At 33.8% G+C, this 72,089-nt stretch overlaps 1 protein-coding gene across 1 annotated transcript; it reads left to right on the forward strand.

Moving 5' to 3' along the window:
• The first annotated feature begins 14,220 nt into the window (after positions 1-14,220).
• Positions 14,221-41,334, forward strand: LOC128670904 (netrin receptor unc-5-like). Its single transcript, XM_053746922.2, has 10 exons — positions 14,221-14,576; positions 19,594-20,046; positions 30,523-30,701; positions 32,539-32,617; positions 35,606-35,776; positions 36,433-36,576; positions 37,056-37,190; positions 38,507-38,630; positions 38,976-39,091; positions 39,863-41,334. The coding sequence occupies exons 1-10, from the start codon at positions 14,504-14,506 to the stop codon at positions 40,021-40,023; spliced, it is 1,635 nt and encodes a 544-aa protein (XP_053602897.1). The 5' UTR covers positions 14,221-14,503; the 3' UTR covers positions 40,024-41,334.
• Positions 41,335-72,089: the final 30,755 nt, after the last annotated feature.

Raw genomic sequence — 72,089 nt, forward strand, 5'->3', positions numbered from 1 at the left:
CCAATCTGACTTATGTATAGTAGTTTTCATAGTTCACCACTTGCTTCCGGTGAAGGAAAACATCGTGATAAAACCTGCACACTTATTGATTATTAACTTGTGTGCAAAATGGAGAAGGCAAAGGCAAACCACTCCATTAATAATGCGAAGAAAGTTTTTACGTGTCTTTCATTCCATGTGATCACGACCCTCAGTCATGAGGAATACGACTATGAAGAAGAAAAATGTCAAGCTAGCTATTTTTCCATATCCATTTACTATTTAGTTATTTTCCGTGGTAAATTTATAATTAAAACTATATCTATAAAATATTTAAATATTTGACAAAACAAAGTTTTTCATATTCCAATTGGAATATGAAAAGCTTGTGTAATTACACAAGCATAGCACTAGCCGAAAACTAGTGAAATCTAATACTAAATTTCACATGAAATCTGAATACAATGTTTCCATCTATAGTCATGAGCCAAGATCCAGTATTCATAGTGCTAATCCCAGATTGAATTAACACAGTACAGCTTAAGACCATAACTCCTTCGCATATGTATGGCGGAATACAGGTTGCTTCATTAAGTTTAATTCGTCTAAAATATTTGTTTTGTTTGCCCAAAGAAAACATACAGAAAACGCGTAAAAAATAAATATTTATTATAGGAAAATGTTTACAAAAAATGCAATTAAAGGTTTTTAAATTAAATACATACTCTTAGTATATATTGTTTGTGTAGTAGGTATTCAGCTTTCACGGCTTAACTGCTGGATTAACTTTGATAAATTTTCATATACATATAGGTAGTTAAATAGCCCCTTTTAATAGACTTCTTTTATTTCTAAACTCAACCCCCAATTTACTATAATGTGGTGTAAAAGTTTGTATGAAAATCGTGTTTGTTCCGCTGTCGCAGAGAAATTCAGGCGGGCGAAGCCGCCGGTATAAGCTAGTAATTAAAGAACATAAATAAGATTCAGTCAATAATCTCAACTCAAATTATACCAAAGTTACCCAAAGTTCAAAGTTACCCAAGGCGCTTGCTGCCTGCCATTTCTGTATAGTCATAAATATCCTCTGAATCGGTGTTCCAGTTTGCATAATGTCATCTCTGCATTATGTTATTTCAAACACCCTGTGAATAAAGACAGCAGTCGACATAATATGCAAACTGGAAGACGGTGGGAGCCCCATGTGTCGACGCACCTGGACACTCTGTATAATCTATATTGTTTCCATGATGAAATTTAAATAATAAATAAATAAATAATAAATAAATAAATAGGGACAAATGACACAGATTGAGTTAGCCCCAAAGTAAGTTCGAAACTTGTGTTATGGGATACTAACTCTACGATACTATATTCTATAACATATACATATATAGATAAACATCCAAGACCCAGGTCAATCTGAAAAAGATCATTTTTCATGATGACCTGACCGGGATTCGAACCCGGGACCTCCACTATAGCAGTCCGGCATGATGACCATTAAGCCACGGAGGTCGTCAAAACTATTTATTTAATTTAAAAACCTTAACTAAGTTTACATTCTATATATATCGTTGCCAAATAGATATTGATATTGAGACAGAGGTTCTACTCTGAAATAGGACCACTCCATATCCTCCCGTGGATGTCGTACGAGGCAACTAAAGAACACAATAGCAGCTAGCAGATATAGGCAATAATAGTATTCTCACGGAGACGGGGTGACGTGGGGTAGAAGAGGGGTACAAATACATTGTAGGTTCAGAAAAAACCAAGCTGATAACATTGACGCCATACCGGATGAAAGTCATTTTCTTGCCAAATTTATTCAACGGCAGCGACGCCCTGACTCACTCATATAGGTTTGTTATTTTGTACCATGATATTTTGAGTTCTTCTGTAAATTTTATGTTTATAACATGACGTATTTAGATTTCGAAAGAGTCCACGCAACCTTCAATTAGTTTTTAAAGACGACGAAATCGTGAAACCACTCGAAATACCTAGATATGAAATTTTTTAAAGCTCGAACTCTCCTTTTTTAAGTTTTCCACAGTCCGGCTCACAATAAATCACGCTCCGCATGTTAATCCGCACGTTTGGACGTCCAACACTATCTGTTCTCCGCACGCCGCCACCTTCCGCGCATCGCGCCGAATACGCGACTCCGAAGTAGCGATAGAATATAAGTTTCTTTTTTACAAAAATATCAATTTTCGACAAGGATTTATAATTGCCAGTACGTGCAGTAAACTGTTGCTTTTTGAATAAGTAATTTAAAAAAAAATATAAGGAAAATAGACAGCGCTTCTATTTTACGTAAAAGGTACTATACATTTCGAAAACAAAAGACATAACACACTCGTAAACACAAATATAAAAAACAAACAAAGAGAAACAAAGTAATGTTACTCGGTGATACTAGTGAGGCTCTGTTGATAAAATTAATTTGACTAAAATTGACTAAGACTAAAGCTTGAAATTAAAACTGATAATTAAGCAATGAAATCTCTATTTTTTTTAAAATAACGATAGTATTTTCTCTCGTAAAATATTGTAGTATATTGCGTTATTACACAAAGGAATTAATAAAATCATAATTCTTAATCTATTATCTTCCAGTGATATACAAGTCTCGTCCATTTCCTGCCAAGCTGTAAAATCCAACTGTCAAATCCAATCATTCCTTCTCTAAGCTTCGCTGATCATCAATCCAACTCTTTCTTGGTCATACATATGTTAAAAATTTTTTTTTTTCGTCAATATGATATTACTAATATTTTAATTATAAAACGTTTACATTGTTTACAATCATTATAAAAATCTTCATTACTTTATTTTAACCCGTGAAGTACAGATAAAAAATAAATTCAAACAAAAAATTTATAATATATTTTTTTGCTGACTGTACGGTCCTTCGCGGTGGCTATTAATCACGGTTTATCGAGTGCTAATCCAGGTTTAAATAGATAACTACTGCCCCATTGTCAGGTTCACACCGAGATTGCATTGTTTTGCGTTTGTCATATAAATTGTGCTTACTGTTTGTGGTTTGTGCTAGCTTTATTTTCTTGCTGACAGATGAAGTAATGTATTATAGGTTAGGTACTGTCTGTTTAGATTGCATCCAAGAAAGAATAATTATAAGAACGGAGTATTGAGTGAAATAATGACAGAGTTAAATGGAGGGAGTTAACTATGAGTGGGACAAATGGTAAGAAGAAGATGCGAGAACTAATATTAATGTAATGTACTCTTTATACATATAGTGCACTATAATAATTAAGAAACAAAAAATATTACTACCTTACTAAAAGAATTACTGAACTAAAAAATTATACAGCTATCAATATAATTCTCACAGCTTTCCAAAATCAAAAATACTATTTTCTCATAGGAAATTAAATCACTGGCCACTCATGAACGTGGGACGAATTACGAAAAATCAAATGTTCGAAAAACAATGAAAATCTCTCAAAAAACCACCGAGGCATCATTACCACAATCAAAGTATTCTTTATTCATTTATTTTGATCGGCTAGATGTCAAGTGTGCCCTTTACGACAAATCTTCGACTAGCAATTTTGAACATTTCTACCATTGACATAGAGTTGAAAATTGAATGGTAATATTTTAAATAAGTTAGGGGGGTGTGAGTGGTTATCGAAATCATAAATGGCATTATATAAAGGAGCCAGAGAGAGTGCTCTTGAAGCTGTAGAGAGGTTTGCAATAGAGCCGCAGTATGAAATTAATACCAGTTTGGTATTGTTTGATTTAGATGTGGGAATGACCGAGTGTCAATTTTTAATTTGTTTTTTTTTTGTTTTAATTATGGTTCTTGTGTTCGAAATTACTAAGTTCGAAATTGTTTCAGATGAAACAAACAACTTTAAAAAGTACAAAATATGAAAATGAAGACACGTTTCAACAATTTTGATAAATTGTTTGTATTTATTATTCTACAGTCATAAATCTGTATAAATAAAGAGCAACAAACAATACATGAAATTAAAAAAAAAACTATATTATATATATATATAAAAAACGAAACGATCAACGCCGAAACGGTAACAAAATATCTAAAATTATAATAAATAAATACAAACTCGAACCACGGTATAATTAAGAGTATCACATCCCTAATGTATGCCTATGAGGTTTTTCATATTTTTCTAAGAACAATCAGCAGCAGCCATTTTGTCCGACGGGGATTTACCGTTATCTCGGCGTGCCGTGCTGTGACCGACATATTCTTACGATTCGCTTCTTTGGGACACAAGTGGGGTGAAGAAGATTTATTTATTTATTTATTTAACGTTTAGTATATTTATTTGATGAGATGATAGAGCTTAGAGAAAAAATGATGACTTAGAAAATAGGTAAGTAGTTTAATTTTTAGAATATTATTATTATCTAAGTGCTCTGTTTCTTTTCGAGTGTGTTACTTTTTGGTAGCAAGTAAGTCTGGAGTCCGATTCAGAATAAAATCGGACTGCACTGACTGTTTTTATTACCTACTAACATTTATGAATTCGAAACAAAGAATTATTTTAAATATTAACCATTATTTATGCAGAAAAAAATTAACATTTTGAAATGTTTAACTTTCAATATCCTAATATCCTAGATTCAACAGTACCTAATTGATGAAATCTTTATATCAAGATCGATTAATTTCACACTTTATAGTTATGAGTTTCCATTACTCATTTAATAAATATGTCATGAATTCAACAATAGTTTCATTGTAATTTTACTAAAAATAAACTTAAATAGATTTGCACGACATATTTTTTCTTCAACTCTCCATTTCCTCTGCATAACGGAATATATTTTTACGATTCTCGCGCCATCTCACACAATCCGATGAGTCGTGGAGCGCGCGCGACGTATGCTGTTCTATATTCAAATTGAACGGCTCTGAGAACGCGACCGCCGCCATTTTGTCGTCGTCACAGCTCCCCACAAAATGGCCGTCTTTAAGCAGCTTAGTGCGGGAAATGTGCTTCATTCGATATTACTTTGTTGGAGCTCTCTTCAAAATACGTTTTCTTTTTAAGATAATAGCGGAAAGGTTTATTTTATTTACGCTGTTTTTTTTTTGTAAAGAAAGCAAATGTTATATTAACTAATTAGATTGTCTTATAATTCACATTTATTTTACATATTATGTGTAATTTTTATCAGTTTGAAAAGCAATGTATAATGTTTAGACTACTATGTTTATAATATGATGATGATCCTTACCGTACCTAATCATAACCTGGTTTTTTACCACCCTGTGTAGAATATTACATACCTATATGGCGACGTATTTAAAACCTTTTGTTTGGACGTATTGTGTTCTAGTTATTAATAAATAAATAAATAAATTTATTTATTTTATTTATTTATTACTATTTAGGAAGACTTACAGCTAAGTAACAAAAACATAGAAATAAGAGTAGGAAACAGAGAGCCAATTAAAAGTCTCCAAACAGGTGACATAAGAATAAGAAATTGTGAAATCCAAGCAAAAGGACAGTGTCACAAGACAATACATTAATGAACACGTTTCCCTGTGGCTGTGTGGTGGAACATGTGGCCACTGGTGTGTAAATTAAAAGCATTTACTTTACCTGCCATTTATAGCTGTTTTTGTTGTTTGTACAGTTTTGTAATATAGTTATGACAAGAAATTAGGTTGTTTGTCAGTAACTGTACTCATATATCACTCATAACAATGATTAATAAAAAAATGAATAACAATATGTATCTAAACGACCAAAAACTTCAACCAGAATAAACTTGTCATAATTTAAAAGGCATTAAAAAATTAACATTTTGTTATTTCTTTTATTTCGTACTCATAAAGTATTGAATGAATCTATTTACTGCATTTTTTCAGAAAATAAAGTACCTACAGTTCAATCAAAAATCAATTGGCCCGGACAATCACCGTCAAAAAGGTTCGCAACCCAATATTTTGCGCTAGCGGGTGACAGTCGCGCCCCGAGCCGCTAAAAACTCGATACAGTATTGCTTTCACAGCGAACTAGCGTTTGAAGCTTAGTGTGGATAGTCCTATACATTTATTAAATTCTTAATTAGTTGTAATGACGAAGGTATAAAATCTTGTTAAAGTTAAACTAATTGGTTTTAAACAAATGGATGATGAAGAAGAAGATGAATGAATAAAGTTGGATCATGTACAGTAGTGTAGCTAGGTGTGCAAAGGCTTTGGGGCAAAAAATTAACTAGTGTCCCATCTAAACTATTTGAAATAGTTTGTTCTATATTTGATATTCACCAAATTCGTTGTAATCCAGATCAACGATCAATATAGCTATATTTAAACACTGGGATAAATTTTCACTAGTTAAATTATTATTTATAGTTTGTAAGCCAGTGTCCAGCCCTCTGGTAGCTCAGCCACTGATCACGTACGCGTGGATTCTCCAAAATAAAAGACCACGGGCTGTAGCACACAAAAGCTCGAAATAATATATTTTGGGTCACACATCTTGTGACCAAAGGAAGTATAACCGAAATAAAAAAAATGTATTCAACTTAGTATTTGTCATTCAATTAGCATCTTATTTATTTTAAATATCAAAGGTATTTTTTTATATACTCCTCCTTTATATACTCTTGTCCTATAATTTCCCTCTGATTTTCGGCGTGTGTACTTTTTATTTTATTTTAAAAAATAAATGTAATGTCCACAGTATCCTACCGCATGCCAGGTCAGCTCGACAAGGCGTGGACATAACGAGTTTAACAGAATATGATTTTCGCTCCAAATGGAGAGACGTTTTAGAGACGCTTTTTATGTTTCCCCACGAGGCCTGTCGCAGACTGTACCGGGAATAAACAATAATTGATATTTAGCGAGGAAATGTTTTTATTTTTTTATTTTGGGATATCTTTATTCGGTCTATAAATACTGGCTAAATCCATGCGGAACGATTTTTATGAAGAAAAGCCGTTCGAAAAAATAAAAATGTAATTGTATGAAACAAATTCTCAATCCAGATATTAATATTAACAGACTTGAATTATGTGCAGTCACTAAGAATGAAATTAATTACACTGGTTCTTTTTTAGCTTTCTTTAACTTGAAACCTCAGAAACTGAGTATTAGTTGTTAAATAATCATTGATTGATAAAATAATAATAAAAATCCTTATTACCTGATACAGTATGTACACAAAGTAAATAACAACATAAAACAAAACGACCCTCACCTGGCATTGGCAGGCAAAACTGTTATCATTTTACGAAATAGCTAGCTTTTATCCGTGGCTTTGCCTGTGCCAATTTTGATTTTGATGTACGTCAACGCACGTCAACGTCAAAACCCATAGAAAACAACGGAGAACATTCTTAAACTCATTTGCAGCCATTAAAGATAATGTAACCATCTTAGGGCATTTTCTTGTATCCCTAGTTTCTCTTTATAAATCTCCTTCGGAAGCAATTGTTGGCTATAGTTAATTTTTGTTTAAATTGTGATGCAGCTCATGTTGAATACAAGTAAAAGAAGCTTTTCTTTATAAATAATAACCTAAAAAAATATAATTCAATAAGGCCGGGGATCCAGTGCAACGGTGTTGGAGCTCGGGATCGCAGTATAAGCTTATTTAATCCCCGTCCTCGCCCGCCTACCCTTTAACCAATACGTGACCAGTGGTGTCACAGTTGAAGATGTACGAAATTATAGTGGTGGCATTTTTATGAGGTACTAGCTGCGCCTCGGGGCTTCGCTCCCGCGGGAATTTCGGAATAGAAAGTACCCTATGTGTTATTCCAGGTTGTATTCTACACGTATACCAAATTTCATAACAATTCGTCCAGTAGATTTTGCGTGAAAGTATAACAAACGTACACACATAGATCCTCACAAACTTTCCCATTTATAATACTAGCTGCGCCACGGGGCTTCGCTCCCATAGGAATTCCGTGATAAAAAGTACCCTTATTTTTTATTCCAGGTATTTATTACACGTATACTAAATTTCATAACAATCTGCCCAGTAGATTTTTCGTGAAAGTGTAACAAACATACCTACATCCTCACAAACTTTCCCAATTATAATATTAGAAGGATTCGTATGTTGTGAATCGAAAGAGCGCCGTTTCTTCCAGCTATAAAAGCGTCGGAATGTCAACTTTTTCTTTTAACGTCGCACAGTCTTTTGAATTTATCTAATAAGATATTTGTCTCCCCTAACAGTCCCATGCATCTTTTATTGGTCGATTTCCTTCCATCTTAGGTTAGGTTAGTTTAAAAACCTTTAACTAAAGTTTTTTACCTTAGGTTTCTCTTCTATCGTTTATTAAGGTAACGTCAAGTTCAATAATTGAAGCACTTTACAATTTAAAAAAAAAACTACTGCAACTGCAACTGGAAGGTATTGTTATGATTTTTCAAAGTTTCAAACTCTGTACAAAGTCAGTAAAATAAAAATAAAAATACCGCAACAATTCTTCGCGCGTCCCGACCACAGGCAGGCTTGTCTCGCGTCTCCCACAATCGGCTCAGAGTCCAGCGTCCCGTAAAATTGTGTTTGACGCTCGGCCGGGGGAAATTAACAGCTTAGGACAAAATCTCCGTGTTATGATCGCGCGCGATCATCGCTTTAAGTATGTCACCGGATTTAGCGGTGACGTGTGTCGTTCTTTTATTTTCAAACGCTGTTTTGATTTAGGAGGCTAATGAAAATTACCTGAAAATATTACAAGCATCTTATATGAGCATTTTCCCGGTTTCTTCCCAGCCATTGAGCGTCGGAGCCCAGGGTCCGCTTTCATACTGTTTCGTCTTCGCATTAATTCGTTATAAGCAGCCGTGCATTAATGATATTTTGAAACAATTCTGACAATGTACTTTTAATTATACAATGAATTAGATTAAATAGTAAATAGGAAAATTTACTTCAAATTTCAGTACATTTCAGTATTTTAAGTTCTTATTGGTAAAGCAAAGAAAAGTTTTCAACTGAATCATATATATGTATTCGCGAACTCAAACGTACAAAATCCAGAGGATAGATAGGATTCCTCTTCATAGTCGTATTCCTCATGGTGAGGGTCGTGGTCATTACGTAGAATGAAACACACACAACAACTTTCTTGGCATTATTAATGGAGTGGTTTGCCATTGCCTTCTCCATTTCACATACAAGTTAATAAGAATCAACCAGTGTGCAGGTTTCCTCACGATGTTTTCCTTCACCGGAAACAAGTGGTGGTCGATGAAAACTACTATACATGCGTCAGATTGGTATACAAACTCATGTGGCACGAGTAGGATTCGAACCTGGGACCTTTCGATCCACAGGCGGGCGTCTTAACCATTACACCACCACCGCTTCTGTCATCATCTTCTTCTCTATAGATAGAGAGGATATTAATCTAAATCTGACCAGTAAATTGAGAATTGTTTAAAAAATTTAACTGAAATAAAGATTATTTTTATTAGACAATCTATTTGGATCTTGAATACGCGATCAACACTTGTCCAAAATCCTATCAACTACATAAGCAACTCTATAAATAATCTGCAATAATCTATATTGTCCCCGAAATATAATTAACTGAGTTAATAAAAAAGTGATTCTTCAATACAAAGGCACGGTGCGTGAAACCGCATCAGCTTATAGACCAAATAATTTTATTTTATTTGCCGGCGAAGATAATCAGATAAAGGTTTTAATTCTGTTAAAAAATATTAAATAAAATTCATGTTGGGAAATTTCGCACATGCGGGAACGATATTAGCAAGTGGGTTGCAGACAATCGACTGGTGCACCTTGGTGTCAAGAGTTAGGTACTAATATTATGGAAAGTAATATTTTTTGTTACTTCTCCACGCTCTTATCTACTCAACCAAACTTTGTTGCGAAAGTAATATTGAATGACGGTTTTTTTTTTATTCGTCTAACATAAAAACTTGTCGATATTACAAAGTATAGCATAAGTATGAATTTGGCGCCACAGCACTACGTATTCAGTAAATTTTCACCACGGTTGTTAGTATTCCCCCGGCGAGCGCGATCAGACTCGACACTTCGTGATTACGCTCACATTTTGTGGATTGCACCAGTTTTAACTGCACGACTTTTATATGTCTTGTTTTGAAATTTTTTTATTGTTCTCTATTCGAATACATAAATCTGTAAAACATTTATGTTGACAGCGAATTTTATTAAACACAGAAAAAAAGTCCAAAGCAGATTTAAATTTCATAATCGCTAAACTAAATAAGTATGAATTACAATGCATACGTGCATTGTTATTTATATTTATTTATTCATTTATTTAAACTTTATTACAAATATAGTTTGTATAAGAACAATAGATTGACTTAATGCTTATCTGATATTCAAATACGGTCATACAGAGAATGTGGTTGCACAAAATGAGAATAACATATTTATGTTATTATAACATATTTATGTATTATATATATTTATATATAATGATAATTTCCTCTGTCTAGGATTTATTGGAATAAAACCGCGTGTTTCTGTGAAAAATCAAGAAACAACATTAAAATATCCTATTCCAAAGATTGTTTAACTAATTTGTAACAATAATATATAATCTAACAAAAATAAATTCAGATTCTCCTTCATGACATGTATATCTGACAGTGTCAGTACAATTTTTAAATTAAAGAAAATCTTATAACCATAAAGGTTTTCTTTACATATGTATAATAAGTATTTACATAAACACTTATAAACAGGTAAACATATATAAATCCATGTATTATAGATATCGACAACAATTTTAGGTTGATAATACACAAACTTCAACATTATCTGATATAGTTATGACCTCACATACTATAATAACTTAGAGACTACCACTTAACCCGCTAATCACCGAAAAGGGCGTATTCCGTAATCGGGTTATCACTCGGCAACGTGAAGTGATCGAGTTTGGGCCAAGATTCGAACAATTGGAGAAAAAGATTTGCGCGCGTAGTCCCACTTGTGGTCGCACGTGATAGGGTTGACAATGTAACAAGAATAGGTCTGTTTAGATTCTACGATTTATTGAATACTGGGTGTCATGGCATGTGAAAAATAAATCTTTTGGAATGTTCTATTTCAAAGCATATTTTTATAGTACTTTAAGAAGTGGGCTCTCAGACCACACGCACATAAAGTTTATACTTAGTATATAAAATATTATTTTTACGTACGACGTACATGACAATTTGCAATTTTTATATTTGTTCTTTTCGACTAGGTATTATAATTAATTTAGACCAGAAAGTTAACACAGCACTTGCCTTGTTGAGAACAAGGTAATTCCTGTGTTAACTTTCTGGTTAAGGTCTGTTATGGAGTACGAGGATGCAATTTTAAATAGAAAGAAAGAAAGAAAGAAAAATATTTTATTTGATATCAGAAACTTAAGTATTTATATACAGGATTTCACAATTTGGGCGTATTTGTGTATACCAAAAAGGCCTCCTCTCAGCATAATGTTGCGATGATAACCACAACGCTGGTCTTCCGAGGACACCTTTACAAAATTAAAATTATATAACTACTTAAAAGTTTAAAACAAAAATATAAAACAAGCACACTAGGGAGGCGCTACACTGTGTCTAAGTGCTTAGTGCAATAAAATTTACAAGGTATTAATAATTAAACAATATATAAATAGGTAGATATAGTATTTGTAGTATATAAATGTACTGAATTCATTTAAATTTATGTTCGATTACTAAAAATTGTATACTTACTCATCTCCTCAACGATCTTCTTCCGTTTCGCTCTGTCCATGACCTCTCGGAAGAACAATAAAGAAAATCTTTCTATCGCTTCCTCAGTCTTCCTGGTGGTATCTTCTGTTGCAGAGTCCAATTGGAAATAGTTTTGACAGCTCTGGTACCATCCATCTTTTCTAAGTGTCCCACCCACCCTCTGTGGCTCGCAAAACCTGACAATGAATTTTAGGGTAAAAATAACACTAATATTAAATTAGGTTCAAATAATTCGACTATATACTTTGATGACTCCGTGACTCTAATAGATAGAAATAAACGGGACGAAGATGGGAGAGAGAGTCAACTACCGAATTCCAAAGCGCAGATGAAGAAGCGACGCAACAAATTTGCTGCCCTTTCTTGAAACCCGTAATTTATCAATTCTTTTTAAGTTTTACTTTATTAAAAAAAAACATGCAAAAACGGACTCCAAGCGGCCTTAACGTTTAGTCTTATAAGTTTTACGATATCTTTGAAGGCTTTAGCAACCATAGGCCTGTTTGTGACATCGTATCGTATCACTATCGTACCGTGTAAACGATCCTTTCCCTGGACTAGTGCAAACTGTAGTGAAGTGGCGGCAAATCGGCTCATCCGCTCGAATACGGATTTAGTCAGTGTGTGGCCGGAATCTATTGAGGATGAGTGGGATTCTGTTTACAATTCGCAGTATTTATGTCATGTATATTGATGACTCCTAAATAGTCATCAAAATGGTTCATGGTCATCAAAAGGTTGAAAATCTGAGACTCACAAGTCCGAACATGATTATCGCGAATTAATGTGTAGTCGCGAAAACTTTTTTTCAACTTATAAGCGGGATTTTGTTAGTCTTTTAGTGAAATACATAAAGCGGTATAATTTGAAAATTGAATTTAATTTCATAAAATGTGTCTGTGAATGTTATAATTTCTATATTAATTCTTTGACTTTGATTGTTTTCTTCGAAAACTAGTAATCTCAAAGGAAACAAAGAAATTAGGTTTACAAAATAACTCGCAATTTCAAGATTAGAATATCATTGTAGTAGTAGTGTCGCATTGTTGTAGTCGAAACATAGAAACCCTTAAGCAGTAAATAATCATACATAAATGAAAGAAATTTTAAAATAAATATTCCTTTATTGAAAATCGTTGTTACCGAAACACAAACTCGTCAAAACACTCTTTGATATTTTATTGATTGCATGACCGTTAAGGGCTCATTATACTTGAAAATCACCAACGGAAAGGCGACTCCACCCGCCAAATTTGAATTTCCGCACCTTAAATTGTGTAAAGAATGAAAATTTATTCGAATGTGTATGAAAGAGACTGAAAATATTCCAAAATACAAAAATGTTACCGAAGAATTCGGCTACTTACATATTTTGATGCTTCAAAAGGAATCGGTCGGTTCGGAATAATTTTGAATTGAGAATACGCTGTGTTGAACGCCTTTTGTGCAATCAATATTCAATGTTGGCTACACTACTCGGAAGATTTGAATTTGGAATCAACCGTTTGGAATTTCAAATTTTGAAGACGTTCCGTGTGTAAATGCCACAAATGATTTGCGAATTTATTCGAATAAGCTACTAATGAAAGACATTCGGAAATCTATTCTATTTAAATTAATTTAATAGACACTTGCGTAGAGTTATAAGCGAATACACTTGGTGCACTAATTTATTAATACAAAGTCTGCATTAAATCTATTGAATAAACATTTTACAAAACTCATTAACGTTGTTGACAAAAAAATTGTCAAGTCTAGTACAGACAGAATAAGCCTAATTTCCTTATAATTATTTTCATAGTTAAGTACTATAAATATATCATTATTTTTAATTCATAATTTAAAATCATTTCATAGTTACCCCATCTATGCAATAACTAAAAATTTTATAACTAAACTCTAACTAAAAGCTTAGTACAAATTACAAAAGCTCCTTTTGAAATGTTGTATGCTTCTCGCGTATTTCACAAGGGGTCGCTATTTCTAGCCCTCTACCAGTGGAGTCGAAAACAAAACAGGGTTGTTTGAAGCACGAATATAGTAAAAGCTTCGTTTGCTTAGATGCGGAGCTTTTGGGTTTCAACTTATGTTCAGTGCTTTGAAGCTTTTGTGAAGTTTAGTTTCTATAAAATAGATGGCGCTAGCATGAACTGTTTGAATGAACTGTGAATAAGAAATGTAGATCACAAATAAGTATAGCATTGGAAAATATAGAAATAAAACATTTTTAACTTTAATGAGATGAAATTTGATATTAATAAGATAGAAAGCAAGTATTGTGATATGTACACATATGTACAAAGTTTACGCTTTATTTTAATTATTAAGATCTAAAATTACATAATAATAGTTGTAATATTAATATTTCAACTTTTCTACACCGGCCACTATTTTTTTTTAAATAAAAGGTGCAAACGGTCGCTTTGTAAAATGATACTTCGATATAGATGCACCCCATCCCATATACAAGTAGTATGACGAGAACGTCGGCATAGCGTGCACGCGTCCCGGCGTTTCATTCATTCGAACCACGTGTCGATCGTAATTCGAATTATAAAAACAAAATCTTCTATTTCCAAATTCAATCTTGACGGTTATTAAAAAGAAATTGATTTAAATCAGTGATTAGTATTTAGAATGCTTTGGAAACCGGTTTTTAAAATTAAATTTGTTTTTCATAAAATGTGTTGATAAAAGTGGACAGTGTCTGTGAATTAATTTGAGTTTTAATGGTTATTCAGTGACTTTACAGTAATGTTTTTAGATAAATACGCCTTTAGGATTTTGGTGGTGTTGATTATGTCTATTGGATACGTTAAAAATGGAGGTAAGTAATCAATATATTTTGTTATCCGAATAAAAAAAATCTTTAATCAACCAACCAAACAAATGTTAAATTTAAAGAAATTTTAGTTGAAGTCTAAAACCAATTCCGATAAGATATTCAATTCCTTTACAATACAATTATATAAATTTATTTTTAAATGATATTTCACTTATTAATTCCATATAGGTTTTAGTTATAACAAAATAGCTAAAACTATCTCGGGAAAGACGGGAATATCAAAACGACTTCCTGTAGAGACGCTAATCTTGACACCAGCAAATTACCCCGGCTCTAAACAAGGGCTTCGAAGGCCCTACATGGATCAGGGTAAATTTCGAAAGCTTCTGTTAAGATTTATCTAAGTATATTTGTGTATTCTCTGTCTACAAACTATACAGAGTATTTTTAAAAAATATTTTTTTTAATAATAGAAATTTTCTGTTTCTATATAGTATTGTAAAGAAATATTCGAAACTAAAACTAAATTAACACTCAGTTAGTAATACTTTATATCAAAATCAAATCATTTATTCAGAAATTAGGCCTTTACAGGCACGTCATATTCTAATTTAAAGGATATTTACCGAAGCTACAAACTACTAGCATTTCGGTACGACCACTGCTGAGAATAAATGCCGAAAGAAACTCATTCAAACAGTGTTGGTCCCTGTTATGCCAGAAGGGCTTACCATTTTTTAAATATAAATCTATGTATAATTTTTTATCAGTAATATAACAATGTAAGTACACAATAAAGTACATGGTCAAAAGGTATACTGAAACATATTATGATTGTAATCAAATGCAGATGAAAAAAAAATCTGTGGATTTGTCAATCTGTTTATACATATTTGTCGTTTCTCCGTAATGCAAAGAATTTTAAACTTGGTATTTAGTAGCTGACCATCTGCTTCTTTTGTAATTTAAAATTTACAGTACTTTTCGTTTGAAAGATCAATATAACAAAGAAGTAATTTAATATCTCTACAACAAACTACGTATGGCTGTTAAAATTAATAAACAAAGATTAGACTGTATAAAAAATATTTATACTATAAACACCTATAATCTTGTCTCTAGAAATAATGAGCTGTATTATGAGGTTAACAGACTGAATATGGCTATATATATATATAGACTGAATATAATATATCTTTCAAAAATTTACTGTATCATGAACATGGGTAAATTGATCTTTAAAAAATGATATTCACTTTTATTAATATAAAACTATGCGACGTGTGCTCAGATTCTCGATATGGAGTTTTGATGCATGTCAACGCACGTCACTGTCACAGATTAAATAATACCCCCAGTACAGTCACTGTCAAAATATATGGAAAACAACGCAGCACAACGGAATCGCAACGTAGCAATGGGGCATGGCTCTTCATTGGCATGTTACGTGTCTATACGAAGCGATGCAACGCGATGCTCCGCGTGATTATAAATATATAATCCACAATTATGTATTTATGTACTTGTAGAAATTTGTTGATACATCGGTTCGTCCTATCTTTCTGCTTCTCAAACTGTGCGTTATCACATAATTAAATCTTCAACACACAAGATAAAATTATCTTTAATTTTTTTTTTAAGTTGTAGGTAGGGAATCTTTCTCTTATCCGAGCATTTTCCCGGTTTCTTCTTCAGCCGTTGAGCGTTTGAGCCTAGGGTAGAAGAGCGAATGCTTTTAGCATAGCATCGCCTTTTGTATCCTAGCTAATATTATAAATGCATAAGTAAGTTTGTTTGTTACCTCTTGACGTTCATTTACTCAACCAAATCTTCTTGAAATTTTGCATTCATATAGTTTGAAGTACGGACATAGTGTATACTATGTCCGTACTTTATACTTTCATCCCGGAAAAATAACTGCTCCCGTGGGATATCACGCGGGCGAAGCCGCTGGCAAAACCTAGTAAGTAAATAAAGTTCGAATAAACAAAAAAATGTCCGGGCAAAAAGTCAATTTTCCCAGGCAGTTTGCCCACGGCTCCGTGAGAGTTATCTGTTATCAAAACACGGTCGTTATTTGCAGCTTTGGTGCTAACGAAATCATAACCAGTAATTTACTGGCACTTTATCATGTAATATCTAAGTACACCTAAATTACATCGCCTTTCACAATATCCAGGCTGTATGGCCAGATAACATTTAGACTAAAGTAACAGCTTTTAAAATGGCAATAAATGTTTCTGTTTCAAAGTAATTTTGTGTCTATTGATTGTGTGTCAAAGACAGATAGAATATCAGTGTTTATGTGTCAAAAATGGAAGGAATGATCTGTCTTGGTTTTTGCTTGATTCCATTATATGTGTCTTAAAAATCTGAAGAGATTAATTCAGGATCGGCAACGCACTTGATACCCATGGTGTTATCCCGGCTCCACACTGTCGACTAATAGTTTGCCAAACTTTGGCGAATTCGGTATACATTGCCTAGTTTTTAATTATGGTAAATAAAAGCACGCCTACTACCTACGCAATGTTCACGTATTCGCGTCGGCATGTGTCCGAGTTCGGCGACAGTGTGGAGCTGGTATTACAGGGGTTTACAGGCGATCACTCAACATCACTTGTATTGCTTATTTAGAGGTTAACAAAACAAGGTGTTAATACAAAAAATAATTTTTACAACAAACTTTTATCGTTTCGTCGGAGAGGTCTTGTTGCATTCAACTTGTGTTAAAAATCATGTTCGTGAAGTAAACCGTTGAGGAGTTCTCTCGTTGGGAGCTGGGCGCACTTCAGGTTATGCTGTAATAATGCATTGTCATGGAAACTGATGCGACATGCGGTAAAAATTTCAACGCTAAGCGGAATTAAGTGAAGTTTAACTTGCAAGATTTGATTGCAGATAAAATATCGGGTCAGCTGCAGTAATAAAAATAAAAGTTGAAAAGTAAGACTGCTCTATGTTTTAAATATTTACATATTTTCCAAGTCGTTATCAAAACGAAACATCTAGGTACTACTATGTAAACAAGTCCCATAGCATCCGTTTCTAAACGACACGTTTAAAGCAATTCCAATAATTTCATTGAAGCGGAACGGTGTAACAAACGAACGATCATTATCGTACCTCCCGATTTCGAGTATTCTAGCACCTGTTACTTACCCGACTGTGAAAGAAGGGTAATGTTTTTATTGTTGTATTCCTTTATCTTCTCATTTGTTAAAAAAAATAAATCTTTTTGTGTATAGACCGAAACCTGCGGACCCATTGACTTGTTTTTATATTACTGAGCTAGTAAACAGACATGCATTCCGCTTGATGGGAAGTGGTCACTGCAACCTATTAATGCCCGCAATATCAGATTTTAACGCTATCTGTTCAATTTGTTCACACAGGCCAACAGATGCTTTATCAGCAAGCGATGATACAGATCCAAAATATTCCAAGGGCCATTGCAAAAGGTGTTAGAGAGAATAAACCTCCCGATCAATACCCTGGTAGTCCCCAGTTCCAGTTAGAACCAATTAAGAGTTCGACAACTTAAGTTAAATAGTACGTACAACCCTGTTTGTCAATTAACTTTGTGAGTTTTAGTCGAGTCCTTGCGAATTCTCTGTCTGGCTCTTGGATGGGTCCTTTCTTTTGTTTTTATTTTATTTTTGTTGTTTGGCCAGTGTTTTACTTTTGTTTTGTTTATTTTAGAAACTATGACAAGACCTGAATGATATATCTAAAAGTACATTCACGTTTTACAATTTTCCTTGTAATATTTACGTCTGACAAAACATTACATGTTCACGTGAAGCGTTAAAAAAGAGTTGTAGTGAAATTATAATTATAAAAATCCTTAAAATGCTAACTTTATAAATTCCACAGGTATAGGGTACCTGTGGAATTTATAAAGATACGAGTAGCATTCACGAATAAACATACAAAATTTTTGTTTCAGAGATTTGCGTGCTAATAAAATGAAAATGATTTATTAGACAAGCATCTATTCAGACAAATCAAGACCACATGTCGTTACATATATCTGGATAAATAATTCATAAATTGATAAATTAATTAAACAAATAATTAACTCGTATGCAGCATACGAGTAGCTATAAATAAATAATAATAAATATATTAGGACAAATCACACAGATTGAGCTAGCCCCAAAGTAAGTTCGAGACTTGTGTCATGGGATACTAACTCAACGATACTATATTTTATAACAAATACATATATAGATAAACATTCCAGACCCGGATCAATCAGAAAAAGATCATTTCATAGTAGCTATATTCGTTATTAAGTAAAAACGATGAAATAATACAAAAAAGGATATACCAAAACGGTGCATCCAGACGTCCAGGTAGATTGCGTTAGGGGCTTGGGATTCGTAGATTTTTTGTTGCTAAAACAGATTGTTATGGGCGTTATAATGTTATGTGTAGAGCGCCGGCTAACTGATAATAAATAATTTTGTTGGATGTTCGTATTGCCGACGATCTCTTTTAATAAAAACGGTTGCTATTATCGATGTGGTTTGTACGTTGAAAGGAAGATCATTCGTTTATAATTTGTTTTAAATAAACACGAATATGAGATATTTAAGCCGTGAAATCAAAGAGTAAAGATGACGAATTTCATATAGTATTACGTTTAAAATAACTCAGTTGGTAATCCAATAAATAGAATGCAAGAATGAAACAATGTTCGCATTTGTGAAGAAAAAAGTATTTCTTCATGGCCAGGCTTATTTTATTTTTATTATTATATTATTTATTACCAACTTAAAATGCATATGGGTGTTTAAAGAACCAAATAGGTATAATAATTAAATACTTTAATTGATCATTTTTATTAATCCGTGACGTCACGATATACTACTGGCATATATGCTCCATATAACATTTTGTTTTTGGCATTAGAAAAAATATCTGATTCAACTATTTGGAAAGTAACTAATTATAAGAACACAAAAAGTAAAATCCTCTGTCACTGGGATAGATAAGTTAGCTACCTACTCGATTGTTACACTATATCAAAAACTAAAACCCTTATATTTTTCAGATGCAGAACATACAACAGAAAAAGAGACAAGGCCAGAATACATACATCCAGACGACCTCCTGACATTTGATCCTTACCTCTCAGACTTCAAACAAGAAGTAGAAGAGGACGACTACATCCCAATACCAGAAAACGATGAAACGATTGACGGCCTACCAATATTCTTACTAGAACCAAAGAACTCTTATGTTATCAAAACAAAACCTGCAACTTTACTATGCAGAGCAGCTAATGCTTTGCAAGTATTCTTCAAATGTAATGATGTACGAACAGACAAAACTGAGCAGTTCGAACATGTGGATCCACAGAATGGAGTAAGAGTGGTTGAAGCTGAACTGAATGTAACTAGAAATGAGCTAGAAGCGTATTTTGGTGGGAAATATAGCTGTGAATGCTTTGCGTGGAACAGCAAAGGAAAGATTCGGAGCCAAGCTGTGTATATTGAATATGCCTGTAAGTATTTACATTATTAATATTTCCATGCTTAATATAAATTTGAAAGTCTAAATAAGCAGATTTTGAATAATTTGATATGTAAATTTTAAAGATCCGATATCGAACTATATTTTTATCAAAGAGCTGAAATGGGGACTGAAAGTTGAAATAAAAATGTATATAATATACTTTTACGCCACGGAGCTCCGAATTACCCAACTCCGAATGTAAGGTTCACCACTCCTCGTTTCGTCCTTGCTTGGTTCTACGAATTAATTCTTTGCCAAAGAATGATTCGCCGAAAAAATCGTTCACCGAGCCTCGCTAAACAGCTGTTATAAGTCGCATATAAGTACCTGATTTGCCATAACGATTACCATTTAGAGATAGTAGCTTTATTATGCACTAGTGAACAGACAACTAGTGTGCAGGTTCTTATGTTGTTTTTCTTCACCGCACCGGAAGCCAAAGCGATGGTGTGACTGTTTATGAGTCTGATTGATCCACTTGAAATCCAGATTTGAAAATTTTTTTTTCTCCACTATCTAGTACACTGATAGACATTTTGTTAACAACGTGTGAAACCAATTAAGATTGTGAGAGACTTATGTTTGAACTAAGCAGAGCTTGTATCTCAGTACTCCCGACTAGCTATACACAGCATAGGATTAAAACACCATTTTATATTAAAAATATGTGATATTCGTACTAATGGTGTGTCTACTACGGATGCCGAAGATCGAGGGAAGAGAAGAAGAAAAGGCAGGAAAGGGGACCTTGCAAGGGGCATCGACTCTCAGCGGTGGCGGAAAAACGTTCAGATAGAGAGAAGGTACAACCTGATTCAAACTGAAGGACCATTAGTACGATCAAGAAAATAGCACCTTTGTTCTTAATTTCATTTTCACTATCCATTTATGTTAATACATTTTTTTATTGATCAGTGTAATTAGGTATATAATTTGTTCTAAATGTTTTTACAAAACAAAATATGACACTAAACGTAAGTTTAGCTTCGGCGATGGATGGCAGTAACTCAATCAAAACGATCATCAGTATTTTGTGTTTTACCTCTACCATAAAGTTATACCTCAGAAAATACAGAATAGAATACCTCACCATAACGTTACGGTGACGATGAATATGTAAATTTTATCATTAGGGGACCAGCCCCTACGTTAGCGGTTCATATTGGTATTTTGGACTGGGGCGAGTACAGGAATGATGAAAACCAGTAGCAGTGTATTTAATGTTATCGAGATCCTATCTATTGGTATACCATTTAAAAGTCAATAATCATGGTACAGAATGGATCATGATACAGAATGAAACCATGATCATGTGAGAAAGAGATGTTGAGACAGATGCTGATTCGAGTGGATTTTTAGTGGAAATAATGAGATGAAAAAAAGAACTCGTACGATAATCTAATCCTCAGCTCTGCACAACAAGGACAATGTACTCGTATCTATCACGGACTGCTACACAGGAGATCTCGGGTTCGATCCTCGGTCAGATCTAGATGGAAAATGATCTTTTTCAGATTTATCTGGTTCTTGGATATTTATCTCACTCCGGAACGATAAGCCTACTTTCCCGTTAGTTCTATTTTGTTTGAATGTTTTCTACTATCTTAAACTATTTAATATATTATTATGATTGCCATAGCGGTTCAGAGAGTTAATGCTGCCAGCCTTCTTATACCCAGAATCTCTTTGTTATTTATAATTATAAATTTGTATTTAATATATAAACATATTTATTTATCTACTTTCTGAAAGTAACCCAATGTGAACATCGTTGTCAGTTTCATTACATATAGGTATACATTTAATTATAACAGTGCGTTAATTAAGAGAACCGTTTTCTATCTCGACGCTAGTGACAAGGTTAGGGTAGTAGGGTGACTATAAATAATGATTTGACCCAATTTTCGTAACGTTTTGTTGGTCAAATTTGTAACCAAAACACAGTTTTAGGGGGACAAATGAAACGGTTTGAATGGCATGTAACTGTTGTTTGTAACTTAGATTTTAAAGTGATAAAGGCCTAAATTCAGAAGTACGAACTTTACTATTATTTATTTAGTATTTCAGAAATAAATCAATCCATTAATTTGATGAAAATTGGTTTGTTTTCTAATAGTATTCTAGTAATAAATACCCGTATTTTAGATTTGTAAGAGCTTCTAGACATTTCATTCTATTATAGTTTTTATTTTTTGATAAATAAACGAATATGTCAGTCAACACGGAAAATGAATTATTCCATTCTCACCTGGGTTTTGTATCTTTATTTCTATATTTTATTTATACATATATACCTATATGAATATACTATATATTTTGTAGTAAATAGTGATCCACAAGAAGTCCCTTTCAGGATCAGTTCTTATGAATCTGTGGCCCACATTGTTATTGCTAAAACGTCTACAATTTCTAACAAATCTAGTATATAATATAGTACTTACATATAATGACAATACACGTCAATGTATGAATATTAAAGGGTTCAAATAAAGAGTTGGCGCCACGGCGCCGCCCATACAGGTTTTAATTCACCTTTAATTAAAATGTTTACGGCTTATTGTCCTTTCACCCTTTATGGTTATCATCCAAAGCTATGTAGAAATTCAATTGTAGGCTATTTTTGTCGTTATTAATTATTAATGGTTGTGTTTTTGTGTCTGTACTTTCTTGTAACATATACATATATAGATAAACATCCAAAACCCAGGCCAACCAGAAAAAGATCATCATGACCCGACTGGGGTCGAACCCGAGACCTCTCGGTTCAATGGCAAGAACTTTACCACTGCGCCACCGAGGTCGTCATGAAACTCATAATAAATTAAATTTTGTCATTAATTATAGACTTTTGATGTCGAAAATATGTTTTCCTTTTACTTTTGCTGTAGTCGGTAAATAATAGCTTATGATTTGGTGTAGTGTATATATTTTAAGATTTCTCTGTCATATCCGCATATTCCCAGTTGCTTTCAGGTGTTATACTGTGGTTCAGGGCTGTGGGAAGGGTCAGAAAACAAAGTTGAAATTAAAATGCCGCACTCACAGCCGCTGCCTGCCTGACACCAATTCTGTATGAGAGTGCTATTGTTACCTATCCTACCTTAAGTCGCCTCGTACGACCTCTACATCATGACCCGACCGGGAGTTTAGGGACCACTCCATTCTATTCTAAGGCGGGACCACACGCCACATAATTTTGTAGTAAATGTTTCTCAGTATGCTTCAATGGATAGGTGTGTCAATGCATGATACTAATTAAAACATTTTATATTCCAACGGATGAAAGTATATAAGGACTTAATAGCACCAATAAATTTATAAGGTACCTGTCCATTTAATTACCTATAAAATAAAGGGCAGTATCCTTAAGAGGTTTATTAATGGAGTTGTTGTGAGTCGATTATAATGACGATATTATACATCTGATCGGAATTATCGACTCGCATGAAATTTGTAATTAAAAAGTCTTAATTCGATAGTTTATATGCTAATTGCAGTTAAAAGGCAGGTTTTATTGTTGATTGCTTTGTTTTTGATGTTTCAATAATACAATTTTCATAAATAAATTTAAATAACATTTGATTAGAGGAGGGTTAACGTCAGGCGTGGTTGTAAAATCGTAGCCATATCTTCAAAATTTTAAGGCGCTTTGTCGCACTTGCTCCACCACTTTTTAAATATTATTTTTCATTTATCAGGGAAAAACAAAAATATGTTTTAACAGATTATTCCACACTATGTAAATATTTTAATAGAAAGTATTATAGGTTGTCACAATTTGGTCACAATTGACTAAACTTTTGGTTTTGGTGGCCATTATGTGCTCATATATCGTGAAATTATGATGGCGGCGCTAGTGTGGCACAAAGCATCTTATGTTAATTTTTTACGCTGACCCCGGGCTTGGGCGCATCACAGCCCCGAACTTTACCGGGAACGAGATTTTTGTAAGTAGTTTAATTTCTTTAGGCTTCACATATATTCTCATTAGAGGACAATTAAGGAATGCTGAAAACAGGAAGTGTCTAAATATGTGCGCATGCGACCAAAATGGCGGCGGACAATTAACGGGCTCCATTATCTAAAATAGCGCCCCTTGTACGCACGTTGGTATTGTTTAAAAGGGGAAGATACAAAATAAATGTCTTTTAAGAAAATATTAAAAATTCGTGCGTCTAAACCCATTTCTATGGTTCGTACGTAGGTAAATTTATTCATTCAAAAAAAAAATGTTTTGGCGTCTAATTAGTCCCATAAAGACCTTCTAAAAATATGTTTCTTTAATATCTCCTTTGTACAGACATAGTTTACTTACAGTTTTATTATATGTATAGATAACCTTTTCATATATTCGATTATTGCAAACATAACGTATACTAAAGCCAACTAGAATCTACAAATTGTGGGAACGATAAATATGCAATTGAAATCACATATTCATCAGGTAGACAATAATAAATTGCAATTTAATTTTAATTTATTTCCAGTCGAAAATAAGCGAACATTTTATTGCGTTCCGATTTTGCTTTACGTTTTGTCCTAAAGAGAAAATGTATTGCATTTTATCCCTGCGGCGGCTATTATTAAATTCTCTCGCGTCACTTTAATTGGAAACGAAAATACAAGCGACATGCGTATTGGAAACAATTAAATTGTTTAAAATAGCACCCCACGCGGAGTGACAACGCGACTGAAGACAGGACCTGCATGGGAGACAACACGCTTTGTAAGCAAGCTTGTGTAGGGTGACCAAGCATTTATTATAAATTTCAGGCAATTTTCAGGGGCCCAAAATATTGTTTCGAACGATTTAAACTAACTTTCTTCTGATTTATCTAACCTAGGATGACCAAGAAAAATCTATAAAAAATCTAACAATTTAGCATAGGGAAATGAATTAAATAAAATTGACTTTAAGATTTGTAATATTGTTAAACTTTTTATTGGTCTTTAATAAATAAATAATATGAATAATAATAATATCAACGAACGAACGGAAGATACGTAGGGCGTGAATGATGTCTTCCCATGAATCGTGGTGACTGCCACAAAATTACAACGTTACTCTCGTCGTGCAAGTTATTCAATATGAACAAAGTTAAAATAGTCACCCTATCTTTGAAATCCACACTTCTATACTATTATCACAACTTTGAAAGTGTGTTCGTTTGTTCTTCTTTCACGTCAAAACGGAGTATTGAATTGAAGTGGTTTTTGGTGTGGAGATTGTTGAAGAGTTTTGATTTGCTAGCGAAATATGTGACATAAATCGTCATACTGTTTATCGAGTTTATTTATTTAACTATATTCTAAACACGTGTAAAATTCTGATTTAAAACTTAGCCTGAGCCCTTTTCTATCAGTCAATAAATCAATCAATCAGTAGCGCGGAGAGAAAATTTCTAATAAATTTAATTTAATAATCGCTAAAAGAAATCTAAACTCGAGCAGTCAATATAAATAAACAGATCATGATACCTCTACCCGTTTCTCAGAAAAAGGATCTTGACATACAGACATACAAACGGACACGAAGTAATCCTATAAAAGATTTAAAAGCAAGGTATCTTAAAAATACAGCACACTGCATAAAAAAAAACAAATAATGTTTTATTATGTATGTACTGGCAATACCGAAGAATATTACTGGCAACTAAGCCGCAAGCAAAAACTACTTACCTAAGGCGTTACAGATAATGTAGCCTATCAATTGAATGCATTCCTGTTACGCTCAATAGTTTGCAGATGCGCCGTGATACGATCAGATGATGTTGAGATATTGGCATTGCACTAATTGAAAACATACCCAAGGCAATGAACTGCGAATCAACGTACTCGATTAAACTAGATATCAATCATTAAATTTAGATGGTCTTGCATTAGAAGTTATTTATAGTTTATTTTTATTACTCATTTTCAGTCTTCATCTTCGTCTTCTCCCATTTTATTTGGTCGGGTCTTCTCGTACATACGCGTCAGAGATGTCTACTCAGTTCATGCGCCAGAGATGTCTACTCAGTTCATGCGCCAGAGATGTCTACTCAGTTCATGCGCCAGAGATGTCTACTCAGTTCATGCGCCAGAGATGTCTACTCAGTTCATGCGCCAGAGATGTCTACTCAGTTCATGCGCCAGAGATGTCTACTCAGTTCATGCGCCAGAGATGTCTACTCAGTTCATGCGCCAGAGATGTCTACTCAGTTCATGCGCCAGAGATGTCTACTCAGTTCATGCGTCAGAGATGTCTACTCAGTTCATGCGCCAGAGATGTCTACTCAGTTCATGCGCCAGAGATGTCTACTCAGTTCATGCGCCAGAGATGTCTTCTCAGTTCATGCGCCAGAGATGTCTACTCAGTTCATGCGCCAGAGATGTCTACTCAGTTCATGCGCCAGAGATGTCTTCTCAGTTCATGCGCCAGAGATGTCTACTCAGTTCATGCGCCAGAGATGTCTACTCAGTTCATGCGCCAGAGATGTCTTCTCAGTTCATGCGCCAGAGATGTCTACTCAGTTCATGCGCCAGAGATGTCTACTCAGTTCATGCGCCAGAGATGTCTTCTCAGTTCATGCGCCAGAGATGTCTACTCAGTTCATGCGCCAGAGATGTCTACTCAGTTCATGCGCCAGAGATGTCTACTCAGTTCATGCGCCAGAGATGTCTACTCAGTTCATGCGCCAGAGATGTCTACTCAGTTCATGCGCCAGAGATGTCTACTCAGTTCATGCGCCAGAGATGTCTACTCAGTTCATGCGCCAGAGATGTCTACTCAGTTCATGCGCCAGAGATGTCTACTCAGTTCATGCGCCAGAGATGTCTACTCAGTTCATGCGCCAGAGATGTCTACTCAGTTCATGCGCCAGAGATGTCTACTCAGTTCATGCGCCAGAGATGTCTACTCAGTTCATGCGCCAGAGATGTCTACTCAGTTCATGCGCCAGAGATGTCTACTCAGTTCATGCGCCAGAGATGTCTTCTCAGTTCATGCGCCAGAGATGTCTACTCAGTTCATGCGCCAGAGATGTCTACTCAGTTCATGCGCCAGAGATGTCTTCTCAGTTCATGCGCCAGAGATGTCTACTCAGTTCATGCGTCAGAGATGTCTACTCAGTTCATGCGCCAGAGATGTCTACTCAGTTCATGCGCCAGATATGTCTTCTCAGTTCATGCGCCAGAGATGTCTACTCAGTTCATGCGCCAGAGATGTCTACTCAGTTCATGCGCCAGAGATGTCTACTCAGTTCATGCGCCAGAGATGTCTTCTCAGTTCATGCGCCAGAGATGTCTACTCAGTTCATGCGCCAGAGATGTCTACTCAGTTCATGCGCCAGAGATGTCTTCTCAGTTCATGCGCCAGAGATGTCTACTCAGTTCATGCGTCAGAGATGTCTACTCAGTTCATGCGCCAGAGATGTCTACTCAGTTCATGCGCCAGAGATGTCTACTCAGTTCATGCGTCAGAGATGTCTACTCAGTTCATGCGCCAGAGATGTCTACTCAGTTCATGCGCCAGAGATGTCTACTCAGTTCATGCGCCAGAGATGTCTACTCAGTTCATGCGCCAGAGATGTCTACTCAGTTCATGCGCCAGAGATGTCTACTCAGTTCATGCGCCAGAGATGTCTACTCAGTTCATGCGCCAGAGATGTCTTCTCAGTTCATGCGCCAGAGATGTCTACTCAGTTCATGCGCCAGAGATGTCTACTCAGTTCATGCGCCAGAGATGTCTTCTCAGTTCATGCGCCAGAGATGTCTACTCAGTTCATGCGCCAGAGATGTCTACTCAGTTCATGCGCCAGAGATGTCTTCTCAGTTCATGCGCCAGAGATGTCTACTCAGTTCATGCGCCAGAGATGTCTACTCAGTTCATGCGTCAGAGATGTCTACTCAGTTCATGCGCCAGAGATGTCTTCTCAGTTCATGCGCCAGAGATGTCTACTTAGTTTATTAATCTCAAGGGACAAAAAAAATCATGTCAACGCTATTGAACGGAACCGAACCGAGTTGTAATGGAGTTCCCTCATTGGGAGTCGATCATAAGTGTACACAATCTGGTCACGCTTATAATAATAACAATAATGTATTCATGGAAACTAACAAAAATTTCAACTCTGTAGGACAAGCGGAAGTAGGTAAACATTGACTTACAAGATTTTAAAATCTTTATTTTAAACATAGAATATATGAATGGAAACATGATGTTTTATGAAATGAAAATTTAAATATACTACTTATTAAAAATACTTGCAAGATTTGATAGCAAACAAACATTGGGACAATATATACAAAAATATTGAAGTAACACAGGTAAACAATACAATTCTAATTTGAAACAATATTTTAAATCTTTATTTTTTTGTAAGCGGCCAATATTATAAATGTGCATGCAATATACAGAAATTTAAAAAAAGAAAAAATTAAACAAGCTTATATATTTCTGAACAAGTATACAGTTGTACACCGACCACCACTCAACAATCTACATATTTAGTACGGGTGATCCTCTATAAGACCACACTAAATTGACCACACATATATTTTTTCTGGCCATTATTTATTAGTACAGTCGGATGATATGTAATAATGATTATATGACTCTAACGTATAGGTTAAAAAAATATTTTTCTCGACTACTGTATTTACAAAAATGTGCGGTTAAAGAGTATCAGTTTTTCTTTCGAAGTATGCTATCTTTTCTTAACAACCACTAAGCTGGATTATAACATTATCCTTCAACGAAAGCAAATGTTGATGGAAGAAGAGGTCCTCTTTTGCGTCGACGCATGTCATTGTTCAAAAACATCGGAACGGCACAGCGGTGCATTGACGCAACGAAGAACGATGGTGAACTGTGAATGCAAAATAAATATTTTTGAGCTAAACTATTTGACCATACGTGTGGTCAACTCCGTGTGGTCTCATAGTGAATAACCCTTCTGGGCTTCTATCGTTGCACCGGCATGACGTGGCTAATGCAAAATGCAAGGATGGTTCACGTCAGTTTTGCAGCTATTCTTGAATGCATTCGTCATAATACTGCCTTTTGTTTGTTGCTTCAGAAGTGGGATAGCCGTTTCTGGTTAGCAGTTGGTGGTATCATCTTGTAGTCTAGTTATCTGTGTTATAAAACAAATGTTTATTGGTTTATCTACTGTGATAAAAGTCTAATCATTTATTCAAAAATTAGACCTTCAGAGGATTTTTTCACGACAAATTTTATATTATACATTAATTTCTCAAAAAGCCACAAACTACTGGCATTTCGTAACGACCGCTGCTGAGAACAAATACTGAAAGGTACTCATTTAAACTGTGTTTGTCCCTATCATACTAGAAGGGCATTACTATTATTGCTAATTATATATTTAATTCAGAATTTTAGTTCCATCCCACTGACAGTCTGTTCCTATATATGCTTAAATCTATAAAAGTACGCAACGGATTTCGATGCGAGTTTTTTAAATAGATAGAGTGATTCAAGAGGAAGGTATAGATATGTAATTTATAACGCTAGTTATATAAATTTCAACAAACATACAGCTTTAAATAATACCAGAAGAAATTAACATGAAATTGACGTAAATTCTACGGCGGAAAATAGCAAAACTTTTTCGCAATTCGAGAAAGATCATCAATTTTTATCTCCAAATATCTTCTGGCCAACGATCGTAACTCCAGATCGGTTTCAGCTTTAGGTTTAAAAATATCGTAATTTTAACTATCCACCCCTCCCTCCATCCCCTAGGGGTGCTATTACAGACAGGAAGTACATCCGACCGTTAACTGGGGGTTTTCGCTGTTTGATAAATTATGCTTACTGCTTTTATTCGGCATGTTTTGGGGGTGGGTGGAGTGTAGACTTATTGTAGATGCGGGGATAGTTATGGTGCGAATGATGAATTGATAAATTTGGTGTTCTTTAATATTTTTAGTGGATCATTACAATATACCCCATATTGTAATGATCCACTAAAAATATAAAGTTTTGGCCTAGATTTCGTTGGATAGAACGACAGATCATATGCTCAGAGTTCAATAAAATAAAAGTTCACTATTAGCTATTAAGCTACAGGTGTTATTTAAACGCAAACTATTTGTATTTTGGCCAGCAAAAAATATATTTGGTTAGAAGAAATATTGTAATAATTGATCGGCATGTGTTATGGTCACCAAAAAAATCTTCCTGCCCAAATAATTATTTTGCCGGCCTGCTTATTGAAATTGTTGGTCATTATCACGGTTTATTGCGGAACAAAAATTGCCGCCTGATTTTTTTTTTTGTTTACCAAATCATTATTTGCTGGCAAAATAAATATAAGGCTGACTTTTTTTTGTTTACCAAATATTAAGATGGCAGACCAAATAATTAATTCCCTAAAGCTATTACGTGAAGCCCCGGGCAACATCTAGTCCTATAATATAATAAAAATATATGAAAATTAATGTAAAATATTTTTATCACTAGATATAAAGAAGCAGTTCGCCTACCAGCCTCAGTCCACAACAGTAGAAGCGGGTCGAGGGGCGGGCTTCCGATGCAAGCCTCCGCCCGCGGCTCCGCCTGCCACCATCAAGTGGACCAGAAACGGAGTTGTACTAGAGGCTACTGACGAAGCTCTAGTATTGCCTAGAGTCGACTTACAGGTAAATATTTTAAGATTTATTTTTTTTAATGTTTTTTTTTTTAAAAGTATGTTTCGGTTATCGTATCCTATTAGTTAACATTGCCAACTGTAGAAGTCAGTTTTCGATGTTAGCTTAAGTTTTTTTACAAAAATTTAATTTTTGAAATTGGCAAAACATGGCCGTACAATGAACCATTGACGTCCCACGTTCAGGAACTCCTGGAGCTCCTCGTTGGGAGCCGATCCTGGGATCCGATCTTGCTTATCATAATAATAACTGAAGCGAAGTGGAAAATTTCAACTCTGTAGTATCAGCGAAAGTAGGTAATATTTAACTTGCAAGATTTGATTACCGACAAACAGACACGCATCGGGACAGGAACTAAATAAAAAACTTATAAAATATGTAGATTTTTTGAATAAATCACTCTGTAAAAAACCGGGTTGCACTCCGGGAGCGCCGGCAGAAGTGAAAACTTGAATATTACGTTGTGCACTTTTGCCGTCTTTCGAATTTTCGATCAGGGTCACGCGTGTCCTGACGCGAGTTAAATGTTTTTTACCCATCACAAAAAGCGCACAACGCCGCTAAAGAAGTTTTCACTTCAAAAATAACTGTGCAGACATTACTAATGATACTTAGGATATAAGTAAGAGTGATACAATGACACAGTTTACCAAAGTTTTTACACTGTGTTTTTACACTGTGTGTATCTATTTGCAGCACTTGCCTATAAGAATTCCAATCAACTCCATATTGGTCTAAACATTTTCCAAGAAATATTTTTTATAAAATATTAATTTCCAATCAACGCGGCGGGGCCTCAAAGGATCATTACACACTTATCTTTAATGACTTTAAATTGTGCAACATGGATTACGGATATCAAATTGTTCCAGTAAAATCGCGAGTAAAACTCTGCTTTTACTAAAAAAAATAACTAACAGCGATAGTAAACAAACAACTTAAGCTTAGTGCTTTTCGTTTATTTTATTAATATATCGTTAACTTTATATGTAACCATAAATTTTAAAAATGCGAAATGATTTTGAGTTTATGCAGTTGGCACAAAACTGATAAAAATATAATATTATATAAATATAATAATATAATATAACTATAATATAATATAATATAAATATAATATAACACACATGTTTTTTGCGGCATGATTACCATTTTTTAAATAAAATAATCTTATACCCTTTGTATGTATTTTTGCTTGAGTAAATGAATAATTAAACAATTTATAAACGTACTCGTATCTGCTCGTATTAAGCTGTCGTCTGTACTATCTTTATAATATTTTTATGTATCCTTACGTAAGGGATAAAGTAGAACTCTTTTAGGATTACAATGTTAACCAACCCTCAGGATATTATATCCGTTCTTTTTTAAATAACTTGAAACCAAGACCCATCGCAACCGAGTCTGAAACGGTCTACGAACGTTTCGTCGACAGAATGTTTCGACATCGAAAGTCTCCCAATGCCTCCTATATTCTGTCGGCGAATCGTTCGTAGATGAAGGGTTCTGTCGTTCAAACGCCCGATGTCGAAAAAATTTGTCGACGAAACGTTCGTAGACGTAGCAATTGTCGGAGAACCGATTCAGACTTTTTCAACCTTGTGTCGTGTGTTTCCGTTATTCTCCGTTGTTTTCCATAGGTGGTAATATTAACGTGAGTTGACGTACGCTGAATGTCCATGCAATTTCTGCAAAATAAAATAAAAACAACATAAAAACTTCAAAATAAAAACAACAGAGCGTGAATGAACAATGTGGGCGCACTTTTAGTTAATATAGAAAAGAAAAAAAAACTGGACAAGTGTGATATCGTTATATTTTGTTCCAGGACATGGCAAACTACACTTGTGTGGCTGAGAACATCGCAGGGCGTCGGGAGTCTGATGTGGCAGTTCTCTCTGTATATGGTATGGTGTAATTGAATCTACGATTCGATTTTATGGCATGTAATCGATAAGAGAAAAAACTCCAGAAAATTGTTCATTGAATATTTTCAATTATTAGAGAATATATTGATTATAAAGATTTTATTGATACCTGACACATGTTTCGATAAAATCATGGTTACCTTAATATTGTGAGGAAAATTTTATTATAGTTCAAATTCAAATCATTTATTCAGAAATTAGACCTTCACAGGCACTTTTTCTTGTCAATTTTTATATTTATAGTTATTTCTCACAAGCTACAAACTACTGGCATTTCGGAACGACCACTGCTGAGAAGAAATGCCGAAAGAAACTCATTTGAACAGAGTTGGTCCCTATTATGCCAGAATGGCTTATCATTATTGTTTCTTACAATGTTTTTTTTTTCTTTCTAATAATATATAAAAGGACATAATGTACACAGTCAAAAAAGTTTCATAAAGACTCTAATTATGTACAAAACTTTATCGAAATCCACCCAGTATTTTGCATGATCAAGTAAGAAAATTTTTAATGAACATAAAAATCTCGCATTCATAATATTATAATCCTACTAATATTTATTTATTATAGTAAAAGTTTTGGTTCCTAATAAGCTCGTTCAATTTAGATAAAGTTAATTTATAATATATATTTTATTTACAAAAAGCTTCGTTTCTATAGGTATATTATACATTGTAATAAAGTAAACAACGATACTTTACCGTGAAATTCCAGTAAACGACTTGTTTGAAACGGTCGCTTCCAATTGCGGCAATTTTCTTGTACAATAAACGCACATTCCATTATAACCGTTAATGGAAAGATCGCAAGTCGAGATTGTAGTTTTTAAGACGATCCGGATCTATTGATCGAGTCTGAGATAGTTGGAAGTAATCAGCTAATTGTCGGAGGCGAGGACATAGTTTTATAGTAATGCAGGTCTGATTACAAACGGCTATGTCTGTGTCTAATCGTGAGACAAACGTTGTGATTGGCAGAAAAGGCTATAATTTCTAGTAAATATTTGTTGTGTAGACACTAACAGAAAAATAATCTTATATTGACACATACATGTCATGTCACATATGCTTTAATTAATGAGATGAAAAAAAAAAACCGGAATTTTTTTCATTTCCTTATTTAAATTTCGAAAAATAACCGTTTGTGATAGTTAATATCGTGGCGAGGTTATGGAGAAATCAAATAACATACAGTTTTACAACATATAGTTTTACTGTTTTTAAATAGATATTCTAAAAGACAAAAAATAGATTGTAATTTTAATCTTGAAAATGATGCTACAAGAATATAATGGAATTAAAAAAGAACAACAATTTTACTTACATAATTATACTACAAAGAATATAAAAAGTGTTATTTATTTCACTCTATTTCCAATAATATATTAAATATAATTATTATAATAAAATAACCGTTAGAGAGATTCCGATTTAAACCGTAATTAAGTAGAAATTGTCACATGGCAAACTTAAATCTTTACAATGGCCATAAAAAATGAGCAATTCATTTCTTGAGGCGAACCATGGTCAGCAAAGAGCGCAAATTGATAATGTTATAGGTAATGCAGCCTACACACAGGGTCTGATGCCGACGCCAATCAATTAACATTGCGTACTTTTTACGAGAGCTCTAATTTATAATTATATTACATATTGAAATACCAGCAATGTATGTCGAAACTGACAAACTCTGTGATAGTCAGACTGTGATAGTATATAACCGACACAGGCGAACTCCACAGAAGTACTGTGCTATGCTATGCTGTGCTAAATGAAGCAAGCTTTCGAACAAACAATAAAATTACGTTTGTTAACTATTATTATGTTTATATTGTCAAAGAAAATTCTATTAAATTTCGTTTTTACGCAGTGCTCTGCTCAGCGGGCCGACTTAAATAGAATTTCGTAATTTTTGACAAAAGAAGACATTCTATTAATAAATTTGTCAAATTAAATTGTCAAACTTAGTTTCGTTTAGCAGAGCACAGCACAGCAATCTATCAAGTTGAATAATGAATGAATGAATGAATATATCAGGACAAATCACACAAATTGAGCTAGCCCCAAAGTAAGTTCGAGACTTGTGTTATGGGATACTAACTCAACGATACTATATTTTATAACAAATACATATATAGATAAACATCCAAGACCAAGATCAATCAGAAAAAGATCTTTTTTCATCATGACCCGATCGGGGATCGAACCCGGGACCTCTTGGTTCAGTGGCAAGAACTTTACCACTGCGCCACCGAGGTCGTTTAAGTTCGACCCCAAGAGGAAACAGAACAAAAAGTATGAAACGTTCTGTGTACATTAATATCGTAAAACCGCAGGTGGCTCGTCCGGCAATCACAACTATATGACGGTATATTAATGAGGGAACATTACATTTGATTTTTACAAGCTTCGAACTCCACTTGCAAGTCTGGTTGTCTGATTGTCAATTTGTTTGGTTAACGTCTTGTCTGTATTTAATTGGAATATTACAAGATTTTATTTGTTTATTTGAACGAAAGATTTTGCATATATTTTTTAAAACTTTTGGTCAATTATTTGACGTTATAAAATTAACGATTTCTCAGCACAGAAAAATGTGTCAACTCAAAAAAATATCCCAACAAAAACATTCTGTAAAAACTAGCCAAGTCTCGATAAAGCTGTTTGTTCCTTACTGCGATTTCTTTATTAATAATATTATATAATAGATTTTACGTGACCGTCCATTGAATTTGCGGAGATTAAAGAAAGAAATAAAAAAAAAAAACATTTATTCGGCAAACACATAAAATCCACACATTAAACATTAACACTTAAAGGTAAAGTACAAAAGAGTATCGAATATAGATCGAATACAATATGTAAGCCGAAATGGCGACCAGCTCAGCATGGTGCCGTGGTATCGAGCCAAGGCGCTAATTGAGATGAGAGAAGGAGACAGTACAATCTAGCAAATTGTCCTCAGTAAATGGTGGCTGGTCGTCCTGGACACCATGGCTGGCCTGTCGCTGCGGCTCACAGACTAGTGGTCGCCGTCGGACTCGCTCGTGCACGGAACCAGCACCAGCTAACGGAGGCGCTCCTTGCAGAGGACCTGCTGAACAGACTGACGACGATTGCTTGAGATGTCATAGTGGTAAGTAAATTAATAATATGTAGTTAATACTGTTACTCGTCGTTACATGCATCAGCGTGCAATATTTTGGGAATATTTCACCATTTCGAGAATACATTCGTATTAAAAAAGTTATGGCAAAGTTTTATAATAAATATCAAAAGTAGGTAACGTATATCTTGTTTCAGACGTTAAAAAGTTAGCTAAAAACTAATAAGAGAACAATTACAATTATTAAAAAAATAAAAAGTATTCGATTTGTGAACTAATTTTAACTTAAAATATTTCAGGACTTAATAGTCCTCTGTTTCGACATAAGACATAATTTGGAGGGCTTGTTGGATGTGTCTGTGTGTGTTTGTGGGGTGGACCATGGAATAAGAGTTTTAAGGGAATGGCATGTTTGGTTTCTACATTTTCATAAAGTATCTGATAACCTAAATGTAACATACCAAAAACGTTAAAATTGTGTATCGCAAGTCTTGGATGGGGCTTACTAGCAAATAACTGTAGGTAGATTTATCTAGTGGTTACTTTGTCTGACAGATTGTATAATATGATATTTTATTGGAATATGGTGAAACAGTCCTTTAGTCTATCTCGTCTTCGGTCTGTAGTCGGACTTATCCCATATGAAGGGATCTCTCCCTCCAATAAGAATTGCTTGTTATCACCAGGAGGCACCTGGTCATCTTGGGGAGAATGGTCCGTCTGCAGCGAGGAGTGTGTTCGAGTCAAGAGGAGGACGTGTACTGGCACTTGTTCTGGAGCAACTGCACAGCATGCTTCGTGTGTCGATGGGATGTGCGCGCCTGGAATTAGTAAGTCAATTTGTCGTATTTCCTGACAAATTTAGTGGAGACGTCACACTAAGAAGAAGAGGTCATAACAAAGTTAATTTTTCAAAGGATTTTAGAGGAAACGAAAGTTTCATTATGATTACCACCTTCCCTAACAGCTGCATACAAATGGAGCCATTGGGGTGGCTCAGTTTTGGAAAAAAACTTTGTACCTATTTTCGTTGTCAACTGCCATCGATTGATATTCCGCTACATAAGGCTTTGCTTAATATGTTAGATACTTAAGAAAAGCTTTCACAATCTTTATAGAATAGCTATTATGAGCTGATCCATAGTTATATAAAGATTGTGATTTAGTCAGAATTTTAGCTGAACTAATTTAGTCAGAATCTTCGAATATGTTTGACAAAATGAATTTCCGAAGAAATATAACTGACTTCTTGCTTCTAGCCAAGATACCTATTTGTTTGAGATTTACTATACTAATTTCCTCTTCATAGGAATGTACACAAACAACACAACATTATACGTGGGGATTGGAATCACGATTGCCATGTTGATCGCTGGTGCCGCCATACTGTTCGTCTGGTGCAAGTACAGGAGCGCTAGACCTGGGTATGCTGCCGCTCGAGCAGGTTAGTCCTTTGTTCATAGCATAGACTACCTGAACTCCAAAGAATTATGACAAGGCAGGCGTAAAATGGGTATTTGTATTAGCATGAAAAAGACTAGGTATTTGGGAACTGGGTATTTGTAATAGTATGAAAAAGACTAGGTATTTGGGAACTGGGTATTTGTAATAGCATGAAAAAGACTAGGTATTTGGGAACTGGGTATTTGTAATAGTATGAAAAAGACTAGGTATTTGGGAACTGGGTATTTGTAATAGCATGAAAAAGACTAGGTATTTGGGAACTGGGTATTTGTAATAGCATGAAAAAGACTAGGTATTTGGGAACTGGGTATTTGTAATAGCATGAAAAAGACTAGGTATTTGGGAACTGGGTATTTGTAATAGTATGAAAAAGACTAGGTATTTGGGAACTGGGTATTTGTAATAGCATGAAAAAGACTAGGTATTTGGGAACTGGGTATTTGTAATAGTATGAAAAAGACTAGGTATTTGGGAACTGGGTATTTGTAATAGCATGAAAAAGACTAGGTATTTGGGAACTGGGTATTTGTAATAGCATGAAAAAGACTAGGTATTTGGGAACTGGGTATTTGTAATAGTATGAAAAAGACTAGGTACTTGGGAACTGGGTATTTGTAATAGTATGAAAAAGACTAGGTATTTGGGAACTGGGTATTTGTAATAGTATGAAAAAGACTAGGTACTTGGGAACTGGGTATTTGTAATAGCATGAAAAAGACTAGGTATTTGGGAACTGGGTATTTGTAATAGTATGATAAAGACTAGGTATTTGGGAACTGGGTATTTGTATTAGCATGAAAAAGACTAGGTATTTGGGAACTGGGTATTTGTAATAGTATGAAAAAGACTAGGTATTTGGGAACTGGGTATTTGTAATAGCATGAAAAAGACTAGGTATTTGGGAACTGGGTATTTGTAATAGTATGATAAAGACTAGGTATTTGGGAACTGGGTATTTGTATTAGCATGAAAAAGACTAGGTATTTGGGAACTGGGTATTTGTAATAGTATGATAAAGACTAGGTATTTGGGAACTGGGTATTTGTATTAGCATGAAAAAGACTAGGTATTTGGGAACTGGGTATTTGTATTAGCATGAAAAAGACTAGGTATTTGGGAACTGGTGCATTAATAGACATGTTTGTTTCAGACTTTTAACTCTTGTTCGGTACGTCTGGAATACAGACACATGCCAAAAAAATATACATCAAAAAACTAATTAAATAGAAGCGCGAAAAAGACATAAGCTCATTTCATCCACACTATGTTCAATTTATATCTTTTAATCCCGTGTAGGCATACCGAAGACATACTCAACTCGGGAAAAGGGTAACACTGGACCTGATCTGACTCGAAGCTGCAACCAGTATTGGATGCAAGGACCTGACAACCACTACGACATGCCGCAGTTAAGAGACAGGTATTATTTGTACACAATTAAAAATAAATTGTACATAAAAATACATATGCAAGATTCCATTCGAAAAAAAACTTTGCAAATAGTGCAAACTGTGCAGCTTGTCCAAAGTGAGTAGGCGTAATGAACATTTTTATTGACAGAAATTAAAAAAATATATATTTAACTAAATGGATTTGTTCTACAAGTCACACATGCTTTTAAACTTATTTTTTTAAATAATAATGAGATGTGTGAGTGAGTGGTTAAAAGCACTGTCCCGGACAGACAGGGGCGCGGGTTCAATTCCCGCTCGATTCCAGAACTTTTTAATCTCATTGTTATTTTGAAAAATATATTTATCACCAGTTACGCATCACCTTTCGTGAATCGGAGTCATCACCCGTCATCGGCTGGCAGTAATCATTACGAGATGAAGCCATACAGTCCATCAGCTGACTCAGCGTCTAGCTGCTACACTAATTGTAAGTATTAATTATTTTGACAATTCATGATTCGATACTAGTATGTGCGAAAGTCTGCCACACTTTTGGAATACATACAGATCAAAAATGTTATATTTTTCCCTGTATCAGCTCTTACTCTATTATAAATGCGATAGTTTAGGTAAATATGTTGATTGTTGACTTTCAATTTCTACAATGCTAATGATAGTATTGTAGATTAGTAGTAATATTAATTAGTGTAGACTAGTAATATTATCGTAATATATAGTAGTAATAGATTAGTGTAGACTAGTAATATTATCGATTGTTTAGATCGATTTGTTGCTATCGATAGGCCATCGATAACTTATCAATAATCTATTGCTTTAGTTTCGCCTATCGGCCGTCTATCGGTCTATTTGCAATTATCTCTACAACACATATACCTCATACAAATATTAATCATTGTCAAAAGAGTAGGTATATTATTGCCAAAAGAGAAAATATGCAGAAAATATTAACATACACGCATACCGCATAAACTTTTAGTTTGGGTTGCACCAGTCAAATTTGACGTTAACTTTAACAAGAACAACGCAAAGTACGTCATATTTTTATCTACGGCGCCCAGGTTAAAGTTAACGTCAAAGTTGACTGGTGCAACGCACTCTTTCTGAACAATTCTACTATACGGCGAAAATGGCATCCAATTTGCTATGAATTGAGTTACAAAAGCTGAATATGACCAGAAGTCTAATACTAACAATTCATTAATCAACTTCAACGATTCTAAAAATACCCTCATTACAGCCAGGACAATAACCTCGCGTTCAAGTGAGTGCTCCTCATCGCAAATGGCGGACCTCGTGACGTCATCGCCCATGTCCAAGGTGGACGTGGCGGTGACCCTACCAACTGGACCCCTAGACACGAGCTATAGGGACAAAATCTGTTTGACTATAGTGAAGTGAGGACAAATGGTGCAATGAGGAATAAACTTATCTGGCCGGTAGGGACGTCGCTACTGTTGAATTTAAAAAATAGACGTCATAATGACTTTTGAACGTCTCCCATTTAGGTCGCCGTATCACGTGTCATTATGTGTTTTAACTGTCGTTTTTGAAAATTCGGTTAACGGTTGGCAGTATTTCAGAAGAATTTTAATTTTTTTCAAATTTCATCATAAGTGCTTATTGTGCGAACCGTAAGGCGAGCGCTATAATAAGGCCGAAATTAACATAACACGCTAATATCATATTGTACTATTTATTATTTATGTACAATTAGTTAACTGTAGGTATTAAACCTACAGTTGAAATGCTGTTGTGAGTTAAAAAAATGTGTTAATTTTTTGTGTATCAAAACAGTTTTAGATTCATAGTAGAATAATTTATTTTTACACATTATTCTACTATGTATCAAATGCACACGTTTTTTAAAGACCAACAAACCACTTTGTGAATATGTAGTTATACATTTTTTTTTAGTTTTCCTATTTATTACGTTGTGTCCTTAAGTTTTGTTGTTTGTAGTGCTTTTAATTCGCTTGTTTCATTAACTATTAATTAAAATAACACTTTTTTGACTATTAAGTTTCGTAATATAAATTGTAATATTTTTATGAATTGTATTATTGTCAATGCATTTAAATTTTTGTATAAAGTTCTTGATGCAAGACTGAATGCAATGATTAATCACTGCCAATTAAATTATTACATAAAATATCACAAAAAGACCTCTTCATTAGAATAATAAATAATCAACAAAACTAATAATGTGCTTATCTAAAATCGTTTTGTAAATTAATTCTTAAGTAAATCTTATGAAAATAATTAACAACAAACATATTGTATCTATATCACGTTATTTTCAATACGTAGTGTAAAACAAAATCGCTTCCCACTGTGTCTCTGTATGTATCCTTAGATCTTTGAAACCACAATGGAACAATGGATATTGATGCGCCTTTTTTTAATAGAGTGATTCAAGTGCAAGGTATATGTGAATAATTAATTATGGTTTTACCAAAGCGAAGCCGAGACGAACCACTAGTTATATACTTAAAAAAAAAAAACTTTAAGTATCAGTCTTATTTTTCACGAGAAATATTTGAAGAATTTTTATATAGAGGTCTTTTTATATTTACGTCATTGTATTGATAGATACTTGACAACAAAATAATGACAATCCTGTTGCATAGCTCTTCAGAGGGTTAAATGTAAATATTGTATTTTAATCTGTGATATTTTATATGAAGTAAAAATAAAACGTAATAAACTATCGACACTGGTTTCATTCTGTATTCACTCATCACGATCAACTAATTATTTAAACAAAAGGTTTTAATCACATAATGAAAAATGTCCCATTGTATAACATATAAATCTCATCAACAAATAGACAAATATATTTAATAGATAATGTTTTTAGCACTTTTGTGTGTTTACGTTTGCTATTTGTATTTTGTGCAATAAATTTGAATTAAATAAATTCTACACAGCTCGAGGCGCTGTTGAAGGAAGACGCCTTTATTTATTCCTCGAATTGCATCGTACTTGAAAAATATAGACAAGTGCGATTAACGGAAGCCTAAAGGTGCAATTTGTATAGGTACGATTTAAAATGGCGCACTATTTTAAATAGTAACGGTATACCTCAGTATGAGAATAAGACTGTTGCCTTGCCTTTTGCTTCGATAATACGGGAAGAGCGGCACTCGGCAGTTTGGACATTAAAAATTATATGAGCGCTGCAAATGTTTTAAATTCAATGCATGGAATTGCTCCACAAGCACGCAAATGATAGCTAAATATATACAATTCAACTAGGTATTTTTATCCAAACTTGTAAATAAATTCGTTTCGAATTTTGTTAAAAATAATCAAGAAAATTCTTTTAACCAGGATTTGTTCTAATTTACAACTCTGTGATTAAGCACAGACAATCGGACACCCGGGCAGGGTCGGGATATAAAAATAAAGCAATTAAAAGTACACTTAGCGACCACCCAATAAAGTTATGGAGGGCCCAATTTCTCAAACCCTTTTAGAGTTAGATAAATGAAGTGGTTTTACAATGTCCGATTAATTGTTGATTTGAATTGAGTTCAGAATGTTTACACTGGTAGGTAAATAAATTTTGATGTAAATTAAAATTTAATAAATACATTTGCAACCAACAATATACAGATTGAGTTAAGTACTAATTTGAGTTATTTATCAATGATAATAAACACCATTGATTTGGAAACTCTAAAAACAAAAATCCACAAAGATTTCTAATGAGGTGGGATCCTTACCTCAAAGGAGATGTTGATCTGTTGACTAATATTTTATTACAATCTTATAGCACATCGGTTCGAGGTATCACAGTAGAAATTACAAACACGGATCACTCAAGGTTGGTCATACCAATGTTGAAAAATATTCAAGTCTTAACCAAGCATCGTGCATGCTTCTTCGTTAACTGCCTCTAGAAAAGACCCACCCACGGTCCAGCTAGTTGTACGGAACAGTTGGACCACTGTCCCAAACTAAACACGACATAGTTCGGAAAAGTCTGACATAAAGATATAAATAACTTGTTTTAAATTAAAGATGATATTACAACGGCAATGCTTGTATCACTGGCATGTAATATTACTCTATTTCTTCATAAGTATCGGTATTTCTTCACAAGAAATCCATAAGTATCGGACTTTTATACGATCACGACAATATAATGGTAAGATTTTTGAACGCGCATATGTATATAAATCGTTATATACATATGCGCGTTCAAAAGTCTTAACAATATCGTGTCGTGATCGTATCGGGCGATATGAATGGTACTTCAGAACAAGTCAAAGAGTTATTTCTGTATCATGTCATTAGTCAAACGGTACAAGTTAAACACAGCTCAAACTTGCTTTTAACTGAACACTTACATTTGTCATGGGTCTACTAATTGGGGAACTTTTAGTGAGTTGACGATATTGTTGTAGTACATTAATATGATACCTTCCATTGTGTAGTAAATACAAATTATTTTTTTCTTGAAAAAGTTATACAATGACCTTAAAATGTTTCGGAAGAAACGTTTTGATTTTTTTTGGCGAAAGACTGTGAATACTTGTGTGTTGTTATTTTTATAAAATTTTATTTAATTTAATTTAAAGCGATAGTTGATACCTTGGATTAACACATAAGGTACTTTTTATCACTAATATACGTGATTCCCGTAGGATTTCATCAAAAAGACTGACAGTCAATATACTGTGCTTACAATAAAAAACGTAAATATTTTAATCATCACTCTGATCGCAATCATAACCTGTTTTGATATACTTTTTGACTATGTACAATATTTTTTTCTAATAATATATAAAAGTACATAATACTTTTATAGGGTCCAACACTGTTCAAAGGCGTTTCTTTTGGCATTCTTCAGCAGTGGTCGTTCCGAAATGCCAGTAGTTTGTGAGAAATAAATATAATAATATAAAAATTGACGTGAAAAAGTGCCTGTAAAGATCTAATTTCTGAATAAATGATTTAAAATATGAACTAGATGGAATCATCCATTCCATTCCTACCAAAATACTCATTCTATCCTGTTCCTGACTCATATTTTACAAGTACATAGGTACGTTTGTTTTTGTCAAATCTTACTCACGTTCCCAGAATCATAGGAAGGGTGAATCAACGGATATTTTTGTGTGTGACATCATCCTGTTTACCATTGTGTTTGTGACCCGAACCTACCGTTATATGTCTGTAGCTTGAGTAATTATAAGCCCCGAATAGTGACTGATTTGTCTAAACAGCGGCCTGTCCCGGCTTTGCTCGAGTAAAAACATAACAAATATGTATATTTGTTATGTTGTATGTAAAAACATAACAAATATGATTATTTGTTAGGTATACCTAAACCTTCCTCTGGAATCACACTATCTATTCATGAAAACCGCATGAAGATTCGTGCAGTAGTTTTTGAGTTTAACGCGCAGACAGACGCGGCAAAGGAATTTTGTTTGTATCTTTTCAAACCTAATATACTAAAAACTTGAAAGATCGTAAAATATTAATTTATCTTTAACTTTTTTTCATTCCAACTTTTCAATTGATTACTTACAATATTAAGTATTTATCTAGAGATTGCTGATTGCCTAGTATTATATAAGGAACTTTTGTATTAATTCAAACTGCCAGAAGTTTATCACGGCTCACACTTAGCCCTCGTTACTTAACTCCCAACCAAGACCCCACACGAATATTTTATAAACAGAAGCATGCAATACGACTCCGTACATATCAACAATTCATTAGCCATCATTTTATTCATGTGTACAAATTCTATAGAAGTGTCACAAACACGTTAATTTTCGCTGCCTGATTTGAGTCATATTTTGATTTGAAAATGTCTAATATTTATTTGAAGAACTCAAAGCAGTGACGTTGTTTTAGTGAGCAACATTATTTTCTTATCGATCTGTAAATATAAATTAACAAAACTTTTGTACTTTTGCAGCACTAGCACTTTTTTGAAGCCATCTTTCAAACAACAGAAATTAGATAAAAATATATAGCTGTACAAATCAAAATGGATCTTATGGCGCCCGGCAATTACGCCATTATTGCTGTTGTTTTGTATTCGAACAACGGCAATAAAGGTCTAAGTGCCAGCCGCCATAAAATCCCTTTTGATTTGGACGGCCACATATTCATACTTTTAGGAGTTACGATACACAGACAATAGTTATCAAAAACATAACACACCTCTGTTGGACAATTCTATTAGCTTTACCAATTTGAATTCCATTATAAGGTACAATCCATATGCAGAAGTCCTTATGTCCGTCGGTTAACCACAGTTAATAGATTAATTGATTGATTAGTGGTTTCCAGGAAGGTCAACGACCGGGGTATGTGATGGTAAGTAGCAATTAAATTGGTTAAGTGGACGGTTTTGCTACCGCAGTGAAAACGTGAGAATTTGACATATAAATACATTCGTGGTGCTAGTTTTAATTATTTTAACATTAAATAATAATTTCCAAGATGTATATAATATACTATTATATTATATTGAAAACGCTTTCATCTCGAATTCGTTTTATTTAAGTACCTGATTCCCGCCTTGAGATCCTTAAGGAGAGGGAGTTATTATTATTATACTATTATACATATAACATAATATATAAGATAAAATATGATAAAATATACTAGTAGCTATAGATTATATTGTATTGATAATAGAAATCGTGCATTTCTAGAAATTTACGAGAGATTAATCACGCTCCAAATCCAATACTTCACCAAAAATCTCCTACAACCGCAAGCTATTATATACCGTAATTGCTAATAAATAGAACCAATATTAGCAGATCAGTACAATACTCATCTCTGCAATTCTGTTCCACCTGCAGAATGTTCCGGAGATGTTCAATCGCAGACGAATCGCTTACGAGGTTTCAGCGGAATTGGCCACTAAAATGGTGCTCTCGAAGTATTTATTTAACTTTATGTGGCAAAAACTGTTACTATTAAACATTGTTTTCCTACTGAGATTAGAAAACAGGTCAAAATCAAAGCTAATTTATTCAATTATTAACTGTTTTAAAAATTAGGTCATTATGCCAATGCGTCTTTTTGCCATTTCTATTGGAAGAAATTTCTTTAGAAATAAGTACTTAGTTTACAATTTGTAAATTTTATGTTTACACTGTTATGTCGTGTTTAAAAATTAGTAAATTAATGGAATGAGTATAATATTTATCTACAGCATTTCAAAATGACGACTGTCGAGTAGAAAACCAAACATTGTATGCCTGAGGCAATCAAAATTTTTAATTAGCCTTTATTCAGAATGATTTAATTTGTATGAAAATTATTAATTTCTACTATTTTTTTTTAAATAAAAATTTACATAGAATAGTTATGTAACGGTAGACGTCAGATAATTCTCTCTAAAATCGACACATTACATAAATAAACAACAAATTCATAAGAAATGTTTTGGTTATCAAGTAAGCAAAGCAAAGTCCTAAACGTTTTTTCACGGTGGAAATAAATAACAAAAACGTATTTGTAAGAATTCAAAAACTCACTGATTTGATTCTCCGTGGATGTGCCAATTAGGAGCGGCGTAAATTCGAACACTAATTGCTAGTAATTAGATAGGAACTAATTATTGATCAACCTCCGCTGTTTTAGTGTTGGGGGCTATTTTACTTTGAAACAATTGAGTCTGTGATCTGAAATTTATTTTAATAGTAAATGACTAGGTACATTATTTTTATTAATAATTTAGTTTCGTATTAGTAAATTGTATATTACCGTGTTACATTATGTATTAAAAAAAATTATACCTAAATGAAAAAAGATGGCGCGTGAAGGTAAAAAATTACAAGGACCAGCGGCCGTGCCGTGTGACCTCGCGCGATAGACAAGAGTCGCGGCGCTTAAACTTATTAAATTTACGCCATTTTTATCTAATATGAGATAATGGGTTTTATCTGGGTCTCGAAAATTGCAGATAAATTTAAGCCACTAAACTGTCAAAAGTCGATAATTTCTTTACAAAACACGGCAGCCATCTTGTATCCACGCTCGCACGCTGAGACAAATAGTCGCGGTCTAAGATAAAATGACAGGTCGATTGCAAAATTTAAACCAATGTATAAAATCGCAACGTTATATAACGCGGAAAGTGCGACAAAATCATAGGTTAAAACAATTTTTGCGGTAGCCATGCTCCCCGTGCAGTTTGAACTTGTAATAAGCATCATTTTATCGCCCCACCTCCCAGACACTCGACACTGCGGAGTGCGGTATTGACATCCAGCGTATGCGACATGACAGGGAATGTACGACATTTGTACCGAACTATGTGAATTGTATTGCTTCTTGGTGAACCATCATGAGATGTACTCGTATCTTCCCTCATATATCTTGAGGCATTGTAGTGTGTTTTCTATTATAGTAATAATGAATAGTAATTAATCTGATAGTAATCTCTTGCCAAAATTATTTTTGTGAAAACCCATTTTACAATTGATCAAAATTCAATGAACACAACTTCGATGTTATTTTATAGCCAATAAACCAATAACATTTAGTCGACAATCGATTGTCAATAAATTAGTACAATTTATTACAAAATCGATATCCGTTCGAAACAAACAGGAATTATGCTCATTAAGTATTCAGTATTCGCTACTCATTGGCCCGGACGAGTCGACAGTCGATCATGGAGTTGAATTCGACGCGTCACTCACAGCGGGTAATACGTCATATCAATAGCAACTAATGACCTCAAGTTAATTAGATGTCATTTCATAAACTGAAAGCGTGAAGGCAAATGCGCTGGACGTACAGGGCGCGAGATTGAATTATTAATGCTACCATCTGATTATCCTTATACATCCTACTGTGTATCCTAACTAATAATATGATCACTGTGAAAGTAAGTTTGTTTATTATTTGTCTGTTACCTCTTTACACTTTATCTTCTTGAAATCTAGAATCTTCTAAAAAACTAGATAAAAAGGTAGTTTGAAGTACGGAGATGGACGTACGACGTACGTAACTGTTCTCGTGGTAAATAATCGCGATAAAATATAATTATTTTTAGTTAATGTTTCTATATTTACTATGAATGAACCAAAGTATACAAAACGCCGATTCGTTAAAATATTCAAAGAATAGACTTTTTTATCCGGGCTGGATGTCTTTTTTTTTTCTTATCTTATTTACGTAAGTACGTAATTGAATTTTTTGTATATTACGGGCAATGAACTGAGGTGATGGATTCCAAGGTATTGTCTTTCCATTCAAGATCAAGACATCGGACATGGAGCCATGTTGATGCACCTTTCAAAACACCCACTCCAAATTCAGTATTGGTCTATTATTAATACATTCTAGATCTTCGAAAAATGCACGCCTTTCAACTTTTCAAAATATACATTTTCTATTTCCTTAAAGTTCTCAATAAAAATCGCTATATCGAAAGCGACAACCATGACACAAGCTTACAGTGCTGTGTGTTTAAACGAGCTAATGTACTTCAAACTGAATTGACTTAGTTCATCTGATAATGACAACGGACTGAGCTCGTGTGAACGAGGCTTGGTGTGAGTTATGACAATATTGGCTATCCACTGTTTGTTTCAATTACTTCTGTGTTTTGATGGCAATGTGGAGTTGCAGTTTTGACGTCAATGAGTGATGTATGTATATCATCCAGAGATGAAATAAATAATTTTGATGTTGTGTCTCTTTTTGTAAATAAAATGTGGCCGTCCAAATCAAAAGGGACCTTATGGCGATTGGCACAATTTTGGCGTAAGTGCCGGGCGCTATATATATTTGGACGGCCACAAATGTAAATAATTTGTGTTTACATAATAAAACAAGACAGTGAAATGACGCTTTATTTTATCAATCATATTTAGGTGTTTTATAGTATTTTTTGAAATGCTTTTTGATTCTAAGAATGTCGACGCCATAAAAGGAAATTTTCTTTGGGAGGGACTCAAGTAAAAAAAAATATATATATATATATATTAGGACAAACCACACAGATTGAGCTAGCCCCAAAGTAAGTTCGAGGCTAATGTTATTGGATACTAACTCAACGATACTATATTTCATAACAAATACATATATAGATAAACATCCAAGACCCGGGCCAATCAGAAAAAGATCATTTTCCATCATGACCCGACCGGGGATCGAACCCGGGACTTCTCGGTTCAGAGGCAAGCACTTTACCACTGCCACGGTGGCCCGTGGTCGTCAAAAATGGAAGTTATTATTTTATTGAACATATATTTATTAAACATTTTTTTCTTCAATATAATTCTAGCAAATGATTTTATCTATAACCTATCACCGCCGGTAGACTAAAAGAGATTTATTTTAATTTACATATTATAAAGGTAAATACTTATTTTGACAAGAACGACCTGAATAAATCGTAAAATAGACATATCTTATAATTTACTTAGAAAAAATGAAATAACATAGAATTTAGTTATAAAATGTGCAGTGAACTTGAAATGTAGTATTTGACTCATGTTATAACGCATCTGCCTTAGATCTAAAGGAACAAGACACCATAAAATATTGACAGTTAAAGCAAGATGTTGTGAACGTTGACTCTATGTATGATCGCACTATAAAATGGACTTTAAAATATTACTAATTAATAATAAATAAGTAATGCAAACTTGTTTTGATTAATTTAGTGTTAATGGTATCATTATTACGTAAAATATAATCAATTATTGATGTCTAAAAAAAACATTTCCTTTGAATCAGAGTCCGCATCCAAATCCGAATTCCGAATTTTCAATGTTTCAAATATTTTAAATAATAAATTCTATCTCATTGAGCCAGGAGGTAATAAAGACAATTTGACAACAATATATAGAATCGCAGTCTGATCGGGCCTTGCGTGAACTGAGTAGTTCATGGGTATATATTTTAGAATATATTTTTTACTGACGTTATTGACTAAGAAGTTACTGACGTTATAGTTTGACTGAGAAGTCAAACGATAGCCATTTAGGAATTAGGTACCTAGTCTTTGAAAAAAAAAAGATAATATTTCAAAGCACAAAAATATAAACTTATCATTTTATGTGCTAAAAACTAACATTTGAAAGATCGAACCGCCATTTTGTTTTATTTATCCGCCATTTTGATTCTCGTCGAACACTTCTAAACGCGAACATCTGCACATTTAAGCACTAAAAGTCAAATTCCAAGCAGTATTAAGTCTAAATAACTTCATAAAGGAGCCTTAAGGGGTAATTTATGTTTGACTTCAAATAAAACTCAGCTGCAGTGACATTTATTACGATGTAAACTGTTTATGATAGTTACTGAAGGATGCATTCCGCTTTGAGGGTCTTGCATTAAAATCCCAACTAATATTATAATGCGAAAGTAAATTTGTCTGTCTATTTCTTTGAGGTAATAATGTTTGATAGCGAGAATAGGGTCTTAGCTTTTTTGATATAGGTATATAGGCAAGGCCATGGTGAAAAACTTTTTTTTAATTCGATCATTTTGAATACAGCATACTCGTACCTACATGTTACGTCTCATCACATGTATGTTGCGAGAGAAGAGATCAAAAGAGAGATAGAACTAGATCTATACAGAGCGGTCAAACAATTTAAATTTATCTTAAACAAAATATCATGACAGTATGTACTAGTATATAGTCAATCAGTGTTTTTGTCCGTTCAGTTAACCGTTGGGGAATTCCCACGACCGATGCCGTTCCTGGGTGCACCATCGGGTCACGCTTATCCTAATAATGCATTGTCATCCAAACTAAACGTGTGTACAAAATTTCAGCTCAATCGGTTGAAGATATCTGCTTCAAAATGGAGTTGCAAGATTCCGAAACAAGGACATAGTGAGATAGTTTCATTGCAATTTAAATTAAAGGTTGTAACTCTTTATTAAACTGTGCCAGTGCTAAACATTTATCGTACTAATTTTCGTTACAGATCTCATCAAGTCATTTTATTATGAACAAAATATGTTCAATGGGCAAAGCCAAGTAAACATAATATACACATATATAAGCATAATAAAATAACACAAAATTGTTTTGTCAAAATAACAAACATTAGAATGACGTATAAATCTTCCTATTCAAAACCAAATTGCAATCTTCGACGACGAAGAAACACTAGGGTAGAAAATTACTACCTTCTATACAAAAGTACTTGGGTTTTACAATCAAGGTCCATTGATGCACTGATTATGCAAGGGATAGGATGATTAAAGAACTGTATTTGTGGTTTGAGTTATTAGAATGGGCTGTGGTGTGGTGTTATTAAACCGTAGTTGCGAGTGAGATTGAAGGGAGAAAGATTTCTGCTTGTAAAAGTTTCTGTGGGCAGATTAAAAATAAAATACCAAAATATATAAAAAATCTACATATTAGTCTTAAAATTGAATAAATGTTGCTCGGGGCTTCGCTCCCGTGGGAATTGTGAGAGAAAATATAGCCTATAGCAATCTTGGATAATGTACCTTTTTAATGGTGAAACAATTTTCGAAATCAGTTCGGTACTTTCGGAGATTACCCGCCTCAGCCATATAAAGTCAGCTTTATAATAATAGTATAGATCGAATATTATTTTTTTTTTTCAATTATATACATTTTCTAGGAGTTGACGGTCGGATAACCTTAGGGATATCGACAAGAGATTAATGAAAAAGACCAACGACAGAGATATACGTCGAAAGAGAGTGGCGACGCTTTTTCCCAGCAGTGGTGTCCCACTGCTGTGGCTATTAAAAAAAATATATCGCTACAAGACATTTTATCTTTGCCATTCGGATAAACAAAACTTGATATTTTCATACATAAGTTAGCGAAATAGGTTTTCTAACATACCCTTTTGATTAATTTCTACTTCAAAAGTTACAAATCAGACCTCAGCATTTAAGTAGAGGAAATGATGTTTCCTCCTAAATCACATTAACTGTGCAAACTTTTTAACCCCCGCCCTGTAAATAAGGCGAAAAGCGACGGAATCTGGACGCCAATAAAACACTAATTTTTCCCTTTAAGGCAAGTGTTCCAGTATGGAAAACTTCGCGGACTAAGCAGCGAAATACGCGCGGAATTTAACGCTTTAACCGCCGGTTTCAACTAGTTACATTGTAACTAAACATTGATGTCACTAGTTGGACATTTTTATGTCAAGTAATTACAGTATTTGGAACTTTTCAGTTTATGTAATTAATGATACTTTTTCTCTCCTCTGATCCATATAGTTTTACAATGATGCATTATATTTTACTACATTATACATTACAAATGAGACTTCTTTATTATCTATTCAATCTAGTTGTATAAAGTACAAAATATCTACACAGAGACAATGATGAAAACTTTTTATAAGAAATTGAGTCATCGTGTACGCGTATTATTACATAACCTCTAAATACACGAGCAGAATAATCAAACGGTCATTTATCATTCAATCTTCACGCTGACGAAGTATTCGCAAGAAAAGTAATTCGTCCTCTAATCCAGTTCCTGTATGTACGTGACACGTGTTAGTTAATTATAGTGATGCAGACCGATATCTATATCGATATCGATAGATTTTTTTATGATGAGATGTTCCCCACGTGTCCGTCGATGACAACACCTGCGATGTGTCCGTCCGTCGATGTCAGCTCATGGCTTGAGCTCGGATGTGACTCATAAAACCGAACTTGGTTTTTAGCGTGTTGCATGCTTCATTGTAACTATTAATCTATAAGGCAAATATACTATCCCTGTCGCTGTATGACTCGAAGACTTGATGTCGGTACAAAGCAGATATATCAAGCGTTTATATAACTTTCACTTAAAGTATTTTTTATACTAATCAGGCAAAAAAAAGGCATGCGGCTCACATAATGCAGAGTAATCACTGTAGCTTAACTAACCTTTTATTTTAAAAGTCAGCAGTAGACTCAGTTTTAAGTAAATTTTGCAATCAATAACTGTTATATATTTTCCTAAGTAGGATAATATTTTTTAATTTGATTGAGGCCCCAGCGCAAAAATGATCTGAGCTTATATATAGTTTGATATTTGTAAAAAAATTATAAATGCAAGTCTATGTAAGAATACGGAAAATTGTGGATTAGGCCACTTTTGGTGCAGAAATCAAAATTAATCGAGGTATCGACATTCGTCATCACATCACTAATTAGTTAGCTATTGTTGAATGACAAGAACTTGACAATAGAGGCGTCAATGATATGAACAACATTGTTGATAGACATGTTTAAACATAACATGTAATTTGTAGGAATCATATGATGCTGTTGGAATTTTTTATATTAAAAAGCTTATGAGAACAATATCTATGTTAAACAAGCATGTGGTTAACATTGGTTATATAAATAACATGCTTTGTATTGTGTGGCTAACTCAGGAAATTATCAAAAGTCATATTTTCTCAATCATCATCATCAGCGATTTGAATATTGCTTGCTTGCCATTGCTGGGAAATGCCCAGCCTTTCCTGGATAACTAAAGAAGATGGGTCATGAACTGTGACCCACCACGAAACTTAATGAAGATAGATTTTAACTACTCCAAAAAGCCGAGGTCGTTTGACAACTAGGACCGCAAAATCGAAACAAACGCCCAAGCATTACATCTGAATAGGTTGATAAGACCGCAAAGTTCTGATTCCAAAATGTTCTTGGGTGTTTGAGACTGTGGTCCCAATTAATTCATTTAGAAGTATTTGGGCATCTAGGACTGCAGTTGTAATATCTTGCGGTCCTAATTGTCCATCGAACTGGCTTAACGTACCGTTCAGTGCATGGAGGAGCTCGAGACATATGTATTATAGTAAATATTATTATTTATATATATATTTTGGGTCACTCGTATCGTGACCGACCATCATGATCAAACGCGCTTACCACCAAACCATCGCATTTTTGTTTAGATCTTTTCTTAGAATCATGCAGTCAATTAAAGTTATTAAAACGCATGGAAAAATAACATAGCTTTCTCTGCCAACAATCTTTATACCCGTAGACTGGACAAAACAGGAAATTAACTTTCTCCCTCTCGCGTGACAAGTTTATTAAGAATACTTTTCTTACACTTTTTATTTTTCTTCCTTTATTAGATGAAAGCCGGTCGGTTAATTCGTACTTTTATTGCGATACATTTATTCTGTTGTTTATTAGGTATTGCGACGACTAAGAGCTATGATTTGTTTCTTGCTTTCTTTAAAATGTCCTCGTAGAATTGTTTGTTCTTTATTTTGAATACATAGCTTAGCAGTTTTTTGGATTATTTAGCATTAAATAATGATACAAGAGGCAGACTTATTGTTATAGCATTCTGTACTAGTCAACTAGTATATTCAAATACTAGGTAATACAAAATAAAATGTTGTTTTGTATAAATGTTGCATTTATGAGACATTTATGAGCACCGAATGCGTGCTGTATAATTAGCAGGGTCATTGTATAATTGATGGTCTGATAATTAGGGATGCCGGTGACCGTGCAAAGTGTAGACGAACAGAAAATCAGAAAATCGGCTCAACGGCTGAAGATGGTACCAAGAAAATGTGCAATTTCTCGGTTGCATTACACTTTTGTACAGTTCAAGTATTTACTAGTCTATAGTTTAAGACTAAACTCGGGGATTTTATTTCATAATGACAACAGTCAAAAATACCCACGCAAATACATCTTTTTCATGCTTTCCAAAATGCAGCACAGAATATATATTATTTTGGACATTAAATACATTGTATGATTTGTATGAGCGTTTACGATCAACTTTATGTCCTACACAATGCTCTTTCGACGCCGACTTTGGAGAATTTTGGTCGTTTATCTTTATTTTTCGTGTTTACATTGAAAGCACAATAAGAGCTTTAAAGTTTTTGAAATATTTTACCCGCTACCGTTTATAAGTCGCGTGTAAATTCCACATTTCATATATATTTTTAAGTAATTATATTACAACACGTACTTTTTGAGTTACACTGTGTTAAAATGAGATAAGAATAGATTGTTGATCGCTTTTTTCTTTCCTTTTATCGAGTATGTCATTGCTAACACTAGTGTCAGCTTTTATTCTAGTCGCTTAAAGGCATCTGACATGACTATTACTACATCTAAAATGTTATTTTTAAATATTCACCCGCAAAAAACACATTAAAATACTTTATAAACTATCTTGTTACATTATTATTGTTATTACTGTATTGTGTACGATCAATTAAATAGGTGTACTGTGTGTACGAATATGAAATACCAGCCAATATTTAATTCTAAACCAAACTAAACAAAATCTACCTATATATTTCTGTAAGAAAATATGTAAAAAAATCTACCCTAGATGTAAAACTTGGCCCAGATTCCACGTCTACCGGCGATAATACCGGAATTAATATCAGTGAGCCGGTAATAAGAAAATATGGCGGTGGTGTGTCTTCATCAGACCAGAGAGAGCTTGAGCTATCGTCTTTGCTTTATTTATTTGTGTTTGGGTTATGTTACTTTTTGCAATAGACAAAAGTTATTTTGCTAAATCTAATTTTAAATAAGTTTATTGCAAGAATTAACACAAGTTTTATTGTTTTATCAACAAAAAAAGAAAAAATCCGAGAGATGTTTTTGCATTTAACATGAGACGAAAAACCAAGCCAGTGCGGAAATTGTACCATCAAATTTGACGTTGATTTCAACCGGCGGCGATCCGCTGACGTTTGGCCAAAATGGCGCATGGTGTACTTCGCGTTATTCTGCGACCGTTAAATGGTGAAACCAACATTAAGAACTAGAACACAATTCGAATCTGTAAACACCGGTAACATAAGCAAATAATTATGCACTTATCAAATTAGTATACATAGTGTTCAATTTCATACAAAAAGCGTAAAACTTTTGAGTCATACAATTTAACTGGCGTGTAACTGACTCTAATAATATTAATTGTACCAGTTATTTCGTGATCTGATATTTAACAGCTTTCGGAAACGGTTATACGGTACAAGTTAATTTAATTCTCATGTCGTTTAATTGGTGTTGTAAGTTTTTATACTGCGTAAGTACCGTTAGGATTTTGTTTGCGACTTCTGTTTCATCTTGTGTTGATCGATTATTTTTTATTATTAAAATCACCAAATCGTGTAACAATAATTAGGTTTTAGTGCTTGAGTGACCGTTATTTCTGTGAATTTTTTCTAAATTCACAGAAATATCGGTTACCTTTATATTTAAATGAAAATATGAAAAAAAAAAACGAATTTTCTCGGACACGGGAACTAGCTATCGATATTTGCCACGCGCAAGCACCTAAATATTTATATTTTAACGAAATCCTTAAAGTTGTTTATAAAAATACCAGTACAAAATACAAAAAAGTATAGGACGTTTAGAACTAGACATTGTAAAATTAGTTTGATTAATTTAAGCATTTATATCTGGGATGACTTATGTATAAAGGTAATTAGATAGATTTCACAACCGGCTGCCTGCCTGACGTCGACCCTCTATGGGAATACTCACATTGATTTATATTTTTAAAGGTATATTTACTCTCTCTTATCTTCACATGTTTCAAGTCCGGGGTTAAAATAAAAAAACCTTAAAATTTTGAATTTTCGGCTGTGATTTTACAACCGGCCATCTGCTAGACATTAACCCTCCTTGGGAATAATATTGTCAATCACCATCGCTCTCTCCAAAACTCTAATCGCAAAGCTCCTTCTGTTGCCTGATACAACTTCCACGGGCCGAAGTTGAATGGTCTTATTCCAGGGCGGAACCACACGCCACAACTATTCTCCAATCCATTCCCAAGTATAGTCGGGCAGGAGTTCCTAGTGTATTAACAAGCCCATTATAGTTTAATGCTTCTGTGTAATGGGGTTGATAACACAGGGTTGTATTAAATAATGACGGGGTAGCTCAAAGGGATACAGATTGCTTTACGAAATCTATACTTATATGGAAATTACAGTATATGTTTGTTTTGGAATTGATGTTCAATTTATGTACGAAATTGGTGTTTTGATTAAAAAGCGAATGAAAAGACTATTTACAAAACTATGTATAAATTATAGTAAGAAGCGTTATATATTTTTAACATTTACAGTTGATGTAAAAATGTAACAATGCTATTATGATATATGGTATTATTAGCTTTTGCCCACAACTTCGTATGTGAGTAAAAATCAATTTGCCGTGGGAATTTCAGGAAATCCCTTCTTAGTGCTCCCCTACATTGTCCTAGGAACCTACACACCAAATTTCAGCTTTCTACTGCCAGTAGCTTCGGCTGTGCGTTGTCTGTAAATCAGTCACTCAGTAACGCAAGAGTTTTTAGATATAGCACTGTTTCATATTCCATATTTTTTTTCACGAGTTCCAGGTTTCATTCACAGCAGTAACGAGACATGTGTCTTCAAAAAACCAACATTTAAATCTTAAAGACGGCGTTGATTTTATAATACCTTGCCCCTCTTCGGAAATGCTCTTGATGCCCATGTAAAGGTATAATATCACATATTTGCCTACAATATCCACGGGTGGTTGCAAATTGGTCCAATTTTAGGGCGGAAACCACACGCCTCAAAACATTACATCACGGTACCAAACTATAGTCAATCAGTAGCAAAGTGCAGCAGGGGTTGAAGGTAAATATCGGCGTGCGGGTAATTCACCAATTTACCCCGATAGGTATGTGTGTTACTAAAACTTGGAACTTGGTAAGATAGTAGATTTGGTAGTTTTATCGAAAAAAAAAAAACATGTTACAATATATTTTTTTAAAAAGGTAATACTCTCACAGCTTTTTTGATATATTTGATTCGAAATCAGGCCTGTGGATCTAAAGGTCCCTGGTTCGAATTCTACTCGTGCCACATGAGTTTGTTTACCAATCTGACACAATATGGTTTTCATCGACACCACTTGCTGGAAACCTACACGCTGGTTGATTATTAACTTGTGTGTGAAATGGAGAAGGCAATGCCAAATCACTCCATTAATAGTGCCAAAAAATTGTTGTGTGTATTTCATTACACGTAATGACTACGACCCTCAGCCACGAGGAAATGAGACTATGAGAAAAGGAGAGATGAGAAAAGGAGAGATTAAAATAGACCACCTGCCTCCATACAATACAATTATATTGATGGTATTCTCACATGTCCGCACTGCTCTAGAACATTTAGGGTGAAAATAGGATACTACAGCCATTTTAAGGCCAACCATATCAACGAAGTCTTACACAACACCGAAACAATAGTGAGCCAGTCACCATAGCCGAAAAGCGGCCAGGGATATATATATATATGAAAAAAGAATGAATGATAGTTATTGTCTCAAATCCAAAGTTTCGGCGGTAACACCAAACAGGCAAACAGAATATCGCCATGCACGACCGAGTCCTGTCCGGGAGTCATACAATATTAAAATGCGGTTGATTAGAAAATGACGCTGTGGTTATATTTACAGTTAATTGTTATTTATTGTCTTTCATTCGCTTGAAAAGTGATTATTATAATCAAAGGACGTTCTGTTTTACGTAAAGTATTTATTCCTATATTTATAATATGGATAACAAGACCTACTTCAACTTTCCTTCTTTACATATAGATATCCAACGATTTTAAATCTCAGTCAAGAAGTGTTGCGTTAACAGCTTTCCTAGAATAAAATGTCATTAAAATTGCAATAACCTAATACTAGCAAGAATAACCGCAATTACTGACTGAACTGTTTGAGTTGTAATTAAAATTGTGTGTTTATTTAAAAAATCTACCCCCAATAATCGGGGGTGAAAGTTTGTATGAAAATCATATCTGTTCCGTTTTCGAAGAGACATTCCCACGGACGAAGCCGCGGGCAAAAGCTAGTATTGTATAAATAAAAAAATTCTCCCTCAAAACGCGCAGTCTGCGCAGATAAATTATTGACAATACGAAAACGTAATCAGTCTCGAATTTAGCTTATATTTTATAATCTGCAAAACTGGAGACTGGGATATAGTCGGGCAAAAATAAACAAAACGTTATTCAATCTGCCCTCCTCCTGTAAGCAATCACTCCGTGGTAGGGGATGAGGGCGGTTGGGGCCATGAAACGCATCTTTCGTATCTTCAACGTAGCATCATTTGTATGTAAAGCAATGTATTTTAGCTGAAATTGTCAGTCTTTTTATTGATTGCACTTGATGTTGTAAACTTTTATTTAAATAAATTAATAAATGAGGACAAACCACACATATTGAGCTAGCCCCAAAGTAAGTTCGAGACTTGTGTTATGGGATACTAACTCAACGATACTATATAACAAATACATATATAGATAAACATCCAAGACCCGGGCCAATCAGAAAAAGATCATTTTCCATCATGACCCGACCGGGGATCGAACCCGGGACCTCTCGGTTCAGTGGCAAGAACTTTACCACTGCGCCACCGAGGTCGTCAAATTTAGTTTATCAAAAACTAATATTAAACAAAGCATTACAAAAAAAAATTAATTGCACAACCTAATGAGAAACACCAAAACCACATTATTGAAGTAACATACGTCATGTTTGTTTTTTGAATGTAAGCTCTGTTTTATTTCTATTCAATGGCTTGATATTGATGTTGTAATGATATTTTAATTCCTGCACTAAAACTATATCCTGCAAAATATTATCTTAAAACGTCCCGCACTGTCATAGTTTCGGCATATTCTTTTATTGTATATCATTTTTATATAAACTATTATCATCTTTTCTAAAAAAAACACGAGATAAAGTCGCATTTTAACACCTACTTGACTTACTAACAAGACAAGGTTCTTAAGAACGGTGTACAATTGACACTGACATACAATTAAGTAAGCTAGTGCTTAGCTCATAATGATGGGTTGGAGCGGGTTGATGACATGTTGACGGAGCGCCTACTGAGGTATTAGCGGGTTTTCTAGACCTTAAGGCTAGCCTTTTAACAAGATTGTATTTGTATGCGATTTCTATTTTTTTTTCCATTATTTTATATACCTAGTTGCACATTTCACATACTTTCAAATATTTTTTTATTAAGTATAATAGTTTTCTCTATTAGTTGTTCTTGCTTTATCTATTGTATATAAATATCCTCTCAACCTATCGTCGGACGGTTGACTGTTTGCGATCCCTACATGGGTTAACTTCGTCATTGTTTAAGTACCTTTTTGTATAAATTTAAATTTATCCTACAATGTATTAAGTACTAAAACCTTTCTTTTTTCAAAATTATCTTTAAATTCAGTTTTCGTGGCCCCACATATCCACGTGACTGACACACCCGCGACAGACATAGTCGAAATCGCTGCGACATTCTTCTAAACGTCTTCCCAAACAATGCATTTTGGGGTCTAAAATCATCCCGTCATCATTCAACCTTATACTTATTCTAATAGAGTCTCAAATCCCTTGAATTTTGAAGATTATTTTGATTTATTTTTTAAATATAAATAAGGCTTTTATTACAACGATTTAGAGTTCAATTTTGTGATAAAGGGAGGGGGCAATAGTTGTGAAAGTTTTGTATTGTCAGTGAAGTGACAGATTCGATTTTAAATTGTTTATCGTTAGGCACTCTTGTTTGGGGTCTGGTTTCAAAGTATTCGAACAGTCGTCAGTCGAAAGGTTCGATAGCTAAAGGATATTGCAAGTTTCTCTGAAGGTATTGTCATATACAAACATATAAAGAGAAAATGTTTCCTTGAATTTTATTGTGCACATATATATTTATAGACAGACAATTACAAAATCAGTTAAGCCGATAAAAGATCGCTCTAAATTCTTATATTGTACTGTAAATTGTGTTATAAAGAGTTAATCTATCTGTACGTATTTGAATTGATAATGATATAATAACATACCAAGAAGCAAATAAACAAGACAGACAAGAAGCACGGTAAACTGGGTATATACTAGAAATACCTAACCAATTAGTTAAACAGCAAAAAACAAAGATAAAAATAACAGACGCATTACCGAATGAAAAAAATAAATAACACAAAATCAACGTACATACGATTCACAGACTTTAGAACACATACTTGAAATGAAAAGAACTGAGCATAATAACCGGTATTAGTGAATAGGCATCAGAAGCACTATGCGCATGAAATGTGACATCTGCCACAGTACTTATCGTAAAGCCCTCGCGCGCTCCAGCCACTGAAGTGCGCACGGATCAAGGGGAGGAACAGCCTTTTAACAGCGAAATTTTAAATGCTCAGAATAGGCTACAATGCTTTGCTATGCATGTATTATTTGACGCAATAGCAACATTATTGTTATTTACTATTTAAATAAGTACTTTATTGCACTTTACTTCTTCTTATTTAAGAGTTATGCGTTTGTCGGTGGAGTATACGCCACACTATCTTGCACAAAGTTATAAAATAATATAATGACGAATGAATACAGTAATCATCATTTACAGTGACGAATGGAGAGATCGATTGGAATAATTCAAAAGGAAATTGAATTAAAAATTTCAGGTTCAAAAGACAAGCTATCAATGCAAAACGGTAGATATTGTATGACATAAATAAACGCTGACACAAATTAAATAAAAAATATAGCAACAGTTTTTCGTTCGTATTGTTTTATTGAATCTGTCTCTCGGGCGGCTGATACAAACTGCAAATAGAACTTGCAAATCAAGCTACGTGATTTACTATACATTTTACGATACATCAACCAGGGGCGTTTCTTTGAAGGTTAAGTACAATGGAAACTGAGCCCCATATGGGGGAAATTTTCATTGATAAAATATGCTGGAGACAAATGAATGAATCGAGTGCCAAGAGCTAAATTTAATCGGAATGACAATCTTACTAAGCGATAGTTCCAATTTTGTGTGACATTGTTTTTAATTAGGCTTTCAGCTTTAAATGTAGCTTGAAAAACTAAAAAGTACTACCTAATCATAAAATAAGATATGTGTACTAACGATCGGATTAAAAACATCGAAGTCATACCTAGATACCATCTCAAGTGGAGAAGAAAAAGTTGAAAATCCAACCCTATCCTCTATTACAGAGAAAGAAACCAAGAAATTACTAAAATTTCAGAAAGAGAGAGAAAGAGAGCTTCTAGCCAATGCAGTGCCAATAAAATATGAACGTTAGTGCTTCGCTATAAGTTTCCATTTTATTTGATTTCAATTTTAAGTCATTGTATGGTGATAGCCACTGGGGACAGATATAGTGTGTATTGTCACTAACATTTTATATTATTATTTTTTTTATAGCATGTTTATGTGTCCCACTGCTGGGTCCTCCATAGATTCCTGTTTTATTGCTAGCTGAAACTTAAATTTCGTCACTAACATTAGAATTAAGTAAATCAATGTTTTTAATGTTTCAGAAATGTTTATTTTTTTATTTAATTCGTGAGCTGTGCACCTTCTATATCTTCTATTATAATGTCACTTATTCCGTGACATCAGTCCCGTCGGATAATCCGTTAATTGACGCAGCGCGCCGCTCCCACGATCGTTTGTAATTCCTTGTTTACTCAAAAACGTTCCGTTTCTGATTTCATAGTAAGCTTGAAAAATGACCATGATTTATTTTTTATATTTTATAATTTTTATTTTCAAATTTGCTTCAATTTAGACATAACTGTATCTATGCGGCGAAGAAACCAGGACGACACATGGCTGTCTTCAGTTATTTGTAATTTGAACGTTGCATTGTTGCACGATTTAATGTTTAATTTATTTTTTAATACAGATTTAATTCATTTGACAGCATTTTACTTGTAATCTAACCTGACGGAATGGAAAGAAGAAGTTTAGGGCTATCCAAGCTCAAAAAATGCCTATTCACTTGTGTGACGATTCCTACATTGTAGGATTTATTTTATCGTACTAACATTATAAATGCGAAAGTTTGTCAGGATGTATACACAATATGTGTATGTGTATACATCCTGACAACGAACGAATGAACGAACGAATGAAAGAACGAACAAACGAACGAATGAAAGAACGAATAAACGAACGAACTCCCTTATGTAATATCAAACACCAAGTATTTTGGCAACCTGTACTAACCATAACTATCATTTTATCGTGTCTTAGGTAATTAATAATAGTGCTCAAATTAGTAGTAGGGCTATGTCTGGCCACTAAATACGAAAATTTAGAAATAAAATCAAATTTTGAGGCTCGTGGTTCCGCCTTATAATAGGACCACTCTAAATCTTTTTTTTTTTGGTTTAGAATAACTTTATTCTCATAAGATTTACATAAAATAAATCACTTACTGAGAAGACAATATTTACATAAGTATGGGCATGCTTTTTTATACAAAATAAATATTAAAAACTAATAGCCTCGACACAAAGCAAAGAATAATAAATATAAATATTAGTAGGGTAGATCTACGGAGTGACGTCGCCTTCGTCATCGACTGCATGCGATCGCGCCCGGCAACACACAGATTACTTTGTTCTAGATGGATAAATCTTCATCTGCGTGTCCCACTTGGCGATACCCTTAACAGCTGATTGGCAATAATTGCAGGTATTCTCAAGGAGGGTTTACGTCAGATTGTAAACCACTGCGGGATATCAAGCATTTTAAGTTTTTTTCGCTGACCGTGAAGTTTGTGACGTCACAGCCTAGAATGCAAGAATGAATATGTGAAGATGAGAAAAAGAAATAAAACTAAAATAAGAAGTAAAACCTTACATGCTCTAGTGACATAAAAACAAAAGTTGTTCAACACAAACGTTGCGTTTAAAATTAAACTTGGCTATATGGTAATTCTGTATTAAATTTATATTTATTAAATTGTCTCTTTTGGCGATATAGAATGTTTTTCGTAGGTATTATTATTTCGTGGCCACACCCGTGCCACAGTAAACGTTAATTAGCGAATGGCAATTTGTGAGCCTCAAATTGGCTGAGTCGAGTTTCGTTTTGACTGCAGTTACATCTGATGTTTGTTCTAAATGTGCTTTATGATATGATTATGCTGGGCTTTCAGTTTGAATCTGTAATGCACTCTAAACTTCGCGTGTTCCCGGCTGCATCCACGGCTGTGGTGCCTGTATCACGGAGTGTGGGTAAAAAGAAAATCTAAAATTTTTGGAGATTTGCCTCTGATTTTATGACCTGACTAATGTCAGTCTTCTTCGGGAATACGGTTGTAGCCTATCAGTTGTTAAGATATGTTTTCTTTAGTCGCCTCGTACGACATCCATGGGTGTGAGTGGTCCTATCCTAGGACGGGACTCACGCCACAAAATTCATTTCAAGATCGTTTTAGTTCAAATCACTGCTCTGTTTCGGAGCATATGGCAACAAAACAACACACAGCTAGAGGAATTTATTGCGCAGAGCAAGATAACGGAGATGCGAGTGAAAATATCAAGTGCAGATATTTCATTGTTAAGGAGACGGCACACTTTACGAGGAATTAAAAAAAAATACCGAATGCCTAGATTCGGACATACTTATTATCTTGCGATATGATATCACGTCTCCGTCATCTTTTAGTTTTATAATATTTAAAACTCGTAATTGTTATTATACATAATTATTATTATGTTAGGTTTGACTACAAAAATACCTTTATGGTAAAAGCAATGCAGCGGAGTCCCTTTTTTGGCATAATTTATTTCGACCTATTGTTCTTTGTTATACCGGTTTTGGTATAAAATATTTTGGCATAATATGTCTAATTGGTTTTTAACATAAGGGTAAATGTGGTATAATTAACTTTTAAATTAGGTTATTTATGGAGATTCGAAGTATGTGAACGCACGTGATTGTCAAAACCCATAAGAAACAAAGGTGCACATCGGAGCAATAGGGCATGGCGCCTATTGGACATCGAGTTAGACAATACCTACACTTGTAAACTGATTGCGTTGAAGGATTTAAACACAACCAGTGTACAATCCCCACTATAACCATCCCTAGCGGGTCGCACACAATACGATTTATTCTCATAACGTGGCACACTCCAAATCAAAATAAACATCGTGAAATGTATTAAACTTTGTTTGTCGTCGCTACGAATGGAAAATACAGTTTTGTTATAGTTTTAGGAAATTGCTTTTTGTATTTTTAGCCAATAGCAATATTGCAGGGACAAAAATTCCACTTACAATATCAGTGGACGGAGTATTTGGAATATAAGTGGACGGAGGGAATTTTACATGACTGCCAAAAAAAATGATACAATACGACGACCGCCGTGGCCTAATGGTCACCATGCCGGACTGCTACACTGGAGGTCCCGGGTTCGATCCCCGGTCAGATCAACATGAAAAATGATCTCTTTCAGATTGACCTGGGTCTTGGATGTTTATCTATATATGTATATATTATAGAACATGGTATCGATGAGTTAGTATCCCATAACACAAGTTTCGAACTTACTTTGGGGCTAACTAATTCGGTGTTATTTGTCCCTATATATTTATTTATTTAATCTCTTGCTGTCGCTAAATCATGACTCAATTATTTTCCTGTCCTAAGTGTCCTACCAGCAGTACACTGAAGGACCTCGTGACTTCGTGACCTCATGACCTCGTGACCTCGTGACTTCGTGACCTCGTGACCTCGTGACTTCGTGACCTCGTGACTTCGTGACCTCGTGACGTCACAGAAAATGAAATTTCGGTGGTGTTGGTACTCACAAATTTAGCCGAGTCGCTAACCTACCAAGATAGGTCATGCCTTTCTGTCTGTTTCTGTATTATATTTGTAATCAAAACCACCGTTTTAACGCAAATTTTATTATTTCAAACCTTCTCCTTAACAATATATCTACATGGATATATCGCATATATAAATACATATTTAGGTATATATGCATGAAGATTATAAGTTCTGAAATTGAAAAATATATTGCATCGTACGTTTGTCAGATACCTAACAGTCGATTCAATTTATATAATACAAAATACCAACAAAAGAAAACAAAATTCATTTCAATATTGTCACTAGTATCTAAACCCTCACGCTGCCACACGGAAAAAATATACTTAACACCCCATATTAAAGCACAAAATCAATTTTTAATATTTTTTAAAACCCCGGCACTCGTTTCTATGACAACGTCACGGACGGTCCACAAAAATATTCATGCATTCATAGAAACTTTATTACTTTATAAGCACGGTATAAAATGGCATGAATTTTGATATTCAAAATGTAGTTTTCGAGTAACAATGTACAGTGAAGTGGACAATAGAGTAAAACTGTTTGCTTCCCTGAGTGGACTTGAGGGCGTAAATGGGCTTAGGCTGGGCGGAAACTTTTGCGTCCGTGTTTACGCCCGAGCGTAAATACAATTTTATAATGAATTTAGGCCCGGCATTTTCATAAATAGTTATGCCTGGGCATAAACTCACTTCTTTTTAAGGGCTATTAGGGATGTCTATGGCTCGTTCCGAGGGTTCTGTAGGATTTCCAACTGAAAAATAAAGGACTATTGAAAGATTGAAGCAAATATTTGCATATTAATACAGTCTGAAAAATGCCGATTACGTAAGAATTTTATTTATTGTCGTAAGGATTCATGGGAATTAGCTTGATCTTAAATCGCAGGTCATTTAAAGACGACTGACGAAAGATTTTTTCGAATTTGATTTTATGCAATTATGGAAATATTTTAGTAACTATGCGTTTTTCAAGATTGAAAGAAAGATTAGGTTTACTATGAGATTTATATTATAAGAAATATAGGATTCCTGAGTGTATTATAAGAAATACACTCAGGAATATTTCTTATATTATTATATAAGAAATATTCCTGAGTGTTTTCTTCTTAAACAATCACTTTGCAACTGCCGTTAGAAGTAAGCATGTATATAGGTGACTTGGGGTGAGCGGCACTGTCATATTTGAAGTTGAAGTTTTCTGCGCACGTTAAAGTTTATGTCAAAGTTGACGGTGCAACCCACCCTTAAAAATTTTGAAACCGTTAGACGCAAATAAAAATAATTATTTCATCTATGTTCATTTTTTATATAACAACGATATTTCAGAGATGTTTTTCATAAAATTATTGTAGCGAAAATGTTAAATTAACGTTCATTCAAAAGAAAAAGCGGTGACAATCATTCACTGAATCTGTCCAAAAAATATATTTTTTTTTTGCTCAAGTATTATTATTCGGTGTTCGTTGAAACTGTTCAACCAAATCTGATTTTAATTAGCGCTCTCGAAAAAAATATTGAAAAGTAAAAAAAAAACTGAATTTAATTAAAGTTAATTATTAAAAGTGATTCGAGGGGAAACATTTGAAGAGGTTTACTGTATTTCATTTTTGTTTTTCACCGTTCATTTTTTAAGGCAAAAAAATTTCCTTCCAGTGTTATTGTCTTTTCTCTTTGAGTAGCTCGGGTATTAACAGGTTTATTGGTCGAATTGAGATCCTGAAATAGCAAAACATTGCTTATGAGAGGAATCCTTAACTTGTAGCCTTTTCCTTTGATCATAATCATTTGAGAAGCGGCTGCCACATTAAAATATACCTATCGAATAAATCATAAAAATTTATATGGCATTTTGATGAAGACAATATTTAGACTGATAATTCTTATTGTTCTGTACATCTTTACCATGATTTACGTAAATATTTCATTCATTTTTCCTAAACTAGTATGAAAGTATAAAACCTTTTATAATCACAAAAAGAAAATTAATCGCACGACACCTGCATTTTTTAAATTAATAATACTATTTATCAGAATTTCTCTTTGATTTATCATTTGATTCCTTGAGATTTATCATTTTTTACGGATATAACAATCTTTTTTTTTGGAAAATATAATGAATAACGTGAGGAAATATCAAATGGAGGAGCTTCCTCCGACTCGATACAGAAGTGACTTGGCAATTAAATCGACTGCTGACGAATACGTATGACACACGGCACGGGCACAGCGGACTGTCGGGGATAAAAGTGTCATTTGCGCTTGAGAAATATATTAATTATAACCAAAAATTACAATGTCAATACAATAGAAGTATTCGATTCACACATTTATTTCAATATTATTGAGATGGTAATTGGAATTAATTGTAATTCAAAACAAATCATGAAATATTTTGTTTTTGGGTCAAATTTAGCAAGAAAGATATTATTGTGTTAAGGAAACTGTAAGGATAAATTATGTGAGTAAGTATAAAAATAAAAATTACGTCTTGAGGCTCGAAAATAATATCTATGCAATCATATCTAACTGCAAAATTTTAAACAAATGTACCATTTATTCTAGAATACTAAGAAAAGGTAACAAAAATGACTTCGTTACAAAAATTACACGACTTAAATTTTAGAAAATGTAACAAAAAGGAAAGAAAGGAATAAATTAAATAGGTGGGTAACAAAATACTCATCCCGATTGATAAAAAGGTCTTTAAACAGAAATATCTCTTCCTTAATTCCTTGACAACCTCGGTGGCGCAGTGGTAAGGTTCTTGCCACTGAACCGAGAGGTCCCGGGTTCGATCGCCGGTCGGGTCATGATGGAAAATGATATTTTTCTGATTGGCCCGGGTCTTGGATGTTTACTTATATATGTATTTATTATAAAATATAGTATCGTTGAGTTAGTATCCCATAACACAAGTCTCGAACTTACTTTGGGACTAGCTCAATCTGTGTGATTTGTCCCAATATATTTATTTATTTATTTATTTAAATCCTCCAAACCAGCCAGACTTCAGGAAAACTTAGGGAAAGGGAATAAAATGTATGCAATTTTATTTTGTATTTAATTCCTATCATGTATTGATTACACTGTAAGAATATCATGAGTATATTTAGATGATGAAACTGAGTTGGTTCTCCCATTCCATTTGTATGATGAGCTGATCAACAGATTAAATGATTCGTCAAAATGCAAGATATTTATATCATGCATTATCAAATTAATCTATTTCTATATTTATTTTTTATAATTATCTACACATAGGAAATGGAACATTTTAACTTAAAATCAATTTTTTTAAAATTATATAATTACAAATTGATCAAAGTACATAACACTTTTATCCCTCATGATACTTCGAAGCGGTATACAACGTTTAATTTGACTAATGGTCAAACAGTTCTGTGTTCTTATTGGGAACAACGGACAGACAGACAGAACGGGACATTTAGTTTTAATTTAATGAATCTAAGTATGGATGTCTTAATTTACACTTGAACTTTGTGTCTCATTAACTTAAGCTCTTTTGTATTTTATGACTAACTAACTATGTGTGGGATATTTGTCTCAACCAAATGTCTATTTTTGTGCGAAGTTCAAAATATAAAACACGGATCAATTTTTGTTTGATATATACATACGTGATATATATGATTACGAATAATATACGTGAATATACGTGATATATATGATTATGATTGTAATATATTTTCCGTTTTTGTTTAGAGTCACGCTCTATCTACTCAACCAATCTTCTTGAAATTTTGCAATCTTCTTGTGTTTGAAGTAAGTAAAAGAACATAGAACGTACCTTTCATCCCGGAAAAATAATTGTTACCGTGGTATATTTACGCTGGCGAAGTCGCGGGCAAAAGCTAATCTTGTTATAAAGCAACGACATAATAATATTTATATTAAATAAAATATATTGTGAATAATTCACATTATATTTAATTAAATAAATAAATCTTGTGGACATCATAACACATTAGCATACTTTCATAAATACATACATAAATATTTGAAAGAAATCTCTTTATTGGTATAAATTTTAAATCTGTCAAACAATTTGTCTAATATCTAATAAAATCTGTTATTTATTATCAAAACACGACAAGCTAATAGCTACCACAACCAAATGTCACCTGGTATTCACAAATTAAGATTTAGTTTAATAAAATTTATTAAAATTACCAATTTAACACATTTCCCATACAAACCTGTTAGACGGAGAACGAGTGCAGTTCATAAAATTTAATGTGATACATAACTATGATAGTTAGAATCACTTGTGTTAGATAACTGGAATTCGGCTACTCTTGTAAACATTATAAGTATTTTTGAGAATATCTATATTTTAAATAGTAGTATCAGGAACATAATATACAAATTTCTAATCATATAGATTAAGAAAGTCTGTAACGTTAAATAAATAAAAATATTACGACAAATCACACAGATTGAGCTAGCCCCAAAGTAAGTTCGAGACTATGGGATACTAACACAACGATACTATATTTTAAAACAAATACATATATAGATAAACGTCCAAGACCCGGGTCATTCAGAAAAAGATCATTTTATATCATGACCCGACCGGGGATCGAACACGGGACCTCTCGGTTCAAAGTCAAGCACTTTACCACTGCGCCACCGAGGTCATCAAAACGTTCAATGATTTATTTATATTCTTAATACAAAATGATTAGCTGTGAATTAGAACACACATTAAAACAAGTGAAGCCAATAATGAAAAAAAAGTCAGAAATACACGTTTTTGACCAAAATAATATTATTAATTTTCCCTTTGACTTGTTACGTTACAATTGATTAACAGTACTTTTTTATATATTTTCGGCTATTCTACATTATTCTCCAACTAGTAAAGTTAGATACTTTTTCAAAACGTCAAAAACAAAATTTTATATGGAGCTTGTATGACAGTAACGTAATGTTACGTCACAGGACACATTTTGGAGTCAAAAATCCATCCAAAACATGATGTAAAAAAACCAAGTCTCGCAACTCAGTCTTTCTACCGTAAAAAGTTGTGAGATCCATGTTATACCAAGTCGGTTAATTTGTTTAGCCCCTACTTAAGGGACTTTCTGTCTTAAGTTATTACGTAAGTTATTATCATATCAATATTGAGAATCTTTTACGTTTTAAATAAATAGATCGACATCGCATGAAAACACAATGTACCTTACAAGTAATAGATATAATAATTAGATTGTTAATGAGACCAAATAATAGTCAATCTCGTAATTAATAAAATTGATTAATTAAAGTGATATTTACTACATAGTCGAATTAGTTTACTTATTTCATTTTTATCCTTTTTTGTCAAGTTTGACTACGTTATTAACGAAAGTGAAATTAAAATGAGAACCTCTCTTCTAAACCTTGGTAAAAACCCATAAACTATTTCTGGCAAGTTATTGATACTTTAGATTTACTGCCGTGTAAATCAAGAGGGTGCGATAATACAATGCTCCTTAGAAAGAGAACATCTTATATCTTGTAAATGTCATAGAGCTTGCTACAAAATGATAATGGATCTCTCAATTGACAACGCCGGTGGCGAAGTGGTAAAGTGCTTGCCTCTGAACCGAAGGTCCCGGGTTCAATCCCTTGTCAGGTCATGATGGAAAATGATCTTTTTCTTTATGTATTTGTTATAAAATATAGTATCGTTGAGTTAGTATCCCATAACACAAGTCTCGGACTTACTTTGGGGCTAGCTCAATCTGTGTGATTTGTCCTGATATATTTATTTATATATTTAATAATTACATCCCTTTTTTTAATACATAATTTGTAAATGTAATGAAAATTTAGAATATGAAGAATACAGATATGAATATAGAACATAGAATGAAGAATAAAGATAGAATATGATACCTAGCCTAAAGTAGATAAATGTTATACTTAATTCGAGCTCTAGTAAAACTTTATACATTGTTTTTTTACTATATTGAAGTTGGATCCAAAATGTTGATTGTAAGAAACATTGCATCATAAATTATACCAATATTTATCTAATTTTTTTAAACACTCGGCTTCACTCGGGTAAAACCATTATAAATAATACACTTGAGGAAGTTTTTTCAGGAATCAAATCCGTGCAGTAGTTTTTGAGTTTATCGCGAACAGACGGACAGACGCGGCCGTGAACTTTGTTTTATGTAGGTATAAGTATTATAGAAGATATTTAACAATGCATATTGTCTACGTTCAAATCTAAAATACTTTCAACGAAAAATGTCGGTTATTTGGTGAACTGAATAAAATCTTACACCAGTGTTAACTCTATTAGATCTGTTAGATTATATTACAGACTAAAGGGTTCCAGAAATAGAGGAAGACCTAAGAAGAAATGGATGGAGTGTGTCAAGGATAGTATGAACAGGAAAGGAGTATCAATGCATATGGCAAATTACAGAACGAAATGGAAAGAATTTACATACTGTGTGATCCGCACATGATTGGGATAAGGTCAAGAAGAAGTAGACTATATTATAGATTAAAGAAGAGACATAAATTTAACATATTTTTAATTTTATTCATTCGCACGCTCTATAGTATACTCTTTTAAAGCAATGCTCTAAAATAAATGACAATCGTAAAACTAAAATCTCGGAGCATTCTTGATGATTTGAATGCATTTATACTTTCTCAAATGCACTGCTAATGGACCTAATGGCTTGTGTATAGATAATGCTCTGAAGTGTACACTTTAGGCAGTTCATACCCTGTTTCATATAAAAATGTGTCTTTTATTGTTATCCAAGGTAAGTATTGTTTTTTTT

This window comes from Plodia interpunctella, chromosome 6, assembly GCF_027563975.2.
Source record: "Plodia interpunctella isolate USDA-ARS_2022_Savannah chromosome 6, ilPloInte3.2, whole genome shotgun sequence".
Classification (NCBI taxonomy): Eukaryota; Metazoa; Arthropoda; class Insecta; order Lepidoptera; family Pyralidae; genus Plodia; species Plodia interpunctella.

Bases quoted from the DNA above. Each gene is read 5' to 3' on its own strand.
- LOC128670904 (XM_053746922.2), top strand. From the start codon at position 14,504: ATGTTTTTAGATAAATACGCCTTTAGGATTTTGGTGGTGTTGATTATG. The intron at 30,702-32,538 runs GTAAATATTTTA...ATTTTGTTCCAG, and splicing joins TGCCTAGAGTCGACTTACAG to GACATGGCAAACTACACTTG. The intron at 35,777-36,432 runs GTAAGTAAATTA...TGTTATCACCAG, and splicing joins TTGCTTGAGATGTCATAGTG to GAGGCACCTGGTCATCTTGG.